We start from the raw sequence: 72089 nt of genomic DNA, 5'->3' as shown, positions 1-72089 counted from the left end.
TCCAGTAAAAATAAACGATTTTGTTCACATTTTGTCGTTGGTTTTTTGCACAAGTTATCCGATATTTGGTATGATTATAGATGACATACTTACAATTATTGAATCGTCAAGCTCATCTGATGCTGTCATGCAACATACGGACAAAATTTTTCCATAAAGTGAAGGATACGATCTTATTTTTCCTCCAACATTGCGAAAGCTTCATTCAACTTTAGGGAAAAATTTCTTCTGTGTTCAACTCTATGATAACTTCAAAATGGAAATGAAGCTTGCATGGAATGATTTTTGTAACAGAAATACCAAAGATCACATTAATTTCGATTCAAGAAAACATACACACAATTGTAATACAATTCCATATTTTTATGCCATTCATATAAATAGTGGAAGAGAATCCGACGAAATGCGTATAAAACTCCTTCATTGTTAAACATAAAATTATTCGAACTGTTCATGGTCTTATATGATGTCAATAGTCTGTCTGATTATCGATAAACACAATTTCAAACTATTAGGTAAAAATTTTACCGAATCAAGTTCACAACAAGTGCTTTTATTGCAATGTCTGCTAATCAACTAATCAATCCCGCATTCTCCTAAATAGCAATTCGCAACTAATTCTGATACGACGAAGCCCAAACTATGTTGCAACAAGAGCACGAACATGTTTTGCCTTTCTCTATAGAAAGGTATTAGAATTGCTAGAAAAACCAACCCATGGACAACTTGACAGCTCCCATACATCGAGAATATAAGTAAAAGTTTTGGTTCTCTGGTCCCACAATGGCGTCGTAAATGGAGTAACATTTGGAAATAACGCATCTGTTTTTCGACAATCTGCGGTTTAAATTTTTATATTTAAATAAGTAAAATAAATTTTGCTAGCAGTTTTTTACAATAATTAAATAAGTTACTATGGTTTAGTATAAGTATAATTTTTCTCTTTTCATCAATAGAAGGTTTACAAATAGTTCATCACATTTTAATGAACAATGAACGTGAAGTAATTTATTCTACTGAATCTTGAAGAACAATACTACTAGTTTGCAAACCAAGATTAAATCTATGGTTCCCTTATCTTTATCCAAGTTAGAAGATCATCCAATGATAACAAATACTTCTACAAATTGCTACTAATTCTTTGCGTGTTCATTGATACGACTAAATACGTTAGGTACTCTTTAGTCACACGCCACATTTCAAAACACACTTCATTTCTAACTCTATCAATTACTATTAATAGTTATCTTTTCAGAACAAAGAGAAAACGTTGTGCAAAGTGAATTAAAAGATAGAAAAATTACAAAATACGCATATTTGTAGATTTATGACGGGTGTTATGGATGAGTTTGTTGCTATGCAGCGCTGTTAGAAAAAATCGCAATATTTTCATTTCATTCAGGAGTTCTTGTGTGAATCACAGTATGAAAATTACGCTCCTTTTAAATATATTGGTGGAACCATACACAGTACCCGTAAACAGAGATGTCCATCTCCTCTGTGTGACGAAGAGCAAGCAAAATTTCTCCCCTCGCACTGACAACTTCAACGAGAGCTCTTATCTTTCACATATATACACCACTGTTGTATAAATTGTGCACGCATCATGAGTGCGTTTGTTTATTTCCTTTTACCTCCTCCACTGAATCGCACCAAAGTGCTAGAGAAGAACTAATAAATTCTCTGAAGTGGATGCAGATACTTTCGCAGAGGTGTACACGCCGGTGAGCACTCTGCTGTATGGTTTGCGTAGAAGAAGCGTGGACACGCAAAATCAGCAAAATAAAACAATTTATCGTAAAATTTTCGGTTTTTCTTTCAAATTTTTCATAGTAAGGCCAGATCTACTCTCTATTAATTGAAGTTCACAGAAGTGTTCGCTCACCATCACGCGCCAGTGGTCACTTGGGTGTATTTAGACGAGAGCGCGTGAGAGCGATTCATGCGAAGAGAATGTGTTTCACTCGCGCCAGCTGCTTTAACCACAAGCACACACTCAAATGCTGTCTATTCGACACTGAGAAGAAGTGCGCTTTTCTCTATGTGCGATGCTTCGTTTTTTGCATCCTCGGTGTGGACAAGAATCTGACGCCAGCGTGTATCACTCTAGTGAAATGCCATCTCTGCCCGTAAACAACGTAATGAAGTATTGATTTCTCTTGTAAGGGCATATTCAGGAGTGTTCTAGTTCTAGATGCATAATTTATGTCAATTTTGAAATTTAAATCTAGAAATTATAACAAAATAAACTGGCAGCCCCAACAGCGTTTTATCTGTGTTTCAAATATAGAAAAAATAGAACGGCAATGTATACCAGTTTTAAATTTGACAGTAGAACTGGTCGAATAAATAAAACTAAAACGGATTGCTGGGGATACGTTTGTTTCAGTTTCATTTACATTATAAACCACCCATATGAATCTTGCAGCTGCTGAATTTGCTCTAAACTTTTTGTTTCATAATTCATTGCACCCGTGTTGTATAGGTACACTAGCGCCCTCCTGAATTCAGTGGAACACATATGAAACAGGTTCATTTCTGTCAGGTTGTGTATGGGTTGAGAAAAGAAAGAAGACCCATAATGTTATATACCATTCGACTCAGTTCGACGAGATCGTGAAATGTGTGTTTGTGTGTGTGTGTGTGTGTGTGTGTGTGTGTGCACTTTTGGAAGATATTTATACGCGCTCAATTTTTTCAGAGATGGCTGAACCGATTTTAACAAACCTATGCTCGTTTGAAAGGTACTGTCGGACTATTGATCAAGTTCGAAGATCAAATGAATTTGACTTTTGGTTCCGGAGATATTATGGTATAAGTGACGTAACCGACAAAACACGTTGTTTTTTACCGCTGTAATGTATATAAGGGTGCCGATATTTTGGGATCACCTCTAATTTCGTAAAGCGCTATTGTTCATTAGTTTAAACATCTCGAAAAAAGTCCTCATGCAAAATTTAAGCTAAATCCGACATAGGTAAGGGGTGCTGCCCAGCGGTTAAAGTTTGAAAATTTTCGATCTCGAAAAAGCCTAAAATCTTAAAATTGCATGAAATGTCAAGATTTAGTGTTATCTCAAAAAAAAATTTTTTTTTGGAAAGATTGACTTACTGGGACTTAGAAAAATTTTGAAGTCCCAGAAAGTCGATATTTTCAAAAAAAAAATTTATTTTTGAGATGACATTAAATCTCGATATGCAATTCTAAGACTTTTGGCATCATTTTTTTTTGGATTTCGAAAATTTCATATACTACCACTAGCAACAGTGGTGCTTGTAATATTGAAGATTAAGCTATTGTTTGGGTCTTTAGTCGGTATTTATTTATGTCGTTTTCGCTTGATGACAAACCTAACCCAGTTTCCATTTTAACTGCTGTCAAACCGTTTGTTTGAAATCAGTTTCGAACTTAGTTTTAACATTGTTAGACTGAAAATCGAGTCAGTTTCGAACCTGGTTTTTATGCTCAAACTTCCGTTGCTAAGTGCGAAACCAACACATTTTAGTGGAAAATGTTTGTTTGATGAAACTACCCTGGGTCTGTTTCAGTTTTCTCAAGTGAAAACGACATTAGTAACAATCTTCGAGGGTTTGTTTCTTCATTAAATTGGATCCGGGCGATTTTTTCTTGTAAAAAGTCTCATACAAGCTTGAAACCGCAAGCACGAAAATACGGTTGTAAAAAGTTGTAAGGTTCCTACAGCACTTGAATATAATACAAGACGTTAACTGCAGTTGGGATCTAAATTTTGTGCCACCCTAATAAGCCTACGCGTTGAAAACCCATATTATCCACCTAGAATGTGGGGTTACCATAGCACCCAACTGTAAACATGGTAGAAGCATTGAATCAAACCAAGCGTGAACAACGCAGGAAGCGTGAAGCCGTACTCCTCGTGACTGATTGGTAGGAATAGCCAGCTGTTTCTATATTCAGGAATAATTATCAAACTACCATTTTCAGGAGAGTGAACCTAAACTGAAATGCAGATCAGATATACTGGTGACGGCATGTAGTTGGTTGTTGTTTCGGAACAAGCATGGATCAAGATACTGCGAATGCATTTAAATCACTGTACGACGAAATTGATAGGTTGACGTATCATGCTGTAAGTGATATAAATTTCGAAAAGTTCACAAGTGCACCGGATGTAAATCCAAGACCGGGAGAAATTTTACAAATCTGTGACATCGATGAGTTGATAGAATATTCAAAAAAGTTTGTGGATAAAACAAAAAATGAACTCCATACCAATTCGAAGTGCTATGAAGAGCAAGCTGTACAATGTTCAAGAAGCGATAAGAAACTTAATAAAAAAATAAACACTCCACCAAAATGGATAAATAGTAATCAAAAGCATTCGACTAGGACCAATCAAGTGACGGCAATTCGAATCGTCAAGAGAATACCGAAAGTAAAATCGGCAAGTACTGTACAAGATGAAGCTCAATTGAACAACCAGAAACCAGTAAGTCAACCAAAACAAGTGCGAAATATTGGAACTAATATCAATTTCATAAAATCGAAATCTATTAAACAGCAGAACAGTACTTCGCCAACAACGGCCAACCTTCTGCCGGTTATAAAGAAACCAGTAGCAACTCAGCCTTCGAAACGAATCTACAGGTTTTACAGTAGTAAGTTGAGCCCTAGCGAGCTTTGGGAGCAACAGCACCCAGAGCTAACATTTGAAAGCTCCGACAAAAGTTTATTTCCCAGAAGAATTAAAAAGTCCGAGATAATTGCAACGAGTAGCTTACTTAAGAGCGACCGTAATGAAAACGTTAAGATTGTTCATCCGTCTGAAGGATTAAATACGTTCGAGGTGACTGCCGAGTCCGATCCAAAGCAAGATTTAGAACAAAACATAGTGGAAGCCACTGTACCACTTCCGGAACCACCTGTTCCTAAAATAACGAGACACATCATTCCAACGATAAGCATTAAAGGAGATTGGAAAGCTAACCTACGCGTACAGGAAATCTACAGAATTGACATATTGGATGAGAAACCAAACGATTCACGACTCCTTTGTCCAGATAATGCAAGATATCTAGAAATTAAATATAATCAACCGGCTAGTGATAAATCTACCGAAACATCCTCAAAGTCTGTAGAACATTTAGGAACAGTGAACAATGTAGATAAACTCGAATCAGAACATCCAATTATTGCTCCTATAAAAAGCAATGGAGCGCAGGACTCTAATTTTCAAACGAACAAAAACCCCAACATCAACAAGTATCTACAACCATTCATGAACTGTAACAAGGAAAACACCGGGTCCAAGAATGACCCTATAATTGCTGTGAGCGATGACGATTCCAGCTCAGAAGAAAGTATTCTTTTCCAGCTTGATTCCAGTGATAGCAACACCGTCGATGGTGCCACAAAGTTGGACCTTAAATTTCGTAAAAACGCTTCAAATCAAACTATCAACATATCAGATCAAATTATGAACAACATATCTACAATTCCCATGTTATTGAGTCCATCAAAATCCGTTCAACTACAAGTACCGTCTCCCCCTCCGGTCCACAGTCCGAGTCCGTCCCATTCGCCAGCATCAGTTGCAAGTCATAGAAAAGTCAGTCCGCCCATGTCACCATCGGATACAACTCCACCGACAAAGTTTCTAGAAAATCTTAGAGTTTGGAAATCCGCTGTTCAAGCACAATCGGAAAACATGAAACTTGGCAATCAGCTGTCAGATAATCTAGACGTTCTGCGTCGGAACATGGAGATAATCGCGGGAGAAACCCAGAACATCGCCAACATCTCTCGCAATTGTGAAAAAAATCTTCTGCAGATGGAGGCGATAAAAGAACAGTATGCAAGAAACTTCGACAGTACTTCGCCTGCACGAACTACGGAACATGGCAATCCGATGACGCCACTTTCGAGATATTCAGAATGTTTTTGTTTTGGATGCAAACCAGTAATTGACACCATTGACGAAGGTATGACAGTCGAATTAGTGAAAGATCATAAAAACTTCCAAAAAACAGTACTCGAACGTAGTCCTAAGTATTCTAAGATGATAAAGAAAATTTATGAAGATGGTCAAAATCAAGCATTTAAACGAGTCAACCCACCGCCAGATGAAGCAGTGGAAAGAGCAGCCAGAAAGTTTCTCGAATCATGTAATCGAACGATTAGCAGAATAAGTTCCCGATCGCACTCTTCTGGATCGGATAGTTCTTGGGTAGCATCGTATCGATCGAGTACCTCAAACGACCGAGGAAGCACAAGCTCGAGTTGGTTTGAACACGATCTGAACAGTGCAAAGGATTCAACGGGCGAATCGTCGAACTCCGAACGACAACTTGATCGTTTGAGTAACGGTTCGTCAGCAGGTGAAATTTCGAGGGTAAAAATTTCACACTCAATCAATAGCTCGGTGTCAGATGAAGGTGAAGTATTTAGTTTAGGCGAAATCAAATAGAAGCAATAAAGTTGTACTACACGTTGAGTTTTGTTTTAATTTATTTATCGAAGTTCCCGAAGGCATAACACTCCTCAATACCGCCTACAAGGTACATTCTGTTCAGATACTCTGAAATTTGACTCGGTAAACACTGAATTTGACTCGAATATCATTGTGATTCCCAATTTGATTCCCAATTTGAATTCCAAAGATGAAACAATTCATTCCGGGCGAAATCAGTAGGTCCTTTTGAAACTCACAATGAATTCCGATCCAAATTTCGGACAACTTAACTGTGCAGCGCTCCCATGACGACTGACGACTTCCACTGGCTTTTGGTGTGGTTTTGCAGTGTGCCCGGCTGCGACTGTTCTTCGGCACAATTCTGCTGTTCGGCGCGATTGACAACTAGATTTTGCATGGTGACGGCACACATGAAACGTCGATGAAACAAACTCATCTTTAACAGCTTTCGGTGGTTCTTTATCATTGGAATGACAAGCAATACAATGGAATGATACGGAATGAAAATGTAAACAAATCACTGATAGCTGTCAATCCATCCAATTTATCCAGCTCATTTTGTGAGGTTATGTCATATTCGTGCAAAACCTAACTTCCACTTGCAGGCTTTTGGTGTGAATTTGCTGTGTGACCGGCTGCGACTATTCTGCGGCGCTCGCTTCATTCCAAAAGCGTGAGGTCTACGATTTATACCGATGCAGTTGTACAGCAGCAGATATTTTGTTCTCTTCCTCAGAACGCGTTCTGATTAGCTGGATATGGATCAAATCAGGGAGGTTTTTCAATAGTGTACTATTAAAGCACGTTCAAGTTAAAAAATGCTACTACCTTGATCAAAAAGTTTCCGGAATTTATTCAGAAAATTAAAAATACAAGATTATTCATCAAAATCGATATTATCCCCTTCAAAGTACTTCTCAACGACTGCAACACACTTATGCCATCGCTGGATATAATTCTCGAAACATTTTATATATTCAATTTTCGTAATGGCCATCAGTGCCATCTGCGATTTTTCCATAATCTCATCTCGGTTGCTGAAACGCGTTCCACGGGGCGGTTTCTTGAGTCGACCGAACAGGAAAAAGTCGCAGAGAGCCAAATCAGGTGAATTCGTTGGTTGCTGTATGGTATTCCTTTCGTTTTTAGCAGAATGTTCTCGGATAATGATGGCATTGTGTGACGGTGCGTTATCGTTGTGCGAGATCCACGAGTTGTTTGCCCACAAATCTGGTCTTTTTCGACGAATTGCTTCATGCAAACATCTCATAACGTCCAAATAATACTTGTCGTCGGTCTGGCCTTGTATAAGGACCCAATTAGCAATCAAAACTTGTTAAAATTGGCATGTTTCACCATTGCTACAGAACGGTTATTCATGTCAGATAGGTTTGACAAATGATTTTACATGTTTTTGTAACAAATGTGAAAATCATTCATATTACTGCTTGTGAAACCAAGTCAAAAACCTAAACGGATTAAGTTCCACATCGGTTTATTTAACTGATTCTATAATAAGTTTATTTGAGCAGTTTCATTTTTGGTTTCTGCTTAACAAATATTACTTCTATGTAACACATACAACAAGAAACTTGTTGCACTTCATACAAGCAAACTGCGCTTTTTCAATCGCACAATCGTTGCGAGAAGAGTGAAGAAAAACAATGCTAGAACAATGTTTGCTACTTGGGGAATTCATGTTACACAACATCCTTGTAATTAATGAAAACTGTGAGCTTCGCCTACTTTTCCGACTGAAAACAACAAGTTTTTCGCGGCTCATGAGGTGTACGCCATCGTTTGATGTCTAGATCAGTGCAGTTAAACTTCATTCAATTCAATTGAAACCGAATGTAAAACACACTGACGATCGATCTCTCTACTGCAGTTAACTTTACACTCTTACACACACAACGTTCGCTGACGTACCGAACCGGTAGCATTCAGTCCTTCAATCGATTATCTTCAGATCAAAGCTCAGTTTCACCACCGTCAGTAGATCTTTGGAAGAAACAAAATGTCTTTTGAAATAGTGTGGGAGCGGCCTTCGAATGAGGCTCGAAACATTCGAATTGGTTCAAGATAATAGACGAAAGACAAAACAGGTAGCTGAAATATTATTTACAGAATATACATAAATTTACTCCTTCAGTTTTTGTTTTTTTTCCCTTTATGGGCTACTCTGGCCGAGGGGGGTGGTTACAACGATCCGCACTTTCCATACCGGACGAACTAGGCTATGGTGCCCAAATGAACACTAGTAACGAAGGAGGAAATCCTCCAGCATGTAACCCAATCGACAGATTCCTTTACGGTTATCAATTTGCAACGAAAGATACGAATATCTTCTATTGCAAGTTCGCCAGAGAATTTGACACTTGAGCAGGAAGTGAGTGCTTCACCCTGTAACCAGTCAATCATTGAGTCGTGCGTCTGTATCGTATTGGTATTTTGTCATCCTATCAACTACTTCTGTGTCTTAAATGTCCTCGTCGATGAAGCTTTTCAAAATTTCGCATTGTATCCGCTTCGGTCTTGGCCCTGCTTTCCTAAATAGTCTTTTATGTCTGAAGCGGTACTTACGATTATTACTTTAAAGATCATAAATCAATATAGGTATGTTTGGTCTACTAACACTATCCAATCTGATCTATTCTGATTGTTTCTAGCTTTGTCGATGATACGTTACGTTTCCTTTTGCCCCATTGCATTGCTTTTTACTATACCGGAAAAACCTGTTAATATCACAAGCTAATAGATTATCAAGAATAAAGGAATAATAATAAAATTGACAATAATAATAATAATAATAATAATAAAAGTGATTTTTAAAAAATAGTGTTGCACTCACCTTTCTCCTTCAGCACACCACAACTTACCTAAAGTTAGGTTCTTACATAAAATGGAGGATGATCACTATCGTGGTACATTGCAGGGGTCTTTCTTCTCACATCTTCTTGGCCTTGAATCCTCGATGACAATCCTCTGCTTCAGCAGACTCATATAATTTAGTTTTTCATGATGCACATAAAATAAAATAAAATCAGATGTTAGTGATTTCGTTAAATTATATAATGTAAGGGTGCGCATTTAACACTAGCTTGCCCAGTAAAGTCATACTATGTACACAATGGATGGATTGCTTAAAATTCTGTGATCTTTATTTAACTCTTACTTTAACTCTATAAGCACTAAGGCACTCTGCACCAGCTTTTAGTTATTCTGTCAGTTTTTTTTTGTTTTGACTTTCTTTCTTTCAATCATTTTGAATGATTTTGAGCAATTTAGGTTTATACTAATTTTTGGGCCTTCTAGTGTTGAGCACGCATCCAGGAAACAAGAACTACATGTATTTCGTGAAGAAATACTAGGTGTGATTGGATGAAATGGTCCACGTGAACCGTTCTCTTCCAGAAACACACATCTCACACTCTTAGTTAGAAGGTGACATCTGTGTCCAAGTTGGAGAAATCTAAGTACATTCAAACCTTCCCCGATTTGAGAGTGTATTCACACCTGATCAATCAGTTTCGCCCAGCCCGGTGGCAAGGATAGGGCACTCCAGCAAGTGCTACCGTAGCCAACATCTGGGGCATTTGGTGGGCAATCAGAGCGCTCAGAGTATGGTAAACAACAACATTCGGGCGTTTCAAATCGAGTAAAATCTTAATTTTTCTTATCGTAGTGATGATATTCTGATCGATAATTTGCGGGGAAGTGCGGTAAAGGGTACTGAATAAACAAGTAGTTTGTAATATCCAATTTTTTGTTAGCCATTCTTTTTCATTGTTTTGGTTTAAGCAGAATGATGCTGGCCACAGTTTCATGACGTCATAGCAGGGGGCTAGTTTCGCCGTCATTGCAATTTGTAAACATTACCGATACCGAGCCGGATCGGAAAGGTTTGAAAGTTCCTAAACGGTTCATAAGATATCAATTTACTCCTATTCCTGATAACAATAGTCCTCCTTTTAGAATTAAATTCACCAAGCTCAGGACGAATATGATATATTAATATTCATCCCAACTGGATCAAAATAATTCAAATTGGTGACCAATTCCAGGCATAAGAATGCTCGAAACCACTTGATGACCTATTGTCAATTTCAAGCATTATTAGTCCTATCCACTCCGTGATCGATCCAGACAACATAATAATTTTCATCTTTTGCATTTATAAGCGAACGATCGATCTCGGTATGGTCCGACTTTGTCAATAAAAGTGTAAATTGACTCCCTCCCCCATCCACCAACCGGGGGTACGCGACCTGTAGCTCATCATCCAAAGCCCATGGATACAACGCATACATACATACATGTATAAATATATACAGGCAACAAGGCATACTGACATACACACATACATACATACACACACATGTGTACATACATATACATATATACAAATATGTATTTCACACGCAAACATTGTAACATTGATTTACTATTTCTATTCTAATAGATTTTAACTAAATTCAATGTGCCAATAGTCATTTCATTAATAGATTCACCATATTATTCTACCGATTACTCGACTTTCAATAAATGAATTGTGATGAAATCAAATACAAAATCTTTGCTTCATCTCTGATAAGCAATACCGCATAAAAGTAGTTCAGAATATGTACGATATTGCTGTTATAGCGACGCGAAATACTTCTAATTTCATTTTACTCTCGAAGTCAATTTATCGAACAAACACAACAGATCTCGCTCTAACTAATGGTTTTCATATATGAAATGACTAATGGATTTGAGATGAATGGAGGTGCCGTCACCCAATTTCTATCTCTTCTATTGATCGATCGTTGGTCCTGAGCTGAAACGGTGGCCTTTATTACCGTTCTTGCATTCCACTTCACTTACACTTCACTCACATATCACCTCATCCATCAGATCCCACACGAGCACAACACAACCTCACAGAATAAATGTCAAAGATGAACTTAATTCACCATTCAACTATTCCGTTATCGTGTGAAACCTGACTGGGGTACGTTCATTTCACTTAATTTCCACTTCACACTGGTAATAAGGGCCGGTAGTATGAAAATGAAACATAAAAAAGAGCTCAGTTAAGCCCTACCGGCCTCTCCAACCCCGGATGTTGGAGCGTATTGCAATCAACATCTTGTTCAAATCATGCCTCACTCAATAAGCTCAATAATTAAACTAAAAGTTATAACACATGTTTATATTAAATTGTAACAATAATTAATCGTATATGATGATGTTTGCAATACCGTCAAGCCCATCAACCACGGGAAGGAAATTCACTCCTTCAGTTTTTGTTTTTAATACTATACTCCATTTATAATTCCATTCATTCGAACTTGCTCACTACCAAAAGCAAAGACAATGAAGCAGCTAGACTACTTGGCACTTGAAACTGAGTAAGTAAAATTCAAATGACTAGGTACAATTATTCAACTGAATTTGTATCGATATGCTGGCGGTCAGTGGTTATAAATTTCATTTTCATCTGATTTCATTCGATTGAAAACGAAATTTTATCCCACTGGTCTGGATAGCGTGTCATACTCGGAATCCAAGTTTCGTCTCCACTAATAATCCGTTTGACGAATGTTGGGTCAGATTCGGCCTTGAAAATCATGTCTTTTGCCACGTCAACGCGGCCCCTTTTTTCATGAAATCGTACAAAATCGGGGACACACATAATCGCAGATGTACTCAATACAGTGTAACTTTTACAAAATTTGATAGAATATCAATGACAGATGTGGCAACCTAATAAACATCTAACCGGGTGACTGACAGCGCCACACGGTAGTGATTCCGGGAACTTTTTGATTAAGGTAGTATTGGTAGTTAGATTATTTGAATCCTTATACAAATCACTGAGCTATGAGCTTTCAAAATACGAGAAAGCAAACACGCGTCATAAGTTTTCCTCTCTGATACTCTTTGATACCAAAACTTTTCGGAAAATTTTATTTTCAATTATTTGAAACTATGTCATACAACTGAAAATTTTATCATAAAATTATGATTATATTTTCGATGGCATGTAGCAAAAATTATGTTGATACGTTAGATACAACAAGAGATATTCCCGATAAAAAAAATTACCACTCTCTCAGAGGCGCCCTATAGCAAAGTAAGTCATATTCACGACAAAAAACTCCAACCCAAGGAACTGCGTCCGGTTTGATGTACGCCTCATTGTTCATTTAGATGCGTTTCGGCTTCATCAGCATGTCGTGTTCTGTCTGTGTTCTGTCCAACTGTTCGGTTAAGGCTTTGATCAAGGATGTCTTCTATCGTATCAAAGAACGCTTTCTAGCAACTCTTCACACGATTCAATCAGTACCATCAAAGAGAGACAGATATCATCTCAGCAACAAAAAACCGGCATGGTTCATTTAACATAGAACGGACACCAGACACTGCGATACTTGCGATTGTCTCTTAGTAAATTTCACACAGCGCCGATCATTTCAAAACTGTATCTATTTTAGTAAAGGCCGAGAAATACTCAGAGTATGAGGTGGAGCGAAGATATGTAGACAAATTCTCTCACGGTTCATGCATTGAGAGGCAGTGAGTTCTTGTAGCATCATCTACCAGATTGATGATGTTGTATACAATGTAGAGAAATATTGCACAGTTCACATCAAATCGAACTGCCCACTATGAAAGTGTGTTGGATCAGAAGTGTGATCATAACTGCAACTGCTCTTTACTGACAGAACTCTGATGTCTATAACAACACAATCATATGGTTGTGTTTTTTCCTTGTTTCTTTCTTGCTCGTTGTCAAATTTGTAAGCAGGGTTACCAGTTTTGCAGATATTGAAGAAAACTCCATAGAAAAATAATTTTTTTCGTTGATTTTCTCAACTTTTTTTCGGCAACCATGATTGAGCAGAAAAGATTGTCGTTAAGAAACTGTGTCAAAAGTTCAGCTTTGAAAGCAATCAGCAATATCTGAAAGAAAATAATTACCTAATTACCGGTAATACCACGAAAAACTGTCTCTTTTTCGGATATAAAACAAACCAACGATTCAATATGTTCCAATGTTTTTCGAATGTTTTATTTATTTACAAACTTGACTGTTCACAAAGTACCAATCTATATAACCTACAGTTTTTTTGTTTTCTTTGCAAATGTTTATTGGATTATCATGTAGCTAGTACTCGCATCAATCGTTTTCAATCGATTCGTGCTCGTGTATTATGTTGTAAAACGTTGGTACCAATGCAAAATGCAGATTGCGGATTGCTGTTTCTCAATAATGTTCACGCTAAAAGTTTCATCCGCTTCACGACTATAAAAGTTTGAACAATTTTATTTTTGTTTGCTGTCTTGTGTCTATGTTTCAGTTCCTGTACTCATCTCTGCAAAATGATTCGGTTCGAATGTATTTAAAAGTTTCTCTGATTGTTTCTCATTCTTATAGAATATCAAAGGTGTGTTTGACGGTTATCCCAAATGAAAACTGCTGTATTGGCTATCAAGTCCAGGAATTGAACGCCCTATCCGGTAGTCGTGAATTTGAATGATGCCTAATTTTTCTAATTACTGTTCAATGTACTCGTTTTAGTTGTTTGTTTTCAATGGTTTCATGCTTTACACATATGTACAAATATGGCGAGTGTTGTGTTCCAATGTGTGACTGTCTAGCACTGGCCAGAAGCAGCAGAACTCGCGAGTTACGGCAAGTTCTTTTTGGCTTTTGCTTGTACGAAACTTGCACCTGCATACTTCGCAAGCGAGTGGACAGTTCATGTCAGCAAATGCTTAATTGAGTAATAAAACCAATGGAATCTGATGAAACGAAATAGCATTGCTTTTAGTAATCCAACAGTTTTGAGTTAACTTTTATCTTCAGTGTTTTAGAACGAAACGTTACAATTTGGCGTTGCCGTCAGAGTTTTTCAATCAAATTGCGTAAATAAAAATTTGGTTCTTTTTATACTTCACTCGCTCAAATGGGGTATTACTTAGAGACCTAGACGGAAAAATAACACATGTACACTACAGTTAACAGCAAACATAAGCAATGGAACGCCATATCGAGTCAACGCTATACCAACTGTGAATAAATTTGTTTGCAATGAGAGTAATACTTTATTGAGAAAACAAATATATGAACAGATAATCTTTCGACTCGTTTAAAATTAATAAGGCTTGAGTTCATATAGTTTCCAACTCGGTAAATACCAAGTTGAAGTAAATAACATCCTATTCTACTATACAAGCGAAGCGGTAGAATCAGATTCCACCGGACCATGTGTGAAAACTAACCTTGTTATTGCGTTTCTTGGCTCGTAAAAATTCTTAATGCTGCTGCCAATCAATGAAACCAACTTAGATTTGCAGAACCTCACACTACGCAGACCTATCTTCCGAGAGCTACTATATATTTTTCTCGTGGTTAATGAATGTAACTTGTAACAATTGATTCTAAGTTTATGAGCTGATGGGAAAGCAGTACCTTTAAGAGGTCATTTCGGGCTGCCGGGGATTCGAGTGACCTGTGTTTGGCCCATGAATGTGTTTTTTTATCGCTTACTTGATTCGCTTTGGCCACCCAAAAGGCTTCTGGAACCAGTTGAAGTTGTGTTTGTTGTTTTAGCACTATATACCTAGTATATCTTAATTTAATTTTAGATTTTCTACGTACACTTACAATCAGGTTTATCCTACGCCATTAGGTTCGTTATGCTTGATTACAAATGTTTGGTTTTAGGTGGATTGCTACATTTTAGAAATACGCTATTTTAGGTACGTTTGGAGCAGTTTGAATAAAATGGAACATACAAAATGGTCGACAGGAAAATAAATGAGTGTTAAATACAGCATGGATGCAGTAATCGTTTTGATCTCATTGGCTCCGAATTTACAAGTAGACAAAACCTAAAACCCTGTAGACAAGAAAGAAGACTTCTCTGCCGATCTTCTGTTCAAGTTTAGCGTGCAAACTGCATCACTACTCAGCCGGTGTCTATCACCTTAGAAATACATCTTCTCTGTGATCGAATAGATCTACCCACCATGATTGCTGTAATTACCTTTAATTTTATTACTCGACTAGCTCCGAATAAACGCCATGGAAATTCAATTGACTTTAATGCTTCATGCTAAATAAATACTAAGTTTTTTTTTAGAAATTACAGGATATTCAGCCAAATTGTTCAATATCGTTCATACTGTAACTTGATATTTTTTTCAAACATAGACATTGTCATAGTTACGACGCATCAGACGCTCGTTGTTTTGCTTCAAAAGACTGAAACTGACAAATGATACATGAGAGTTTATCTTTGATCCGACCATTGAAGTGCTACATTACGTCAACCGTAATTATTACGTTGCACAAGCTGTTTCGATGACCCCTCGTCATTTTGTTACATTGTGGCATTGTCAGTCAGATGTATGCGAGAAAATCCGTCAAACTGGAGCCCCAGACACAACAGATCTTTTTGTTATTTAGCAACCTGGGTAATTTGATGAACTTCATATTACTTTGATTCCGAATTTAAAAACTTTAATTCGTATTCGGGTTGATTTTCTAAAAGAGTAAAAGTATAATATTGTAATTTTCACTGGCGGCTAACGAAGATTGCGATGCGACAAGATAGCGACAAAATGCCGCAAAAATAGCGTAACTGTCATTCGCATCTCTTCGAGATCACAAATCAGAAAAATATTTTTTTAATTGACCGTTAAATGACCATGTTTTTTATAACCAGAATAATTATACAATTGTCTTCAAAACATCGTGTGAAGCAATTATCAATAATAACTACATAAATATATAAATATTTTTTTAATTGACCGTTAAATGACCATGTTTTTTATAACCAGAATAATTATACAATTGTCTTCAAAACATCGTGTGAAGCATTATCAATAATAACTATAAAAATAAACAATTATTAATATGCAAATCGTCTACTCTAAAACTTCAGTCGTCTTTGAGAGATACATGCTTGTTGATGCTTTTAGTGAACAAACGAATAATTGTTGTCGCTAGAGAATATTACTTTATAAATCTGTAATTGCTTTTAATCCATCAGACGATTTATTTCTCTATTCGCTCTTATGCTTGATATAAAAATGTTGTAAACTTCAGTACAACAGACAGCGAAGGGGTTAAAAAATAGCCCAGCTCCTGGTAGAGATGCCAGATAAAATTTTCACCTCTGCATACTAGAAATCCTCCAATTCAAGTGTTAAAATTCATAAGTATGACGATGAAAAACAAACAAGAAGCCCAACGCAATTTCAGAAGTCTGTAAATTGGAAGGTTGTATATAAAAGTTTCAAAAACCTGTAAAAACTGCTAAATTACAGAGTCTGCTTACAAAAAAAATCGACAAATTTACATGCAAATCTGCAACCTGGAACCTGTAATTATGACGCTTATTATTTCGCTATTCTGCGGCGATTCTGTCGCATTCTATGCCCCACTGAAAACCACAATAAATTGAGTGGGCTGTTAAATTTTCCAAAAATCATTTGGATATAACGTTTACCGCTGTTCGTTTTTTTCGATTTCCTTGAAACTATAAACTCCGGCGAATTACCAGAAAATTTAACGCATCAGATGTAGCGTTGTATTTCACACAAATTTATAATCAAGAACATGTAAAATTGTGTGATTTGAAAATTACAAGGCTTGAAATTGAATGAAATAAGAAACGAAAGATCGATAGCAACAGTGCGGCACGAGCCATGAAACATTAGATTACAAAGCACGCCAACCGAAGGCAATTTATACTCGGAGTCTGTAAAATTCTGCTCGAATGGAATATTGCGTCATTTGACATGTTAGGTTTTATGAATAATATTGCTTGTAGAATTATATTACTTGTAAAATTCATAATTTTCATCTGTGAATCTAAAACGGTTTGGTCACGAGAAACTCTTAAATCAAGAGGAAGAATTCTCGATGTAGTGCCATTACATTGGCGAAGTCTCCATCCAGTTCATCCTGAAAGATAAACTTCAGACCAAGCCCTACACGATCCGGCCAAAATGAGTAAAGACGCTGCTGAAGAAGGCCGCGTATGAAAAATTTGAAAACATTGTGTTTCCTGTCGAGAAACATCGCACAGTAGGTCTTGAGTAAGTAAAACAAGTCTCTGCTAGGCCGCCATGTTTTCGTGACCATCATCTTTTCCGCAAAGACGAAAACAACGAAGAAGTATATAAGTTCGTTGTTGCTAAATATCTGTGATATTTAGCTGTGAAAGTTGATTTTTTTATGTTTGATTATAAATGTGATATCGTTATGAAACGTGCGCTGCCAAATTGTAATACTGACTTTCACAATCAATGAAGTGTTGTATTTTACTTCATTTTGTTTACTTTGCTCTCACTGACTTGCTAGCTTTGATGGCTTCGAAGGACTGAGATGTTGGTTACGATAGCACTAGCTGGAGCGCCTTATTGTTGCCACCGGGCTGAAGTAAAACGACAGAGCTGGTTGCCAGCAAAATGACAGACTTTGGTTGCCAGAAAAGCAAAATGACAGAGTTTGGTTGCCAGAAGAATCACGATCCTATGATAATGTGCTTACGGCTGCCAGGTGACTGAACCCAGTATCGGTGATGTTTGTTTGGGGGTGATAACCAGTCAAAATACTCACCGGATTTTATACACATAAAACTCATCCTCAAGCTCGGTAAAGTAATATACCGAGTCACATCGGCAACACACAATTTTGCAGATTGCTCAGTTATCAATATTATGTTTTTCGAAACTCGTTTTGTAGATTTACTGACGATTCGACAAAGTGCATGTTCTTGCCGATACTTGGCAAAATCTTGTGCTGAACTCTTCTGTAATTGACAATAATCTCGAAATCAGCACACGCGTTTGCCGAAATTTCGGAACATATAGTAGCTTTTACAAATTGGACAAGACAACTGTCATTTATGTTTTACATTTTCGCTTGGCACTACGCAATCGTTTTCTGAAAACGAAAAATTTTTCGGTAACCATTAGAAGAAATGGAATTAGTCCAAAAGTAAGTAGTATAAGTATAATAACTACAAATTATTGTACACTATTTATAGAAGGCACCTTCCAGATCCGGCTTCCATTATCAAGAAATCTTTATGGGATAAGTCGAAGAACTTCAACAACATGCCAACCAACATATTCGGTAATCGGCGGTTAGTCCGAATTGCATATTAATAATTGTACGTACTCGAAACATAAGTAAAACATAATGAACTCTTGATCTCTAATTGAATGTTTATAATTTACAAAAAAAGGAAATTCTATGTTTACTTTTAATTGCTAAAAAGCTCAGTAATTCATAAATTTCACTTCGTTGTTTTACCGAACATTCAGTAAAGGTTATGCCAAACAGCCAGTAAACTTTTTGCTGACGAGTTCGGTAAAAACTGTCAAATTTGTGATTACCGAGACACAGCAATATTTTCTTTCGCCGAGATGATTACCGGCGTTACAAATCTCGGTAAACATTTTGTGAGATTCAGCGAAACACAAGAAAAGTGTGTAGTTCTACAGAGTTTCATCGATGTCGTCATTTTGGTTCCAGGAATTGAGTATTCCGACAAGACTTGTCACCGGGTCACAAAGCGAATAAAATTCAATTCTGGATTGCAGAATACATTCCAGCTTTCATTTCGAACTCGGAGTGGCTTCGCTGTCTGAAGCGTTACTCGATCACCTGCGGCGAGTTGGTGGTAAACTCAAGAGCGAACAAGTTCAATTTCACTAGAGCATTTTGAAAATAAAAATGATTTGTTTCCAAGTGGAATGGAATGAATTTTCAATATGTTTTTTTGTTAGGAACGATTTATCAGTTTGTTGCAATTTAGTACTTCAATTTGCGGACCCTATACAATCCATCCTATATTCAACCCAGTTGAGAAACATTAGACGATCTCACAGAGATAGCGAGAAATAAAACAACAAACAATATAACTCAAATTAAATTTCGATCACTTTCAAGCTAACTGTAAACTAGACATTTTATAAGTATTGTGGGTTGCATAAAAGTCTAGTTAATTAGAAACAATAAATGCTATGTCTCCTACTCAAAAGCCCCTATCGCACGTCTATTCGTATGTCTATTGATGACCGGCGATGACTGGCTGATATCGGCCATTCGTAGTAGTAGCAGAATGAGAGGATGCGAATGTATAATGGTGTAAATTCTATAAAGCGAAAAAACTCTTCACGCCCAGAGCAGATGAAAGAAATTTTTCTTATTTACAATAAACGAAAACTCTTTTGCTTTGTTCGCCAACTGTGATATTGAGATCCTCGTTTAGTCGACAAAATGAGCGGGGCATTCTTTTCAAAATCGTATTCTATTTTTTTACTTCTAAAAAACCGTGTGAACACACGTTTTCTGAGACGCATTTTTACAGTATATTTATCACATGTTCAAACATTTCGATACAGTTTTAAAATACTGATACAATTTATCGTGAAATGTTGAGAATATTTGACACTTCGCCATATGCAACAGTCATCATTCTAAATCCATCCGCGCACTTTAAGTTGTTATCCACTTAAAATGTGATACAACTTATGAAATCTTTTTTGGATAGACGAAAATCGAAGACAAGCTAAAGCACGTCCACGCACAATATATGTGCAAAAACTGGCATGAGTACCAGCATAACGTCACCAAAAGATCAAAAATTGAACATACGTAGCCCGCGAAAAATCAAAATATGCGATACTTTTTGGACAAACTTCGAATGTGCATTTTCTTCACCAGAAAAGTTTATAAATTTTCAGTACCTTCCTTATTTCGAGTGCAAAGTTCAACCACAGCTCCATGAATGAATGTTGCTTGTATTTTGTATTTTACTACAAAAGAAGTTCTGCTCGTTTGACTTTGATATCATGGTGCGGCACTTTGAGGCGATGTCGGAAACGTACATCAGATTGAGAGCTGAAGCCAGCAGGATTGACATAATTTTAATCCTGAAGACAAAATGTATAAGAGGGAGAGGTTAAATAGACGAGAATGTTGAACTCCCATTTCGAGTTCGGAGCGACGGTGATCAAATCGCGATGGTCAAGGAATTCGTGTATCTAGACTTACTAACAAGTCTGACAATGATACCAACTGAGAAATTTAGCGACGGATCTAGGCAAGAATTCTCGTTTACTTTGACTTTGACTGAGGGCGATTTTGCATCAGCTAGAAGGCGCCCAGCTAGCACTGTTGATCGACCAACTAGAAGGCGTAGATCGCAATTCACCTACGAAAACAAGCAAAACACGTGTCAATACAAACGGTTCACTATGGTAAGTCTTGTGTGAAAACGGAAAAAAATAACTTGGTAACACTAAAACTATTCTCATCAACGAAACCATCATCTGTAACCAATGTACAACAAGATACGCTTGGAAACTAAAAACGAGCCCAACACTTGGAAAAATAACACCAATCGGACAAGAAATCCACAGGACGTTATTTCCAATGACAACAGCGATACTAAACCAATGGACGAGGGCGTTAATAGTGAACCTTAAAAAAATAATGACCCGCCTTATCCAAGGAAGAGAATTACAACACACCAGCAAGGATGGCTTTTATCGTATCAAAGAACGCTCTCTAGCAACTCTTCACACAAATTACCCGATTCAATCAGTGCTATCAAAAAAGACTGATATCATCTCAGCAACAAAAAACCGGCATGGTTCATTAAACATAGAATGGACACCAATGCGGGAGCGAATTTCTCTCGATGACCCGTCTGAGCATCACGGGTTAGCACAGAGTGGGGATTCTCTCTTAAGCAACAAACGGTCGCTCATTCTCGTTTTGCGATCCGATTCTATACGGGTAGTGGATAATTGCGATAGAATCATTTTACTATTGCCGCTTATTCTAACTATGTACATATAATCTTTGCATAAATGTATGTGAATACTCCACACAAGGGTTTTGAAATATTTCAACCTAGTATGAGAATCATCAAATCGATTCAATTTTCTGCGATAATTGTCAACTTGCGATTCTCTCTTGGGAAATTCCACACAGCAACGATCATTATGTGACTGTAATTTTTTTTAAGGGCCGTGAAATACTCAGACTATAGAGTGGAGCGAAGAAATGTAGAAAAACCTTCTCACGGTTCATGCATTGAGAGACACGAGTTCTTGTAGCATCTTCTACCGGATTGAAAATGCTGTATACAATATAAATAAATATCGAGCAGCTTCTGTCAAATTATCGGCAATCACCAACACTGCTATCCAGTAATAGAGGAACACTATGAGCAACCTGGATCGATCAATGGCAGGGAGATTTTCGACTTATTTATTCTTTGACTGGTTGGCGGCGAACGGCGATGGACCGAGTAAATGGAAGACACATATTCGATATAGTAAACAACTTCGTAGAAGTAAACTGATTTGAGTTAAGTAAAATAACAAAACATTTAGTTGGATATCAAAAAACCGTAAACGACATACCAGTTATATGATGACTTTATCAGAATAACAGTAACGAATAACTTGTGGATTTGTCCAAGACGTCATTTTAGACATTGCACTTCCGTACAATATAAACTGTCAACGCACTGATAAGTCGAAGACGAAACGTGAAAACAATTTTACTTGGAAACTTACGCGCAATTTGTTCAGAACTTTGGAAACTTGTACCATACATTTACTAAGTTGCCAAAGGTTCCATGGGTACTTTTAAGCAACACGCTAAAATAATTATTTGAGCTTGGAGAATTCATTTTTTCATTTTTTGTAGAGCTTTTATTTAATTGGGTTAGGGTCAAGCGTGAAAAACCCATCCTAATCAATCAAATGGTGTAATAATGCCTTTCTCTTGCCATTTAAAGAGTCTCATTAAAACATTTGTAAGATTATATCCTCGGCCATTAGTATTGTGAGCTTATCAAATATCCTAATAGTAGCATTCAAGTCTAAGTCTTTCGAAATCAATTCTTTCATCTCCGAGAAGTTTTGGTGCAATAAAAATACTTGGATTTGTCGGTTACGTATAAGTTTACATCTCTTGAACCGGAAATTTTCGACATATCTTTTCCAAATTTTTTTGACATTGCTAGCTTTCAAATAAGCCTAAGTTTATCAAAATTCGTTGATTCATCTTCGAGACAATTTAGCAGATGGAAAACGTACGGTGAGCCGGTTATGTCATTTATACTATTATATCTACCGGAAGTGACAACCATTTGATTTTTGAACTTTATCCACAATTCAATAGTAGCTTTCAAGCGATCCTAGATTCTAGAAATCGGCTCAGATATCTTTGAGCGGTAAAAACAACGGGTTATACCGGTTGCGACAGTTCTGCCATTATCTCTCCGGAACCGGGAATGCATGTCATTTGATCTTCGAACTTAATCCCCAATTCTATAGTAGCTTTCAAACAAGTTTAGATTTGTTTAAATCGGTTCAGCCATCTTTTAGAATATGTAGGCGGTAATAAAGTCGTTGAAAAGTGCACGCAGATACACATAGGCTTTTTTTCGATTATAGAGGTTTTAACCTTAAGGTCATTCGCCTCTTCGGACCAGAAAAATTTTCTGACCCTATGTGCGGGGTTGAGAATCGAACCCAGGTGGGCTGCGTGAAAGGGCATCGACTTACCCATCACCCTATACCCGTCCCCTACACATAGGCTTTTTCGATCTCGTCAAGCTGAGTCGAATGATATATTGCAACACTATGGGTCTCCAAGACTCCATTCGAAAGTCGGGTTTTCCAGCAATTCTATTACTTTTCTATTGAGAAAAGCAAAACAAAACAAATGCAAAATTGTATCCGTTAAATGTCCAAAGAGTGATTTTCTAGGTGATCAAATTGGATCCAATGATTTATAAGAATAAGAAGTGCAAACGATGAATTATAGGAAGTTTTCAAAAGCATTTAAGAACACTGGTCAATAGTGTCAATTGAAGTAAGTCTGCAGGATCACTGATGCGTTTTGAAAATCTATTCGAAGCCGTTGTAAAAGACTTCGAGTAATTGTACCAATAGTAGTAGTTCGGTCCTGATAAGCAATATCACAGCCAACTTAATGTGAAAATGTGTAGTACTTCTGTTTTAGTGTCGCAACAATTCAAAGATTCAAAGCGAATGTTCAAATTTTCATTTTTTGAACCTATGCATTGACTAGATTAGCAGATCTCACTCTGAATAATAGTTTTAATGTATGCGATGAATAGATATTGACTCCTTCATAGTGAAATTCTCGTAAAACAACTTTGATTGTATTTGATCCTGAAACGTTCGGCACCTTAATGTTTTCACACCGCAACGAAGAACCAATAATTACGTTCCCGGATGCAGAATTACATCACGAGCAACCGTTCCCAGTAGTTGGATTTACATCAAAACTTATCTGCATTCCACTGGAAAAACACAAACTGAGACGAGTAGCAGCAACTGAAAACTTTTACGAACGAAACAAAACTAAACTGGGAGGAAAGGAAGAAAATAAACTGAAGATTTTACGACCAATAATGTTGCTCTGTATTTATGAACTGTTTTTTTTTCTCACAATAACATGGTTCTTTTCATTCATTTAAAATTGTTAAATTAAAAACAAAATTTTTTTCAATTTTCTGCTCTACTCTAGAACCTCTCGGCTATTTACAGGTATCATAGTTAAAAACTAGCAACTAATCATAAATATTCATGCTGTTTAAAGTATGGATAAAGATAATAGCGATAAAAAAAATTAAATAAGTCAACTCTTAAAATAGAGTTATTTGATTTGTTTCACACATCGCTTTTTTTCTACAAAAGTGGTTCCGGCTCGGTCCGGATTCAACCTTATACAAAACATCTAAACTGGCTCTCGCATAGTAACTGCAGCGCATATTCCGGCTTTTTTATGGTTTGTTTTGTATCATCGATTATGCTTGCCTTTCCTCACATTAAAATATAAAATTCTTAACTAATTAAAAATCTGTATAAAAACAAACGTGTTCATTGTAAGGGAATTTTCAACTTCTACTCATTAGTATGTATGTGTACTGTTATCGATTATTCACATTTGTTTCCTCCAATTGGTTTTCTTACCCAACTTATTGATTATCACTAAGAATTCTGTGTTATTCTGCTACGACTAATTATTTGTGCATAATTTTATATGCACGTTTTTTTTTTCTTGTGTGTGTAAGAAATAAGAAAACATACAAAAGATTAGTGTTGTTTTAGATCCCGCCCCATCTGTATCCGATGGGTTGCTCGAGATGTGCCAAAAAGTAACCGTTTTCAGTGCGTAACCTCTTCGTACGCATTACAAAGTGCGGAGAAACTCCACCGCCGAACGTTTGTCCGTTGCAGGAGTCCAGTTCGCCGCGTTTCGCTTATATCTTATGTTTTGATTATGTACAACAATTGTTCCTGCTATGGTATCCCAAAAAAGGTTTCATATGAAATGTTTCTTCTCGTTCGTCTTCTTATCATTTACCAATAGTTTGTCAAAATCATCCCTAAGAACGTACCTCTGACGAGATTCTCTCGCTGTTTCTAGTGTCATAGCATAGCAAGTACAACTAGGCGGACTTTCAAATACCGTCTGACCGGTGTACAGTGTGCCATTCAATCGAGCCCACTGCGTGTTCCAACATTGCTGAATTCCCAACCAACAGCAGGCGCCGGTTGCTGAACAGTAGCCGCTGAACCATGATGTGATGCTACTACCCAGGATGTGGTTGAGCCCAATGGTTGTTGCTGATGCTGCTGAATCGGCTGATAGTGGTGATGCTGCCCAACGTGATCGTGCGGGACGGCCGTTACATCCGTTAGGTAGTGGACGTTACCACCGTTGCGACTACTGTCGTTATTACCATTGCTAGTGCTGTTGTTGTTGGTGCTGCTGCTGCTGCTATTGTTATTGTAATAGTACAAATATCGGTAGGAGGACGACGTCAGCTCGTCACCATCGCTACCATGGCTCTACGTTTCGCGCTCCTTTTTCACCTTCAACTCCTCGCCCAGGATGGTGGCGATCTCACCCTGCATAAAGGCCCACGGTATCGTCGAATTGGCCAGTGGACACTTTTCGCCACTTGGGCAGTACACCTCGGCGCCGGAGCCCTGTAAAACAGAAAGAGAGAAAGGAGAAAAATTGTAATTAACAATGAACGGAAATTTATTTCTCAATGAAAAGTGTAGCACCGATTGGCTAGGGATTTTCTGTTAAGTACAATCGCTTACCTGACGTTTGATGCTCTCGCGGCTGCAGGGGAAGCAGAATTTATGATGTCCCACCGAAGGACACTGCACAAAGTGGGTATCTTCCAGTCGTTCCTGGCAAATGGTACACTTGAGCGTCGGGTTCGGTGCCGGTGCCGGGGCAGGTCCTCCGGTACCACTGTTGGGTGCAGGACCGTTGATACCCTGCTGTGCACCCGGACCCGGAGGTCCCGCAGTACCCGGTGTACCCGGAGGACCACCCGGTGCCCCCGGTGCCATTCCTCCGACATTTTCCGGTGGTGGTTGCGGACCCGATTGTGACTGGGGAGGTTGCTGTGGCCCGATTGTGGGCCCGCCGAGCGGTCCGAGCGTAATCGGTGTTGTGCTGCCGTTGCCATTGGATCCATTTCCGTTCGGGGTGGACGCTCCGCCGGGAACTCCTGCTGGATTCGATTGTTGTGCTTCGCTTGATGTTACCGTCGTGCTGGACACATGCCGGGAGCCGGACGACCGTCGACCACTGGATGATCCTACAAGATTCAACGTAAATATGTTAGTATTAATCATAAGTAATCAGTGCTGACGAGGAATGATAGATGAGAAACATAAAACATAACATAAATAATGGAACTCGTTTTGATGTGTGATAGCTGTAAATTCTATTACAATCGACATCTGATACCGGTTGTCCTGACCTACTAACACCTACCGGAGCTGTTGGGTGAATGCTGGGAACCTCTAGAAGCCGTACGAGGCGGTGGTGGTCCCGGCGGGCTCGGGCCGTTCCGGGGGCTGCCCGGTGGAAGAGTTTCCGTGATCGACATAAGGTTCGCCATCGGGCTTTGCAGCGGGGCTACCGATGGGGTCGGTGGTGTAGAATCGCCCATGGAAACCGGTGGAATCGGTATCACGGTTGGGTACACTGTAATTGGATAGGACGGCAGAGAAAGAGAAAGAAGTGAAAACGTGATTGTGGTGTTCTAAGCATTTCGGTGTCGTTTGCATCGTTCAGTGATTCTATGAACCATGACCAACAATGACTAACAGTACGATTATGTAGCGCCAAATCCAATTAAAACCGAACAAAAAGTCCTGAAAACCCTCCCATATTCACTATTAATTTCCCGAACGTAAGCAGCCTCTTACAAGCGCGGATCTGTGTCGTACATTCGAGCTAAATTCTTATCGGTCGCGGTGCACCTTTACCACGCAGATAAGCGAAATTCAAACAAATGTTAATACTGAACAATCTGACTATTGATAACCGGCTGCCAGCAGTAATGGAACAAAAAAATTCCTATACCAAACTCTGTACTCAGTTGTCACTGATAAGCTGGAATGTTGGTAGTAAACAGAACGGTGCTGCTGATACAATGGGACCCATTATTCCGATAGGGTCTCCCCCCGTTATCAGTTCAGCGATGCAACCAGCAGTAGAATTCATCCTTCAAAACAGCCACTCGGTCAATTAGGCACAGCTGATAATGCGAAGAAATAGCAGCCAAAACGTCGACACGCGAAGCTCTCATGTGCCGGAACGTGGCCGGCTTGCGCGATAACCGTGTCGAATTGCGCTACAGTAGATTGTTTGTAGACTGCCTAGTTCTGCGGCCGAGAGTTGCAACTTATGTCACTTATCAGCACTAAGTAAGCCGTTCTAGTCGTGACTTAAGCTCTTCTGTCTGCCGAGATTGCGCCTGTTGCACAGTGTTGGTGGGGTCTAATTTTGTGTCATTCTGTTTCGTTTTGTTTTGTCTAGGTGTGATTTGATGTTTCCGGTACTTGGAATTAACTACCATTTTTTTTTTTTTTGAAAAAAATGGAACTCTGTGTGCAAACTAGGAGTCATTATTTACGATTCACATATCGTTACCCGTTTATTTAAAATTACTAGATAGAAACTGTTCATCGGCTGCAACAGATAGTAAACATTTAGGCGATTTAGTTTTGGTTGTTCAATCCGAGATATCAGTAAAGACAAATGCTTAATTGCAAATGAGAGCGTGAAACATAAAGCCACTCTAGTTGTTCGTGGAAGAGAGAGGATACAAAGAGGAACGGTCATTGTTAAAAATGTAGGCTTTTTACTCAAGTCAGTTAATTTTGCATCTACTAGAACTAATAAGTGATACTAATTTTTCAAAGCTTTGAAACTGCGTTCAGAATCAGAAACATGAGAACAAATATCTCTGAATAACGGCGCTTGGGTCCACTAGAAGGTTGACAGTGTTTATTATCTTTCTTCGGACAGAACTAGCCTAATGGAATCCGGTGGCAAAACAACTTAACCAAGAATAGATCCAATAGGTTCCTGCTTCCATGTCGTGAAAGGCCAATATTGCAGGGATTTCATTTTTCTCGTTTTCAGTTACAAAAAGGCACAAATCTCCAAATAACTAGGAGAACGTGCCACTTGAACCAATTAGTTCTGATACCTGATTGTTTCAATGATTTGTATTTAGTTGTTCTTTCAGTACTAAACTATCCTTTCATTTAAAAAAATATGTTTTCTCAATTTTTCGGGATTTTTTTGCTTGTCTATTTCTTTGAGTTTCTAAGATTGTAGATTCTATATAGCAGAATTTCTCTTTCATCTTTTTATATGGAAAGGTTATACAATCACAGTGAAAACTTTTGAACCGAGGCCCGGAGGGGCGAGTGTAACATACCATTCGACTCAGTTCGTCGAGTACGCAAAATGTCTGTATGTGTGTGTATGTATGTATGTAACATTTTTTTGCACATAATTTCAAATTCAAATGAAAGGTCTTGCAATCTCACACAAAGGTCCGGATTTACCTTTGAATCCGATTTCCGGTTCCGGAGTTACAGGGTGATATGCACAAAAAAATGAAAATAAAAGCACTTACTTTTCTCAGAGATGGCTGAACCGATTCTCACAAACTTATATTCAAATGAAAGGTACAATCGTCCTTTACACAGTTTCTGAATTTTATTTTGATCGGACTTTTGGTTTCAGAGTTACAGGGAGATTAGTGAAAAAAAATTTATTTCGAATTAATTTCTCCCTTTTCTCAAAGATGGCATGACCGATTTCAACAAACTTAGATTCAAATGAAAGGTTTCATGGTCCCATACAAAACTTTCAAATTTAAGTCGGATCCAACTTCCTGAAGTGTGCTAAAAATTTGATTGAAGCGGCGAAACAAAACACGTAAAATAATTTCTTAACTTGCCTCGAAACTATTTCAATCGGTAGCCATTGTCAATAGACCATCAAACAACCCGATTCCGGCTCTGCTGGTTCTCGGTTTCTGATCCGGATGCACCGGAAATAAAATGTAAAATGATTTCTAAACTTGCTTCGAAACTATTCCAATCGGTAGTCATTGTCAATAGACGGTCAAACATTAATTTGGCTTTCCTTGTTCTTGGGTTTTTTATATGAATTGTAGCAATAGACTAAAAAATGGACCCCAGTCAGTTTTCTTGAACCAATTTCGATTATACCGGTTCCCAGGTTCCGGTTTCGGAGGCCCAAATGCTAAATGCATTTTAGCACAAAACGGAACCCAAGAGGTTCCAAACCCCCAAATGACTATGAGAATATGTGTTATTTCTCGTCTTTTAAGATAGTAATTTGAATGATAAAAATAAAAATCTTTTTTGTTTAGATTATAGATGTTTTAACGTTAAGGTTATTCGCCTCTTCGGGGCAAAACTTTCTGACCCTATGTTCGGGGTTGGGAATCGAACCCAGGCGGGCTGCGTGAAAGGCATCGACCTACCCATCACGCTATATCCGTCCACCATGTGGCAGATCTTCTGACAGCTAGCTGACGGGAGTTCTACGAATTCCGAAAGTTTTTCGTTTCGTGCACCGTACGTCCTGCTTAGATCGTAAGACATATTCCAAATTTTCTCCTATCCCTACTGATACATTTCCTGTCCTGCGATACTCGTGGAGATGAAGTGGTGCCCGCGGTTTCTAGAAACAATGAGTATCGAAGTAACACTTCTTTCCTTTTTCAGTAGCACTACTCTTAGTTCTGGCCAGCGTCGACCATTTATTCAAAAGGTTTGAGTAAGTGGCTTTATATAGTAACAATAATAAACTTCTTCCAAGCATCATTATCTTAGTTCATTGTGCATTTTCCTTCATTTGATCGATGACGAAATACAACTATGGGCGGTCTACTTCAGCGCAGTTAAAGCTGACAACAATCAATGATTGAAACAATGAAAAATGTCAATTCTAGTGAAACAACGTTAACAGTAAAGGTTAAGGGATTCTTCGTTGTTGCATTGAAAGTTCATCTTTTTTATAAGATAAGAAAAATTGAGGGAACCTGGAGGACCATCCAAAAAAATTGAAGATGCCGATTTGCAAGCAACATTGGATGGAGATGATACTTCTAGTCAAAATGGGACAATAAACAATCGTTTACCATTTAAAAGCTTTGGGAAAAGTTCAAAAGTGTGGAAAATGGGTTCCACATGAATTGAATGGAAGACAGATGGTAAACCAAAAAACACTTGTGAAATTTTGCTTCAAAGAAGTGAAAGAAAACCAGTTTCACATTGAATTGTTACTGACGATGAAAAATGGATTTATATTAAGAATACTAAACGAAGAAAAATCATGGGTCAATCTGAGACAACCATCAACATCGATCGCAAAACCAGATCAACTCGGCAAGAAGGCAATACTCTGTGTTTGGTGGAATAAAAAAGGTGTGATGTATCATGAACTTGGTGAAACTGTTAATACTAATCGGTACATACAATAAATGATCAATTTGAAGCATGAATTGATCGAAAAACGTCCAGATTGGACCAGAAGACACGGCAACAGAATTTTTGTTACACACAAAGCAAAATCGGTTCAGGATAGAGATGGGCGAAACAGTTCATTTCAAAGAGGCGTTCAGAACTTGATAGTTCTACCGAAAGAACTAGTTCTCGTGAACCGTTCATTCATTTTTCAGAAATTTCGAATGTTTTGGCAGAAGCACTTTCGTACGAGAGCAAATAATTATATTTCGTTGGTAACAAACTCTTCAATGAAAATGTAATAACTTTTTTGCAGGTATTTAACATAGCAATGTTTCTTTTTTTGTACTTTTGCAGAGGTCGCTAATGTATAAAATTTCTACTGCATTCTTAAAAACTACGACCGTCCCAAAATATACTATTATTAATCCACTTGCTTATAGAATTCACTCACTTCTATTTCTTTCGAAAAGATTAGAGAACTATCGTTCTTTGACAAAGAACTGTTGTTTACTCATTCTTCCATAAGCACTAGTTTTTTTTGTTTCGAACCTGAGGGTAAAACTTCTATAATTATAGAATTATCATAGAAGTTTGAACTTTCAGTTTAGGGACTTGCTACCCCACCCGCCATATTCATCAGACTTGACCCCTTCCGACTACCATTTGTTTTCATCGATGGGTAACGTATAGACAGAGCAGCAGTTCGATTCATACGAGGAAGCCGGCAATTGGGTGCTTGATTGGTTTGTTTCAAAATACGAAAAATTCTATTGGTATGGTATCCATAAATTGCCTAAAACCCGTATACAACTCACGTTATCAACCACAAATCTTAAACTTTATCTATTCTAGAGACTATTGATATTGCTGGACAACATATCTAAAAATTGAAAGAATGCGATTCAATGGTAATAAAGTTATGAATTTCAAAAAAGTCAGTTTTTGAAAAACTCAAAAAAAATGATTTTGTGATCCTCTCTAACATGGTCACCCTAACGGCAAAATGAAAAAATACGAGTCTAATATTTTTCGATGGAGAACGATTATACCAAATATTACGAATTTCTGAGAGGTCGTACATATTTTTCACATGGAATTGCTGAATATAGGTACATCCTGAACGCATTTGTATGAGTACAGTATAGATAGCTCGCGAATGACCTGATTGAGTAAATTTCAGCTCTACTCCAGTGCACAGATTTTCCAAGAATACCGATAATTCCAAAGTTGTCGTTTTGAATTTTTAAAATCTTTTCGCATATTGTTTTAGAACGACATCGGTACCTACTCTTCAAATCCATTCCGGTAATATCCACATTGTAAGAATTTTTAAAGGACTTCGTCGAACAGAAAACGTTTAACAAATATGGATTTTCTTGAAGAGGGTAATACCTTTTAAGGCCCATTAAATAAGGATAATATCCCAAGAATGGTCTCCATTAGTAACAGATCATAATAATTTCCAGAAATGGCTCTGGTGACAGATGAAAAAGGTGCTTCTGATGGTGAATTATCAACATTCGGTGAGAGTGTTCATAATTAATCTGTTAGAATGAATGGGGCGAAATTCAAAATAATAACTTAGCACATTTTTTCGTCGTGCATTTGAAAACCTGCACACTCTATTAAAAACAATATGGAGCAACATGTCTGCTATTTGATTTTGACATTTGCTCTCCAGTTGTGAAAATGGCAGCGAGATAAAACGTTTAACAAGTCCAAATTTTGATCGAATATCACATCTCGAGCTACTCCCATATTTTCGGAAGATTTGGTATCTTGCCATTAGAGAAAAACACACCCGCCATGCCAGGTCTGCGTTGAACAGAACAGTTTGGAGATTTGGTCATTAAGAACCGTATGAAGCTAAGGTGCAAATAATGGACCATTGTCTAACGGAATCCCAGTAAAACGCGGAACACGATTTTGCATCAATCGAAACAAGTGATAGTCGAATAGTGCTAGGACTAGACGATAAGGCGAGTGAGGTTGCATTCCACAACCGCTACTCTTCCAATAGTTTTTGGTCAGAACCGAAAAATATGATCGAGCGTTTTGATGCAAAAATAAATGAACTCATATTCTGGTTATATTTCCTTTGATATCCACGTCAAATGAATCAGTTACCTTCGGAACAATAATCTTTTGATGATTTAACTACTTTGAAGCGGTTCGAACGGCACCACACCAGTCTGTTCCCATCATACGCAAAGTGATGTAATTCTATTGACATATTGAAGCGAACGTACCATTTATTCTCACACCGCAGCAGAAGTAATCAGTCATCGACTAATTCGTTTATTTTTGTCTGTTTGTAAACTATAGGGGGGAAAATATATATACCTTTAATCAGAATCATCCGAAGTGTCTGCGGTTTGAGCAAACGTAAATATTTTACCGAACAAACACTTCTCAGTAATGGAAGAATTGCCGTTCGCAATGTCCGTCGTCCGTTCCGCGGTTCTTCGTGGAACACACCTACTCGAAAAAGGCCACCGAATTTCGCCGAAACAAATTGTTTACCGTTTCATGGTCAAATCAAGTAGTTGTTTTTTTTTCGCCCAGTGCACCGTATGTACATCATTGTACACAATTACAACAGCGACCAGGCAGCAGAAAGCGTTCTCTTCTGACGGTCGGTCTACCTCAGTTTACAGCTCGTTTGGTTGAAGGCGGCTAGGCGGCGACGGTTGACGTAATCCACCGGATTACTCATTGCCGACGGGACCGGTTCAGTAGTTTGTAAATATGAAACATCTGCCAGCCAACGAATCGGACAGAGCAGAGCCCGAGTCATCGTCGCTGATCACTTGCAGGAGCATGTAATTGTTACTGACTTGGCTAAGTAGAGTAAGGTTATCGGGTATGTGATTGAATGCGGAATTTCGTAGAATTATGAGCAGTGATGGATTGCTTTCTTCTATTGTCGATAGTACTTTGCAAGCTGTTGTTGGTGATGATGATGATGATGACGATGAAGATGATGATCTGAACAGTTCTTGTTATGTTTGCATTAAACTCTTTTTCGATAAAAAAAACTCCAGTTCACTGCACTCTTCAGGCCGTACAGAAAAGTGAACTTTGATAAAAACTAAAACATTTGCTTTGATTTCCAGGATCGTTCAATTATTAACCTTAGAACATTTTTAACTTTTTCAATGCAAAACTTAAGCCTGGCGAAACATAAAACAACTGTGCTGAATGACAGATCACTTCGAACTGGATGAATCATGTTCGGGTCAGAATTGAACTTTGAAACCGACGCGAAATTAAATACATTTCACCGGAGCGAACTTGACGTAAATGATGCACTTCTTGCGTGTGAAGCAGGTTGCTTTTATATAGGCATAATGTGACATACGTTTCGAATTCATATTTGGCAGTGTACATGAAACGTGACAAATTGACCAGTCGTGTCGAAATTGGTGTTGTTTTTCTTCTACAAACAAGATACTCGTTCCTAAATCAGCTGATGCAGTGAACGGTGTTTCAAACGAATGGGGGTTTTATTGTTTGATTTATTACCGAGCTTGTAACGTGTATTGTGTAGTATCGAGTGGTTTCCCACATTCCAATGTAGCTCAATGACAGAGCAGTTCCACGGATAGAAGAAGGTTGGACAGGTTCGAATCTATCTATGCTAATATCATTTTCACCATATGACTATTAGAAGTTAATACAAAAAGGTTAGAGGTATTTTTTTCGAAAATCTCCAGCATTTCAAGCTTTTAATGAGACAAAATTTTAGATAAGATCTAGTGTAAGATTTTTTGTTAATAAAACATGTTTGAAAACATATATTTTAGAAACGTGTAACTATAGCACTTTTCGATTAGTCGTATAAAATTCAACAAAGTTCATTTTATGAGTTGATATTTTCGGCGAAATGACTTTCCGTGAAAGGGAATTCGACTGAGTTATCCAGATTCCAATGACAGTTTTCGAAGCAGATAGCGTGCCATTGAAATACGGACAATTCGAATGCGAAAAAGCAGTTGAGCCTAGATTTACTATACAACTGGGCCAATACCAGATCGGGATACAGGTCCAGATTCTGAAGCTGACCATATCATATTATTGATCCAGGATCAAAATTCTGAATCTGGATCAGTATCTGACCAAAATTCTGAACCTAAATTCGGCACTTGAATTCTAAACCTACAACTGAATTCAAGACCCGGATTCTGGACCTGGATACAGATTCTGAACCAAGATCTGAATCTAGATCTAGACCTAGATTATGGACCTGAATTCTACATTTGAACCTGGATTCTGAAACTGAATTTCGAACCTAAGTTTTGAACCTGGATTCTAAGGTTGAAGTTTGGATCTAAATTCTGAACCTATACTTGGATTCAAGTACTGGATTCATGACCTGGACCCGGATTGTAGATCTGCATTATGGACCAAGATTCTGGAACTAAATTCTGAGCCTGGATTGTTGACCTTGATTCTGGATCTGGTTCCTAAATTCTGAACTTGGGTTCGGGATCTCAATTCTGGACCTGAATTCTGAATCTGTATTCTGCACTTGGACTCTTGACCTGGATTCAGGCCTTAAACCGCACATCTGGTCCTGGATTCTGGATCTTAAGTTTATGCCTATACCTGGATTCAAAGTCTTGAATTCTTTTCCTGGACACGGATTCTAGATCTGGATTATGGACCTAGATTCTAGAACTGAATTCCTAATCTGAACAATTGACCTGGACTCTGAACTTGGTTCCTTAATTCTGAACTTGGGTTCTGGACCTGATTTCTGAACTGTATTTCTGTACCTGCATTTAGACTCTGGATTCCGGCGCAACAGTCTAAGCCTGAATTCTGGACCTTAGTTCTGAATCTGGATTCCACTTTTTTGGACTTTTCACCTGGATTTAGACTCTGGATTCTGGAGTAAAATTCTACACCTAAATTCTGGAAGTTCTAAGTTCTAAATCTGCATTTAGAACTTGAACTCTGGACCTGTCATCTGAATCTGGATTCTGGTACTAGACCGCAATTTAGAATCTGGATTCTGGATCTGAGTTCTGAACCTCACTTTTGAACAGCTGAATTCTGATTTTTTTACCTGAATTCTAAAACTACACCTGGATTCAAGAACTGAACCTTGGATTCTGAACTTGGGTTCGGGATCTCAATTCTGGACCTAAGTTCTGAATCTGGATTCCGAACATAGATCTGCCATCTGAATCTGGACTCTGGTACTAGACTGCAGTTTTGATTCTGGATTTTGGATCTGAGTTCTGAACCTCATTTTTGAACAGAACTTAGGTTGTGGACCTCAATTCTGGGCCTGAATTCGGAACCTGCATTCCACACTTGGACTTTGGACCTGGATTTTGGGCAGGAATCTAAGCCTGAATTCTGGACCTAAGTTCTAAATCTGGATTCCGTACTTAGATCTGCCATCTGAATCTGGACTCTGGTATTAGACTGCAGTTTTGATTCTGGATTTTGGATCTGAGTTCTGAACCTCAATTTTGAACAGCTGAATTCTGATTTTTTCTACCTAAATTCTAAGACTACACCTGCATTCAAGACCTGAATTCTGAAGTTGGATCTGGATTCTGGGCCTGAACTCTGAACCTGGATTCTGGACCTGAATCCTGAACTTGTGTTGTGAAGTTGGAGCATGGACCCGAATTCTGTACCTACATCTGGATTCATGTCCCTAATTCTAGGACTCTTGGATTCTAGATCTGAATTATAGACCTAGATTCTGGATCTAGATTCAGAATCTGAATTCTAGTCATTTATCTCATATCTCGACATGAATTCTGAACCTAAACTCTAGAGCTAAGTTCTGGATCTGAATCCTGGACCTTGATTTTGAACTTGGTTTTTGGATCAAGAATCAGATTCTGAGTTATGAATCAAAATGTTGAACTTGGACTCTGTTTCTGGATTTTTGCTGAATTGAGACTAGAACTTGGATTCCGGAGTAGTATTCTGGTTCTGGAATTCGCACCTGAAATCTGGACCAAGATTCTATTTTCGAAACAAAAATTATGTTGTTACATTGAGTTCAACAAAAGATATTCAACTTTAAAAACTTATCAGGGTTATTTTTTTAGAACAACGTTCAAATTAAGGGTATCCTGTCAAACTAACCTCATTTCGGATATGCTGTCATATTTCATATTTAAAAAAAACACAAAAAAAATCTTCAAATCTGCTTTTTGATGGTAAAAAGTGTATCTAAGACAAAAGTTGCTGGCTTTATATATATTGTTAAGTGAACTGTGGCAGAGAAGATAAAATAATAATCGCATAATTGTTGACGGAGTTGACGGAACCACGTTTAGCCTGTAGAAAGTGAAACAATTCGAGCTTCACCCGTCCGTTGAACATGTATGGTTCGCGCATCCCTGCTTTTTTAAATGTGTTCATGCCACATTCCAGGGTAGCTTAAATGACACAGAGGTTCTCCGCAGAATGGGTAAGTTCACCTCTACCAGTCAGTATTGGTTGAGATTAATCTGAATCTAAACAAAACAGATTTTTCGTAAATAATCTATGTCTCATCGAATATTGATAGTTAGTAAAACTGAGTTGATTATGACTTTACGTCATAACCAAAAAAAAAATTGAATAAATCCCTTCAACAAATAGAACACCAACCAACATGCCAAATCTTCATACTCATAACAAGTTAAAAAATTGTTTCAATAATTATTCTTTATAATTTTGATTCTTTGAAGATTTTTTTTAAATGGTTTATAATTTGATCCAGAAACTACCAACAGAAAAACTTTGCACACGTCATCAGTATGGCAACCCACTCGTTTTCAACGGATAGAAAAACCAATTTCATTAGAGACTGAAATAAATGAAGGAAATCGATTTGACGCTCTAAAAATATAAACACTGAACAAAAAGTTAAGTTAAATTTCAAATATTAGAAAACTACTTAAAAACGCTTTCATTTAAAATTTTGTAATAAAACCAACATTTGACATTATGGCAATTAAGTTTTTTTTAAATTATTAAGTTACAATTTACAGAAATTCACAAAACTTAAATTTAATGTTTGATTTTGTAGATCAAGCAATAAATTAGCTCATAACTTTTCTCCTGGAAGTAAATTTTCTCAAGATATTTAGACATGAAATGAAAAAATTATATGTACTGGAAAAATTTGGAAGGACTGGTGAATTGAACTCAGGTAGGTTGTGAGAAAAGCTATCGTCTCACCTACACCACTATGCCAGTTTCTGATCATTGTATATAATTAGAACTTTGAATTAAAATTCAATTGAGTAACCCTGAAGGTGTCGGATTGACAAAAAATTAGATGCAGAAGAGCGTGAAATTTGACAAAAAAAGTTCCTTTACCGGATGAATGATGGCGAAGGAAATTTACAGGACTATACTAGAATACTAAATAGACTTAAAAAAAGAGTAAAATAGACTAATATTGAAAACATTCAAAATACACTGCCAAGTGACTCACTATGAACATATGATTCATCACATTCTTTCGCATTTTCCTCTCGTTCCGCAAATTCCGCAGTATTCAGAATCAGAGCAAATAAATGTCATTTTTATTGACTCTAAATAGACAAAAAAGAGGAGAAATAAATGTCACTCCCAGCTCCGCTTGTAAATTATGAGAACGAGATCCATTTCCAGTTAACGACATAAGCGGAATAGTAATTTTAAAATTTCGATTTCAGTGAACATCGTAAACTGTGCAGTGTCGATATTCAACCGAATCGATAATGACAGAAAACGATTCACAATGACTTTTACCTGTTCATGCTCGTGTCTACAGTAGTTGTGGTTTCCAAAGAGGATCCAATTACTTCGAATGTTTTAGACGCCAAACCACACAGATTTTGATTGTATCGATGAAAGAATGAGAATTGAAATTCAACTGATTCTCTCTGCATACGTTATTTTGGATTGGTCTTGTCGTAGGGGAACAAATTCGTCTTGTCGTAGGGGAAAACAGTTCGCATTTCTTCGTTTGTTTTGGATGCAATCATTTACGAATGAGACGGTAAAAAACGAATATGAGGCTGTTGGAATGGATTCTTTCATTGAAAATGCGTGACACATCGAATTACTGGTCAGCACCATCTGTTTATCATAGATACGTATTTCGTCTAATACTTGTTTTCAGAGTCTTCAGTGCAGATAAAAAGAAGATAGTTAATATTCTCTGTAAATAGTCACAGAGAAGAGGGATGATTGCTAAAAGTACCGAAATAATCAAAAGAGAAAATAAACAAAAAGAATCTGTCTTTTGCACTTATATCGTGATGAAATTTCTATTCAGATTTTATCATAAATGTTGATTAAAAAATTTACATATGGAACAGGGTGCTACCGATTTCTGCCAAGTAGTAGAATTATTTATTTGGAGAAAGTCTGTTAATATATCGGTTTGTGTTTGAAACTATTCAAATTTATATTCTAATGGGTTTTAAATATTTGTTTACTAGAGTTTGTATATCCATGGTAGATGGAAGATATTCTTTAATTCAAATGTTTTCTGGACCAATTGGCTTTGTACTATATCATAGATGACTAATCGGAGCAGACCGAAAGAGGAAACAAAGTTTCACCTTCAGCAACTATGTTGACAGTGATAAACATTGGAATAGCTGCGTGGTAGATAATTTCATATTTGATTGGGCTACTCGTACTGATTCATTCTACGACACTGATAAATTGAATTCAAAGATTTTTATTAGAAAAAAAAAGAAAGAGTTTGTTAACTTACATTTGTAACGTTGCACAACAGGGGCGTTCACGTAAATCCCCATGTTTTGATGTTTTTGGTCTGGAATAGATAGAACAATGGGAAGAATTGATCAGAACCAAGATCGGACATAGCTTAAAACAAATTGTTAGGAAATAAATTCAACAGAATGCATTTCATCGCCGTATCTCGACACTTAATAACCGTGAATAAACATAATGCTGCCCGATTGACGGCAGGCTAGCGATTAGCGGGCAGCTCCTTTTGCACTTTTATCATAAGTGAGAAATTGGAAGCGAGCCAAACATCGTATTTTCCACGCAACTGAATCGACATTCTTCATTATCGGTACGAATCGACCTAAGAAAATTCGGTACAGAAGAAATAGGATAGCAAAACGAGATTAAAAATTGAATCGGGTGCACAAGGAAAAGTGAAAATAATTGCAATTGTCCGATCTTGATATCCGTGATTGAATCTTCCGTAAAGTGCATTTCGCAAAGTACAAAAGCGTATTCACGTTGAATCATTTTGATATCTCGGTGTCTGTAACGGGTTAGGAAAAAAAAGAGCACCAAGGATAACAAAACAAAAGCTCTCTTCTATTTTGCAGGAAGCCCGGACGGTATCGAGCAATTGCAACCAGGAATTAAGAATCCTATATTTATGTATTATTCTGATAGTTCAGTTTAAAACAAAAGTTAACTGCTATGATGAACTAACAGTTTAATTTGAGTAGCTATGCGCTGACGGATCGAAGACGAAATAAGAAAAGTTTTTATCAAGAAATACTGTAAATAGTTGTAACTGGAATTTATGTTTTTTGCTTCCAGAAACAAGTCTTTGTCTGGTACAGACTTTCATGGAATCTCAGAACGTTTTTACCTGACATCAAAAACTATTGTAAAAATATACAATAACTAATTCCGATCTGTTGTAAATATTTATCTGAACAAAAAAAAAACGAAACTGCCGTTAGGAAATGCCTTTTACTCCATGCGGATCAAGTGTTTCCGATAAAAACCAGAAGTCCGTCGGCAAAGTTTACTGCGGCTGCTGAAAATTTACTTCCCCTCGTTGTGCTGCGTTGTGGTTGCTGTGTGCGATGCCCCTCCTTGTGCGTTCTAAAGGCGAGGAACCCCGGTCAGGAATTCTTACATCGTCGAACTGCAGAACACGACGAATCGTTTCTGCGCTCTATTTCCTACCACTATTGCCTCTGCCGGAATCGACTGCCGCCGTACAACCCAGAGACCGGTCCCAAAAACACCGAACATCGTCGTCCTTGGTGTGATTTTTTTTTCGCAAACTCTCACTACAAATTTCTTCGTTTGTGCCTTTTCTTTACCCACGCAAACTACCAATGAAACGGGTCGTCGTCGTCGTCGTCGCTTTGGCTTAACTGGTATTGGTTTCCACCACTAGAGTAAAAGTCCATCTGTGCCAGAGTACATAAACGAGCGGGTTTTCAATGCTACACCAACATGGGCGAAAGGGTTTTTTTTTCTCTTCTGTTTCTTTTCGTTTGCATGATCTCGTCGTACATAACAGTATAAATTCTCCGCCAAATACCAGTCGGGCAACCAGCCAGCCAGCCAGACCAGTCAGCCGAAACCGGTTGGTCAGGTCGCCTTGTGACGTGCGAGCTGCCAACATCGTCTCGATTCACGGCTGCATTGCGCAGATCCCCCACATAGGCACGAGAGCTCACGTAATATCTATACATACACACAAACCGACCGACCGACCGACAGTGAAGTGTTTACAGCGGTCCCCCCGCCACTCCGTTGGATTGTGGAGAGTCTTGCAAGGATTGACGGATGGGTTGGTTGGGTGGGAAGTGGGAGCTAGTAGAAGTGGTACCAGTCGCGCCTGACGAGAGTGCGACGAGATCATTCTACGTAAGCAAGCGGAGCGAAGGGTGCTGCTATCCATCGTACAATGAGCCAGAAATAGCTGCCATTAAGCAGAAATGCGAAACATGAAGGAAGAAGTAAACCATACCGAATACAGGTTAAACTCATACTATTGAAGGGCAGTGAAGCTAACCGTAGCGGTGAATGCAAAAGTGACGTAAGCGGCGGCGGCCTGGTTTTTCGTTTGTGTTTTGATCCCTACCGACTTCGGATGTGGTCGAAGCCGACTGTGAATCCGATTTTTGGTTGGGGTGGACGAGGAGGTTTAAATACTTTCGCTACTTATCGTGTGCCATCGAATGTTATGATGCTATCCAAACATGGCTGGTGACATGTCAAAACATCCGTCTATGAAAAACTTCAATTGTATAATTGAAACAAACCTATTCTAATCCACCTAGTGGTGTGATTAATGGAAAGTTTCTCTTCAGATTTATTTATTTTACGTTTCATCTTCGACTCGTCAGGTCCTAACAGTTTTTTGAACAATAATGCCACCTAGCAATTCAATACAAACCGATTATCAGACGTATAGTTTCTGTTACTTGCAGAACACTGTTTGCCTTTCCCATATAGAAAGGCTATGCGATCATTGTGGAAACCGACTTTTTTATATACCATTCGACTCAGCTCGTCGAAATAGCAAAATGTTTCTGTGTGTGCGTGTGTATGTGTGTATATGTGCAAGAAAATGCACTTGATTTTCTTCGAGATGGCTAGACCGCTTTTCACAAACTTAGATTCATATGAAAGGTCTCACATACTCGTAAAACAATGCTGACTTTTAATACATCGGCTGAAAAGTCCCGGGACAAACACATAGATGGCGCTAGTTTTACTGGAGTCACCTATTTTCAGTTAATACTAACCTTTAAAAGACAGATGTTGGAATTTCACGATATTCTATTCATTAGTTTGTGAGTGATTGTGCTAAGAGTAACACTACTTATGTTATTTTCAGAACAATGCATCAAAAACAATTTCGTGTTTTAATTTTACACTGCTTTTTGATGAGAAAAAATACCGCTCAAGCGAAGCACTGGCTTGAAAACTGTTATGGAACCTCCACACCATCAGAAACAACAATTTGAATGATCGAACAGTGAGTTAGTTGCGTGAGTTAGCTGACATCGTAAAGATATCAAAAGAATGTGTTGGCTTTATACTGCATAAGCATTCGACTATAAGAAAGCTCTTTCCAAAGTGGGTTCCGCGTTTGTTCAATGTTGTCCAAAAACGAGAACGTGTTGACGATTCTGAGCAGTATTCGATCATGTTTAAACGTAACAAACCGGATTTTTCGCGTCGATATGTGACAATGGATGAAACATGGATTCATTACTTCACTCCGTCATCTGAGCGGACAGCAACTGGTGAACCTTGTCCGAAAGCACAACAATCGGCTGGAAAGGTTATGGCCTCGGTATTTTGGGATGTGCGTGGTGTAATATTTATCGACTATCTTGAGAAAGGAAATACCAATAACAGTGAATATTATATATGGAAAAAATTGTTTCATCAAGACAACGCACCGTGTCTTAAGTCAATCAAAACAATGGCAAAACTACATGAATTGAACTTCGAACTGCTCCCACATCCACCGTATTCGCCAGATTTGGCTCCCAGAGACTACTGGCTGTTCGCACACCTGAAAAAAATGCTCGCCGGTAAGAAATTTCGCACGGTTATCGTTAAAACTGAGGCCTATTTTAAGGCAATAGATAAATCGTTCTACAAAAGTGGTATTAAAATGCTAGAGAGGTGCTGGAATGATTGCTTTGCTCTTGATGGAGATTACATTGATGAATACAGTAAATTGATGAATACAGTTAAGCCCGGGGCTTTTCAGGTCATGCGTTATCTTTCTACGAACAGGACCAACCTAAAGGTCGTGTGGAATCCAGTGGCAAAAAATGTAGCCAAGAGTAGATCCACTGGGTTAATGCTGTTTTTATTTCTTCTATACTTCTAGATTTTCAAACTTTTTTGTTATTTAATAACATAATTTTAAGGCACACTACTTAAGCTCTAAGATGCCAAGAGCAGAACTCCTTCAAGAATAAGAATAAGGCAGAACGATTCGCAACATTTATGAACAAAAGTAACTTCGACACCCCATAAGGGATGCCAAACAATCAGCTAAAACCTTTTAGGATAAGAATAGGAGGGATTCATTCACTCTAGGAAGTACGATGAACTCCTCTGACTATTGCTCCTCACTATACCACGATAGAATATCTTTCAATTTTAACTCACTATACACATATTCAACCATGTACGCAGAACCAAAAACCCGAAAACGTAGATGCGTCAATACGGGACAGTTACATATCATAGGCTATAAATTACGCAATCGCACTTTCACAAATCACAAAAATAATACTCTGCACGCTGAATTGTAGCCATGTGATGATCAAGTTTGCAATATCTAGTCAGAGCTCTGACCAGACTTCTGCAATGATGCTTGAAAAAATTACTTCATCCCGCATTTGAATCTAAGATGCTTGACTGAATTACGTAGCCATCTCAATAAGCCTTACCAAAATTTTTTCACTTTGCAGAACCAACAAACGATCCATAATCATCAGTGTTTAAGAGAGATAAGAAAGATTATGTAGAACATTACACTTCACTTGGCAGCGAGATGAACTAACACTATAAACAACTAAGTATTGTATGAGAGGAAATAAATAGAAATGAATCTATTATTGATGGCTTTAGCTCCACTGGGCGAAGACCGGCTATAAGATAAATATGCCGAAAAATAGACAAATTTTCTGTTTATACCATCAATTAGTCCGTCTAACTGTGACACAGTGTTTTGAGCTCCGCAAGGGCAAAACCCACAAACGTTCCGTTTAAGACTGCCTTTTTTAGGTTCATTCAGTCATCGGTACAGAATACACCATGACTCCCGTTTTAGTGGCTTTTTACGACATGGAGCAGGGAACCAGTGGATCAATTCTTGGTTGAAATAATACCGCCGGGTGCCACGAAGTTAAACTTAGTAGTTGATTTTGGAATGAACAATATCATAGGTTTTTTGTTTGTTTTAAGTTCTCTATGGAACGTCGTTTTCTTAAGAATTTCGATAAAAGCTTGAATAAAATTTGCAAAATTTTCATTCACAATTTTTTCAGTTGTGTTCCATAAAAAATATAACACGCTTTAATCCGATAAAAAAGGCGGGTGGGTAATGTCAGAAACATAATTGGATGTCGTGAATACGAAAACAACTGACATGTTCCTTAACACATCCGAATATCAATTAGTTGATCAATTGTATGAATTATGGAAGCATTTCCCTTCTTCACATTTTTCGCAAAAACAAAGAAGGCTTCACTTGATCTCAATTACTGTGAATTTTACACATCGAAAAGTGCACAAATCTAATCAAACTGTTCTAGATTTGCACTAAACTGACGATATTTACCCTCGATTTGCGAGCAAGAAATCCTAATAGATCTTTAAAAAACTTTTAGAGCCTTTAGAACGGCTGATTTTGTGTGATGCTCTCCACAGTTGTCCTCTTTTTGTTGTTTTTTCACCAATGCAAACGACTGGCAGCTGTGACGTAATCGCTCTTGTCGGAAGCGATACTAGCTTTGCAAACGACACACAATACATCTGTTTGTTTTCGTTAAGAGGTTTCTTTTTACGTGATTTTGTTTGTAGCTTTTTTACTAATGGGCGGTCCTAGCAAAGCAAAGTCTTGGCATTACATACCTTTTTGTAAAATTTGGCCTTTCTGTTTCAACAGACTTCGAAGCCGATTCTTAACGTACAGAATGGGCAGTCCTAACGGCAATAAAATAGCAGCATATAGAATTTTAATTTCGATTATTTCATTTCGGATTTGCATTTCATTGCAAGAAACTATCAGGATGTAGTACGGGATTCATTTCTGCCTTTCAGAAGGAGCAAATTGTAGAACTCACTACGATATTATGCACTGTTTGGAACATTTTTCTCGAACGATTTGTTGAACAGCAGCAGATATTTTGTTCTCTTCCTCAGAACGGGTTTTGATTGGCTGGTGGTGACATGGGTAAAATGAGACAGGTTTTTCAATAGTGTACTATTGAAATACTTCAATGCTGTCGCTATACACGTTTAAGTTGAACAATTTTGATTCTATTGGTAGTTAAATTATATAAATCCTTTCACAGATCACTGAGCTATGAGCTTTAAAAATGCGAGGAAGGCAAACGCGCCTTATCCTCTTTGATATTCGTTTATATCACACATTTCAGAAAAGTTTAATTTTGAATAATTTGAGATTATGTCACACAACTGAAAATTTTATCATAAAATTGTGATCATATTTCCGATTGTATGTAGCAAAAATTATGTTGATTCGTTAGATACAACAAGAGATATTCACGATCAAAAACTTATCACTCTCTCAGAGGGTAAATTTTGAAAAGGCGCCTAATAGTAAAGTAAGTCACGACAAAAAAAAATTAAAAAGATCAAGCTGTTTTTCAGTTATCGTGCACACCAATTTGACAGTTTGTTACACTTTGAACTACCATATCTCAGAAACAACTCGATTAAAAAACATTGACATAAAATTTACACTGTAGCAGTCTCCAATAAAGAATAACAACTAGATGGGAATTGGGAAACCCATAGTTTTTTTTCAATTCACGCTTGAAATGAACGAAACGAAGGAACGAAATAAGACGGGTGGATTACATCAGAGACATAACTGGATGGCGTGAATACGAGAAAAACTTGAGTTCTAGCCACTCTTGTACTGCAACATTTTTGAAAAGGCGCCCCATATTAAAGTAAGATGTATTCACGTCAAAACACCATTTAAATAAGAGTTTCATCAAATCGTGACTTAAATTTACAATCGGGTTTATTTTTCAGTTTTCGCTAGCATTCAAAATGATATTCCAACAACAACAAAACAATTTTTTATTTAAAAGATATTTTATTCAGGCCTATTTGCGTACAAGCTTTACGTGGCCGATTTAGCTGAGTTTTTAGATAATTTTTTTTTGTATTGGATCTCGTTGTCACCCTTTTTCTAGGGGGAGAGGAGCTTCCATTTTCCTCCTGCGAGGATTGAGGGGCAGTTTGTTCGTGGTTCGTCTCGTCATCCATTGCCGTGGTATTGTTGTTGATTTCGTTTCTAGTTGCTGTAGATGCGCCTTGTTGTACATTGTTTGCAGTTGCTGGTTGGTTGGATGGTAAGCTGTTAACTGCAGCTGGTGTACTTTGTTCTATAGAGGTTACGTTGGATGGTTTTGTTGACTGTTTCACTGTTGTTGGTTACTGTCACAGGTGTACTGGGGTTGCTTGGGGTTGGTGTAAAGGAAGCACAGTTGTCCTTTGGTATAGTTGTCTCCTTATCCGGTTTATCACATGGCTTACCGTAGTGAACACCTTTTTGGCAATATTGACATGTGGCCATCTGATTGTCATAGGTAACAAGTGATTTGCACGGTATTCTTGTATCCTGACCGAATGTCACATAAGAAGGTATAGGCCTCCTCAAGCGCATGCGTAACAAACGTACGCCATTTAGAATACCGGGGAAAAAATTCTTCCACTTTTCTTTTTCGATAGAGAGAATCTCTCCGTATTGGGACATAGTTGCGCGAATATAAGGATCGGGGACGCATGAGGGTAGATCATGCACACGCACTTCTATAGCACTATCTTCCATATATACTGGAATGTTGTACTTGATATTTTCATGCTCCACATAGTGCACATTATTATTGTCTTTAGCGAATTGAATTGCATCCAACTCTTTATAGAACTGGATATAAAAAACATTATTGGTCTTATTGCATGTAAGTAAATGCACACGTTTAATGTCAAGATGCATTTGCTCCTTAAGCAAACCTTCAAGTTCTCGTATCGAAGGTCGAATTTTGCACTGTCTGAAGTCAACAATAATTGTATTCTTTCGTACCGGCGGTACCCAATGTGGTACCCGAGAACACCTGGAGTTCGTGATAACGATAATTCTAATCATGAAATTATTTATTTCAATAAAAAGACAAAAATGTAATAAAATAAATTTAATGAAAAGACAAAAAGATTGATTTCATGATTTTTAATCGTGTCTGGGATGTATTACCGTTGAATCAGTGGAAAACTGTTAAATTTGATACGTAAATTCTTACGCAATGCTTTCTGCTAAGATCCGCAATAATGAAAGAGAGTATGACATTAAATACATGAGTTATTTACACTGGTGTTGCAAATATGGTTACGGAGACCAATTTGTTTGTAACAATTCATGCAACCATTTTTTTTTTGTTTTCGAAAACACAACCTTGAGCACACAGAAAAGGCTTTCTAACAGCGTCCGAACGAGTTCATCATTAGCAGATTTAAAAGAAATTTAAAGCAAAATTGATCTCTATGGGAAACCCAAATCAGCTTCTGTTGAGTGCTTTGAGGCAATACTCATCGGACTGACAGCTGCCTGAAGCAAATTACCCCCATGGCATGTGCGTCATTTATACCTACGGCACGTCAGCGGCAAATAAATGTTTCGACGCAATTCGGCTTCATCGTCACGACTCCGACCGTACCTAGAGGGAGAGCTGACTGGTGTTGGTGTTTGCTTTCAAGTGCTCTTAAATAGCAGGTCGTGAAAAAAGACCGCCGATAGACTCGGATGAAGGCAGGAAGGGAGCCGGTTATGTGGAGGATGCTGATGACTGACTCTGCTAACCTACACACGAAACGAACACGAGTACGCTCCCCACCATTCCTCCACTGCCGCGGGTCCGTAAATTCTTCACTGCATCGCGTCCACCGTCGTATCGATCTTTTCTTGCCGGGACGTGATGCGGAGAGATCTCCAAACATGCAATCGAGCCAAGGCGAGCACACACAACCCAGCAATAAACTGGCGGCGGTCATTGCCATCCAAATCTCGTTCCATAAACATGGGGAGTAGCCGGTCTCTCCTTCGTCTCCACCCATTGGAAAATGTTAGCGCGTGTGCGCATCTGTCCGATCAGGCACACGCGACTGAAGAATCGATAAAGCCGTGCTGGGATGCTGTTATTAAAAAAAAGAATCTATTTGCGTAATAATAGGTATGCAGACGTGCAGCCATCTCTACCGTTCTAATTGATGCAGTGATCAACTGCTGATCATTTAGTGTTATGTAAGCTAACAGTCGGTATTTCCTTAATCGTTACGTTTCTTTGGCTCTACTTGGGATTTTAAGGATTTTTTGTAAACTCTGTGTTTGATGATAGATCAATTGAAATAGCAAAGACAAAAAATTCGTTGACAATTTGAATTTCCACAACGAATTCAGAGCGGAATGTCGTTACACAAAACTTGCAGGAGATAATCAAGGACCGACTGAGGCGGCGTGTCGGAATGTGTGTTATCAATGCGGCACTATCTCGTACGTGTCATCTGAAGGCTTGAAAGCACATACGAACACGGATACGGTTGACAGTGCCGCACGTCACCATCGTCATGACGGCTATTTACATCAAAATCACGACCGACATGATGCATCGCGAGCCAAAAATCGTGACTGGAAGTGGAAACGGAAGCGAACTTGAGGAGCACGATGGCGCAACGCAATACGACACCGAGCGGCGGTGGCGGTGGCGGCCGCGACGACGACGACGACAACGACGGCAACAACGACTACGACGACGTCGGAGTGGCGGTACTATAGGTTAAACACCGATCTGCATCAGCAGACAGAGGTAAAACAATACATAATGTACAGTTAGTCGAAATGTAGGTTATTGAGAGGAACATGAAAGCCCCCTCATACATACAACACAACAAAACGCACGTACAAATGTTGAGTGGTCCCCGGCAGTGTGCCTGTTCATTCCTTGGCGTTTCCATCTCGCGTGAGTCGGATCGATCGCCTGCCACTGGGAGAGGGACATGAGTGTTCCCGGCGGGGTCGGAATGGTGACCGGTAAGCGCTGTATTTTTCTCAGCCCGAACCTCTGTCGACGGTTGTTTATGTATTTTTATCCGTCACTTTCAATGATTTAATCTTGCCTTTTTCTGTTCTGGTTCTCTCCAAATTCTGACGTTTCGTTTTTTTTTTGTTTTCATGTACCCAAGCTATGGAATACGATATGAACGTCCTCACCCAGAAACGAGTGACCGCCGGTTGGCGGAGAACTCGGTTTCTTGGTCGCATGCAACGTTAGCATGCGCTGAACTTTGTCAACTGACACCACTGAATAATCACGCGATGCCGTCGGCATCGTTTAAAATTTATGCTTTGAAATCACACCATCATATCGGATATGGAAAATAATGAAAACTCGTCATGATAATGTCGTGGATTTGTGGAGAAACAAATAGCACAGCAAGTATTAGACAAATTGTTCAATTCGAAATATATTATTAAACAAACAACACTTTTGTCTAATTCATAAAATTAAACTAGATCATGTGTGAAAATAGAACATATGAATTTCTAGATGTTAATTTACAATTAGTATCCAAACGGACGTTGTCTATATGGATCATTTTGCTGTTTTCGATCAAATTATTCATGCAATCGCGGGGCTTTGGTTCCTTTGCATTCATTCGTATTCCTGCAAACAACGACTGGTGGTTAAACTCGATTATAGTCACTAATTTGTCACTTGATTATAGTGCTTCGCATAAGATGATTGTCTTTTCCGAAAATTTACAAGGCAATCATTTTGGTCCTCTGATTTTCCTTCTATATTTCAACGACGTTAAGTTTTCATTGAAACGGTAATTTAGAAGTATGTAAGCTGTGTTATAAATCTCATCTATCCTATCAGGTTTTTTAGGGGTTTAATATTTTTTTTATTTTTTTTCAATTCTTAACACATGAACATCGGTTAACAACGTGTCGTATTATATCTTCCCTAACATCATTGCAAACAAATATTTCCATTAAAAGATAAAATATCGATATACTCGAAGATACTGTAGAAGTAAAAATTTAAAACTTGATCTTTGAGGATTGGTAACAGCATTTCCAACAACATTTTATCCGCTTGGTTCCTACTTCTATGTAGGGTAACGGCTCCAGTAGTCATTTCGTTTCAAGTTTTCGCGTCGCTATAATAGCAGTCTTGAACAAGCATCGAATTGTGTATTCGATTTTATCAAAATTCGTTGATTGAAAGTCGAACAATTCGAACAATAATATAGAAGGGGGATTTTAGGTGTACAAACCCCTCTCGAAACTAAAAAAATAATGGCCTGAAAAGTCCCGGGTCCAACACATAGATGCCACTAGCTTTACTGCAGTCATCTTTTTTTTTCAGTTAACACAAACCTGTACAAGACAGCTGTTGAAATTTCATGATCTTCTATTCATTAGTTTGTGAGTTATTGTGCTAAGCAAGACGCTACTTTTGTTATTTTCAGAACAATAGATCAAAAACCATTTCGTGTTTACACTGCTTTTTAATGGGAAAAAATACCCTTCAAGCTAAGCAATGACTTGAAAAGTGTTATGGAGACTCCGCTCCATCAGAATCAACAATAAAACGTTGGTTTGCTGACCTCAAACGTGGTCGTAGAGACATCGATAATGCAGAACGCAGTGGTCGTCTAAATGAGGCAGTAACACCAGAAAACAAAAAAAAATCCACAAAATCATAGATATCAAAAGAACGTGTTGGCTTTATACTGCATGAACATTTGACTATAAGAAAGCTCTGTTCAAAGTGGGTGGCGCGTTTGCTCACTGTTGTCCACAAACGAGAACGTGTTGATGATTCTGAGCAGTGTTAGACCATGTTTAAACGAAACAAACCGGAATTTTTGCGTTGATATGTGACAATGGATGAAACATGGATTCATCACTTCACTCCGGAATTAAAACGTTCGTCATCTGAGTGGCCAGCAATTGGTGAACCTTGTCCGAAAGCACAACAATCGGCTGGAAATGTTATGGCCTCGGTATTTTGGGATGTGCGTGTTGTATTATTTATCGACTATCTTGAGAAAGGAAATACCATTAACAGTGAATATTACATAGCGTTATTAGAGCGTTGAAAGGTTGAAATCGCAAAAAGACGACCATATACGGCAAAGAAAAAAGTTTTGTTTTCAATAGCAAAACTACATGAATTGAACTTTGAACTGCTCTCACATCCACCGTATTCGCCAGATTTGGTTCCCAGCGACTACTGGCTGTTCGCAGACTTGAAAAAAATGCTCACCGGTAAGAATTTTCGCACGAATGAAGAGGTTATCGTTAAAACTGAGGCTTATTTTGAGGTAAAAGATAAATCGTTCTTCAAAAGTGGCAATGAAATGTTAGGCCGGCGCAAGAATGATTGCGGTGCTCTTGATGGAGATGAAAATGTTAATTTTGAACCAAAAAAATCGCGTTCTCTTTGTTAGGCCCGGGACTTTTCAGCCCATGTGTTAAAATGAATAATTTTCAGCCAACAAATTCTTAATCAATAATTTTTCAAGCAATTATATAACCATTTTTCATAACTTTTCTTTATAAATTGAATGCAGATACTTTACGTGAATCATTGTTTCAATAGAATTCTCACGAATAGATGTTATTCGTTTTTTTTTTCATAAATCTCGATAGTTATCGAGTTGGAGGAGAGGCATTCCATTTGGTATCCAGCGATTAAAGGGGAAACAGTGGTTCACTATTCACGTCTCAGTTCATTGGTTCGGTGTCGCTGTTGTTGGCGGGAACATAGTAATTGCTTTTATTTATCCAGGCCTTAGGTGCGTTGAGGAGAGTGTTTCATTGTTGTTGATGGCTGTCACAGAAGCACTGGGGTTTATTTTGGGCCGGTGTTATCACAAGCCATGCCGCAGTGAACAGCGTTTTGGAAATATTGACATGTAGCCATCTGATTGTCGTGGGTAACAAGTGATTTACTCGGAATCCTTGTGTCCTGACCGAAAGTCACATAAGAAGGTATTGTCTTCTTCAACGCATGCGTAACAAGCGTACGTCATTCAGAAGACAGGGAAAAAAGTTTTTCCACTCTTCCTTTTCGATAGAAAGAATCTTTCCGTACTGGGATATAGTTTTTCGAACAAATTGATCGTTAGCGCTTGAAGGATGATCATGCATCGAAATCGTCCTATTGTCCACTACACAATACTGTACTTGGTTTTTGCCGTTCCGAAGCGGTAATCGTTTTGTTTTATCGATTGACTTGGATAAGATGTGAAAGCAAAAAGTCATTCGATTTTGTCTTATTTTGAAGTTCAATTCCAGACAGCAGAAAAGATGGAAAAATCAGGATGAACTCAGTCTGGTTCGGATAAAACTTTGCATACGTCGTCAGTATGGCAAACCATTTGCAATGCACGATATTAAGATATCGATTCGACTGAAGGCTGATTTTTAAAATGATTGAACTTATTTTCTACTACCAATTTTCTTCAAAATGTTGTATCTCGAAAAATGTTAAATTCTATAAGCAATTGTGTCCCAAAAAGAACTTGCAGAAAATCGATTTGATACTCGGAAAAAAATGCACTGAGACGAGATGTTGAATTCTTTTCTACGAATCAAAAATGACTGATTTCGGTAGTAAAAAAAAAGCTCTTTCACGAATTTCAGAATCAACCGAAAAAATACACTAAAAGTGGATCCTTAATTGTTTATGCAATATTCTTATTTGAGGCAGTTTAGTTTGTGGAACTTGGCCATTCAGTTTCAACAGACTTCGCAGCCGGTTTATAGCGTACAAAATCATGGCTGCATGGCTAGTACTACGATTCTACTGACACTAAGAATCCTTCCAGGTCGGGACTCGAATATACGACAACTGGCTTATAAGACCAGTGCCCTATTCATCGAACTATCACCCCGGGATATGAGTAACAACAGGTAAATATTGTGAATCTATTTTTGTCATCATCGATTCCCTAAGATTCGGTTTAATATCAATACTACACAATCTACGATTTTCACTCAAAATAAAAAAATGAACAAGCGATTTCACAATTTGCGAAAGGAAGTAATTTGTCATTATCGTCTGATTTGATTCAAAAAAATGTTTTCAATAAAATAATCAGAAAAAAAAATTAATTGAAGTTTATTTTCACTGTGCTCAATGTCTCATAAAAATCGGAGTATGTGAACTCAGATGACTTGCTACCCACTTGTTGGCATTTCAGCGCCATTTCAATCAGCTCATCAGGTTTCTTCATAAGAATACTACTCGAAGACGTGATTAATGACTGGTTCAGAAAGCTAAAAGATTTGACAAAACTAGTAAGAAAACCATAGAAAAACACAAATCGAAGTATTGGTTTCAGAATTCAAAAATGTTATTAAAATTACTGAAAGGCAGCCCAAGAAAAAAGTCGTTTCCACATGCAAAGTTTAACCTGAAGTTTAAATGAATGAAGTACCGGTGGTGTTTACACAAATTTCGCCATTTTCGACAGCAAGGCGGCGGTGGACTTGGGCAACACCCACCACAGGATCTTAAGGATTACATTGGGGCCCTCGTGCTACTTTTTTGATGTCATGTCACAGGTATTTCTTGTTGTGTATCTGCCATTGATTGATGTAAGTTACAAAACAGGAATATGATTTTTAGAATATATGGATTCGGAAATTAAAAATTTTAGAAGAACTGTCTTAAACTGTTAAATAAAATTTAGATTATCAACATATAACGCTGATAAAAACATAACTCAGATTCTTTATCGGTTTTGGGTACAAGCGACCGTAATGAACTTTTCGTCTTTGACTATTTCCTGCATAGCAGTTCTAATTTAACTGCTTGTGCAACTATGAAATTTGTATATTATTTTAATTGTGGATTCACTCGAAAACTAAGCAAAATTATGTGATCTCACAACTAAGACCACCTTTTCAGCAATATCCCCGTTCAGTCCTAGTCCCGATCAGCGGCGAACGCCAAAGAATACAATGCTGCCCGCCCATAGTGAATAGTACAAGCTGGCAACAAGAAGAAATGCTGAAACGATCTTACGCGTACCACCGTACCACGGTATGTCGGTTGGCTTGACTGTTTGCTTGTCTGCCTGACTGACTGACTCGTTGGTTATGATGTAATCTATAAACTTGAAAACGAAGAAAAAAAAACAAACGCTAAACACGGAACGAGCGTCTTATCGGGAACGCAAGGCAACGGGGTAAAGCACGAGTCAGGGCGAATGGAGACCAGCAGAAAAGTAAATGCATTTCTATAATCGTATTTACTCGGTCGAACAGCATACATATAACCGCCCCAGCATGAAGCAACGGGGTATGTTGATGCCCGCTCCCGGGACCGCCCAAGACCGTCCAAAGAAGACGCTGGAGTTGATGACGGTCCGACGGGCAGTCGGTGGAAATCGAAAACAAGTTTCAGAACCGGTTTTCTGGTACCCGCCAGCAACATCAGAACTACTACAACGCCACCGTCCGTCGGACTCGTGCGCCTACGACGGATACCAGCGGCACCGGGTAGCAACGCGAATCGTGCAGGCTTGTATTTCTGCTACTTTTCGAAAGTTGTTCTTGCTGGTGATGGCTTTGGCACCGAGAACTTGTTTCTACCACTTTTTTTTCGTGCGCGCGGTTGTTAAACTGGTCATGTGATGCGAATTGGAACGATGAGGACCATAACCGGGTGAAGACTTTTTTCTCTGCTATCCGGAGCAGACCGGTAAGCCTTGCCTTTCACTCAGTCGTAGGGATTTTAGCCCGGCGAATCTGGTTTCGTAGGATTGGAAACTTCATCGTAGATGAGGGAAAATCAGTCGGCGGCACGGAATGCACTCGTTTCGAAGCATCCGAAGATCCGTTTTGTTTGCGTTGGAAGAACCTATTTGTGCACGTTTGCAATGGGTGTATAACTTGTTCTCCACCAGTTCTTATGAACATGTAGCTGTCCGGATTACGGAGAGTGCGAAAAAGATTGACTTTCCTGAGGTTTTTCCATCGTGTACCAAAATAAGGCAGGTAGAGTTAAAAGTCCCCGTGAAACTCTTGTTGGAATTATATTTCAGTGAATAGCATTCAAATTCAGAAATAGTCTGAAAATGCAATGAAACACATTTCTTATGCATTCAAAAGCCATACCTAAAATAGATGTTTTCTTCTCTATCGTTCTCCCAGTAAAGACATTGGAGATAGTCAAGTATTGTGTTCTTCTTCATAGTATCTCTTCAACTAGCTTGACTAAATGAGCCATCCAGCAGACGTTAAAAAACAACGATACGATATGTGCCCTCGGCACCTTAGAGCTGAGGCAGTGTGCCTTATTAAATATATTATTAAATAAAAAAAACGATACAATTTTACTCTAAAATAGATGAAACCATAACCTAGCTACTGAACAAACACTCATTTTTTTTATCGAAAGTAGTAAAATTTCTAAATTTTTCCAAAACAAAAGTATCAAATGCGTTTGATTTTAATTATACAAACAGTGTTCGGAAGAATTTATAAGATTTGCTAAGCCCATTGAAGTTAAGTAACATATGTTAAGAATCTAAGCATTGTTGTGTTCCTACGGAACTTTTTCTACTGTTGATATTTTAGAGATTCAACATGGTCTTTTACGCAGTCTACGTGGGCTCGATTCCCAATCAAGTACAGAGAGTCAGGAAGTTTTCGTGATCCGAGAGGTGAATGACCACAAGATTGAAGCCTCTATGATTCTAATAAAAAATATCCGTTGGTAGCAAGATATCAAGTGTTTTCTTGAGGAATGATGACACCGAAAGGGGACTGTAAGTTGAACCAAACATCGGCTGTACGGACCTGGCGGTAATGCATAGGGCGCTGGTCTTTCAAACCAGTTGTCGTAGGTTCGAGCCCCGACCTGGAAGGATTCTCAGTAGGATCGTAGTACTAGCCATGCAATGTACGCTATGAATCGACTGCAAAGTCTGTTGCTTTGCATCGGCTGTACGAAGTAACAGCTGTGCACAGTTGGGTTGCTTTCTGAATGTTTTTTCATCCCATCAAAAGTTGTACCTCAATCAGTAAAACAATTTCCCCTGATAGGAGTAACTCGAGTACCGTCTCAAAATTATTTTTTTCGCATTTTTACATGATAAAACGTTATACTATTATAAATATATTACGGTTTTATACAACGCACCGACCAAATTAAAAAAAAGGTAAATCAAGACAGGAATTTATAAGCCGAACAACAAAAATATCTTCCTGAGGTAGGACTCGAATTAGCACTGTTCTGCCATTGAACTACCCTGGAGATTGAAGAAAACGATCGTATATAAGCAATTAACACGATTCCTCTATAATTCTGGTCGTGATTCCTTTTATCTCTAGCATCAACTGAGTATAGACATTTCAGATTTTAATGTACACTATACAGTGCAGAGAGTGGTGAGAACCCCAACATAGAAGCTTCATCGATTAATCAGAGATGACTTAACTAGCCTTTGTAAAGTTCGATTCATACAAATAAGGTGCTTTGCGTCGAAATAAATTGCTATTATTCTATATCTGTATCAGTAGAAAACGAATGAAATCCAGCGGAAATGATAGGACTTTAGCAACCCTGCTACCATAAAAAGCTAAACCAGAGCTAATGAATCTTTGGAGTATTTTTACAAACATAATACAATACCTAGTGATGGGATGAAGCCTTTCTCATTTTATTCATACTTTCATAAATATCAGTAAGAACCCCTGTTTTTTTAATGAATTTTGAATGAAAACAAGAAAGTTCATTTGTGCAACTTTTCAATTTTCAATTAGTGCTGAACAAAATTTAAAAGATTTCTTCCGTTTTTCGTATCGTCGCTCTAAACGATGATTGGAAACATTAGGCCCTCATCACTTTGCAACTCCGGAACCGGAAGTCGGATTTAGATCCAATTCACTAGTTTTGTATATGACCAAAATACCTTTAATTTGAATCTAAGTTTATGAAAATCGAGTCAGCCATCCTTAAGAAATCGGAGTGATCTGTAGTTGAGAATATTGAACCAAAATTGACAGAGCTTACGGAATCGGAAACCTGGGGACCAGTATAAAAAAAGAGAGATTAGTTGAAGATTAGCCAACAAGATTTACAAACTAGAGAAATTTATGAACAATTTTCAAGGAAATTGTCATTTATAAAAAAAACATTTTTATCAATAAATTATAGAATAGAATAGAATAGAATAAACTAATAAAACCGATACACTGAAGAAGGATGCAAATAGCATTCCGAAATACGTATCTTATAACGTTTGATACACTTTCGGAAAAATAGTGACTGTGAAAATAGTGACTTTGTGAGAGTGTAATGACGTGATATAGTGGAATTCAACGGTACAACAACAGTACTATTAGTGATTTTTATCAATATTTCACACTAATCACCCTGCCATTTCGGAACCAGAGGTCAGATCAGGATAAAATTCAGGATCTTTGTATGGCATTTTTATACCTTACATTTGAATCTAATAAATCGGTTCAACCATCTCTGAAAACAATGCACAAATTTTCACCTCTTTGTTATATATCATCTTGTAGCTCCGGAACCGGAATATGTATTCGAATAAAATCCAGAAATTTTGTAGGAGACCAAAAGATCTTTCATTTGAATCTCAGTTTGTGAAAATCAGTTAGGCCATCATTAAGGAAAGTTAGCTAACAAATATTCATTTTTTCAGATATCACTCTGTAATGCCGGAACCGGCAGTCAGATTTGAATAAAATTCAGGGTCATTTCATGATACCACGAGAACTTGCCTTTGAATATAAGTTTGTAAAAATCGGTTCAACCACCTTTGAGAAAATTGAGTGCACAACAATTCGACATACACACACTCATTTGCTGATCTCGATCATTCTATATGGGAAAAGCAAAATAAAAAATGAAAAAATCTGTTAAAATAACGATTTTTGTCAAGTAATTTTTGCAAATGTCTGCAAATTGGTTTAACAGTGACTCCTTCACTTTTAGAAAATAATAAAATTATAGAATTGACGTCGAATTTAGATTTTAAGTTCAGGTTCAAAATAAGTTATGAACAACATATTAAAGCGATATGTTTTTTAACTTTCTGATAAAGAGAGGCTATGCAATCACTGTGAAACCCGACTTTTGAACCGAGGCCCGGAGGGACGAGTGTTGTCTACCGTTCGACTCAATTCGTCGAATATTCAAAATGTATGTGTTTGTATGTGTGTGAGAGCAAAAAACGCACCCACTTTTCTCCGAAATGGCCGAAGTGATTTTATAAACTTAGACTCAAATGAAATGCAGTACTACCTCAAAGATTTTTTTTTAATTTGGACTGGTTTTAAATTCCGGTTTCGGAATTACAATGTAATAAGTGAAAAACTGCAGAAGATCTGAAGATGATCTAATGTTTCAAAAATAATAAATTAATTCCTCTAGTTTACAGGTCTTGTGAGTTGAAAACCAGACAAACTCACATCGAATATACCAGTTCCGGAAATAAAAGACAAGAATTTCAAAACGGAACTCACTTTATTTTATCAGATATGGTAAATCCGATTTTAACTAACTTAGGCTTAAATGAATGGGTTTATGGTCGCACAGAACTCTATTGAATTTTATACGGATCCGACTTCCGGTTCCGGAGCTATAGGGTAAATTGTGTTTAAATTGCAAACCGTCATTTAGAGCGACGATGCAAAATAGGGGAAAATTCTTGAATCGGCTCAAAATGATTCCAATTTGTAGGATATGATAGTTACTGGCCAAATGAATCAATCCCTGTTCTGGAACTACCGGAAATAGTGGTCAAAAACTTCAAAACACAACTCACTCGATTTTCTCAAAGACGACTTCACCGATTTTCACAAACTTGGGCCCAAATGAAAGGGATTGTTATCCTGTAAACTGTCATTTAGTTTCATTCGGATCCGAATCCGGAACTAGAGAGTTAAGTGTACAGAAAAATTTTAACCGTCACTTAGAGTGAAGCTACAAAAAACGGGAAAATTCTCCTCAATTTGGCATAATTTTTACAAATTGTTTATATAAAAAAAAACTTTCCAGTTTTTATTCAAGTTTCAAAAAAATTGTTTTTGGAGGAATCGTTTTATGATATTTATGAAAAAATAAGTAATATGAGACAGGCATCATTACACCTAATTTTGAAAATTCTTTCAACTTTTCCTTTAAGTGTGTACATTTTTTGAAGAGTCCAATTGATTTCTTACTACTTCTTCATAGGAACCACTGTTGCCAGTTTCCGAGTTACAATGATTTGAAGAAAGGGAACCCTTTTCAAAGTCAGTGTCTATATATCCGTACAAAACAATTGTTTCGCTACACTGAAAATGCATGCAAAACACCTGCCAGCTGGCAAACTTCTTGGGCTAGAAATGATCTAGGCCGGTGGATGCACTCAATTATTCCTAGAATATCGACAAAGGCATGGTTCAGGAGAGTGGAAGTGACTAAGGATTTCATTCGTGTGATGTCCTGACTCATGTCCAATCACTACACGTTAGATGCACATCTCCTTCGAATTGGACTTTCCGAGACTAATTATTGTGCTTGTGGCGAAGGTTATCGTGATATTGATCATGTCGTTTGGACATGCGTGGAGCATCGTCAGATCTCCACTAATAAATTCCTTGCGTACCCAAGGTAGACTATCTCATGTCCCAGTTCGCGACATTCTTGTTTGCCGCGACCTTCTTTACATGCAACTTTTTATCATTTCATTCACTCCATTGAAGTTCCAATTTAATTTTATTTTATGTTGGACTCCTTTCTCTTCCATGGGTTCAACCAATAGCCAGCTATATTATATTGAATAAAAGTGATGAACTGATACAAACAAACCTGAAATAGTTATAAGATCATGTACAAAACAAATGTATTTTATTTAATGTAATTTATAACAGCAAATCGCTTGATAAAAACAGTGTTTAGATTAACTAATGAATACCATCATACTAATATGATATTCGAAATGTATTATGTTTAAAGTACTATGTATTGTGGATGTCACGGCGAAGAAAAACTTATGTATATTGCCTATGAAATAAACGTATTTATGGAAAAAACATGCATGCAAAGTTTCATCATAACCGGAGTATATGAAGTCTTATGACTTCCTCTAATCATTTCCGGAACTGCTCTGGTTTAAGTGAAGCGTGTCCGATTGAGTAACAGTACCAATTTTGTACATGCTGATAAAAGTGGAGATTTGGTTGGCAATTTTCGTTATGGAAAACGACTGTATCATTGTGAAGAATTCTTTGAATCATTTGGTGGAATTTTGCTATTTCATACTGGTAAGGTTGATTGAAAGTATTTGATACAATCCTTCTCGGATTAGTTGGTTCATGTTGAGTATTTTATGTGTAGACTTGAAAAAAGAAACAACAATGATTCCGTCTTTGCAGATCATGAAATGGAACACTGCACAATGAAAGAGGTCTGCATTCTTGAAAAAACGTTTGGTTTGATAAGTAATATGAAAATGTGAACTGAAAAGAGAAGTCGTGACAAATGGAACCGAAAAAATTCACATTATTTACATTTCCAAAGCCATCATAAGATCACTTGCGTTGTGTGGTGTGACTTGCCAAGCTGACACTAGTCAAACTCAACCAAACAATGGGTTATGATAACCACGATGATACGACGGAGGGTATAAGCCGAAGTAGGAGTGGAATCCAGACCATACTTCGCTGCTAAAGGCTATTGTGAAGAATAAAAACTGGAATGGAACAAATGATGCCGGGCCCTATTCGCAGAAAGGCTTGAGTAATTATGGGTTATGGTAAGAACTAAGACTGAAGCAAAGGTTTCACAATAAGTCTAAAACTCCGCAAAGGGAAGATTTGAAACTCAGAAAACGGTTGCGCAGAGTTTTTACCGTATGTACATGCTTTAATTCTACCATTCGTCTTCGACATATTAGTGCACAGCAGATCAAATTGATCTGTCAGTGCACTGTACCAATTCAACTTTAACCGGTAGGCAGATAAGAAATGTTAAGAAAATGTCGTTCCTATACAAAATCAAAGAGTAGCTTATTGGTACCAAATTGGCAAAACTAACGACTCGTTGAAAGCAGTTCATACAGAGTGGATTCTCCACGACCATTGAATCACGGATGGGTAATTTGCCGTCGACAATGCAAAGAGAAAAAAATACTACTATAATCAGGCAGCCGTTAGTTTGCTCGAATAAGAATACTAACCTAAAACAAGACAACCATGAAGAAAGTCAACCATGACACACGTCGCTGTTGCGGTCGCGGCTCTACACAGCTATTCGACAGTTCGTGCAAAAACAGTTCGACAACGTCGCTTTGTCGTAGTCGTGTTCGCCAATGGATTCCGAAAAAATCATATGTGCTGATGATGCTGCTGCTGCTGCTGTTGTTGCTAGTGTTAGAGGCCATCACCATCATTTCGATCGATTTAAACCGGTTTTTGCCTTCTTTTTTTGCAGTCGGATTGTTTTACAAAAAATAACTTGCCCGCCGTTCCTCGGTCATTCGTTCCAGCAACTTCAAGCCCAGGTCTGTTGGCTGTTCAGGCCCAGGTCTACCAGCTGCCGTGTCGCCGCGCACAGTCGCGTATCGTATCAGCATGACTCAAACCGTTCTTTCGGCTTTACTGGTGTGTAGGTGCTGCTCCGTATGCGTGTGTCGTCCATAGTCTCATAGAAAACGTGGCAACGTTGTAGGAGCGGAGAAAAAAAAATCCGCCAGCTCCTGCCACCCCGATCGCACACCAGTAGCCCCTTTAGCATACCACATAGGCTCGCTTGCTCTATAGCCTAGACAGATGGGTTCTGCACATACAAGAGGACGAAGCACTCCCTCCCTTGTCCCCACCTCCCCGGGTCTACACCCGGTCTCAGTCAGGCCTGACATCACGCGCAAAAAGCAAATTTTATGTTTATTTTTTCACTTCTTTTACTTCGTGTGTTCGCTTCTATTAGCGGTTTCTGCTTTCTATGTTTTATTTCGCTAGAATCCAACACGAAAAGCAGAAACTTCAGGCCTTACATCTTCCTGCGCTTGTTAGAACTTGAACTTGTGTTGGTTTGGCAAGCTCTCTATACAGATTTTACCGACTGTTGTATAGGGAGAACCATCAACTGCCCAGTAGTGGAGGAATGTTCGTTCCTCGATCCTCTTTTTTCCCATTCATCGGTTTGCGGGTTCGTTCCTACGGCGATAAATAGGAAACCATTATTCAGGGAACCGATGTGAATGTGTATGGTTCTGGGATCGTTGTATGTGCAGTTCGCCAAACATCGCATTGAGGGGAATTCATTACTATTAATCTTGTGCGAGGTGCATTCATATAGGGTAATTCAATAGGCGAACAACGAAAGCGGAAGGTTCGTAAAACATCCCAACCCACGAACAACGGACTGAAATTAGAAGCCTCGGCTCTACGTACCTACCGGCTTTGCGTGAATGGGATATAAATCAATTTTATTAGGGTCCTTCTGGGCATACCCGAAGTACGGAGCTGAACGGCTTCCGTTTCCAGCACGGTTAGAGCATTGCAAGCAAGAATAATGTCTGCAGAAAATGTCGACTTTTACACGAAGTTAATAGGAACAAATTTGATTTGGAAAAAGTTTCTCGTGAAATATGGAAGTAATTCTGTGGGATGGTGAATCAATTCGGACATTAAATTTGTCTTGATGGAGAAATGTGGTACTTTGTAAAGCACAATGTACGAGTAAATATTTTTGCACTCACCGAAAATTTCTGGTTAGATGAAAATATCACAACAAAAGTTTCGCAAAACAATAATGCCTTAATCAGTTCGAATAAGTGCAATTCAGTCACCTAAACTTACTGAACAGATCCCTCTTGTCAACGAATTGATTTTATGTGGACGCACGGTGTTTTGTATAGCACTGAATTTTAAATCCATTCATTACTTGCAGCAATTGGTTTAATAATTTCCTGCTTTTAATTCCTAAACGTCCAACCCAAACCAGCTACAGCTTCTTCATATGTGCTTGGTCAATAGGGAAAGCAAAACCGAAAACCTACACATTCGAGCAGTTAAGGAAGACAAAACACTGCAGGAAAATTATCCACTATTTTTAAACCCCCGTTACTTTTCATCGTCATTCCATCTAGATGATCCCACAATCCTGTTGGGAATCGTTTCTTTTCTTTTTTGTTTTGTATCGTTGGGCTTTATTTTTAAACGTAGATGCATCGTCGGCAGTTTGAACATTCGTAAACATGTCATTGCCGCGTTGTCGTCGTCGTTGTCTTCGTTAAATAATCGAACAAAGATGCAGCGAGATCTCTAGCTAGCTAGCTAGCAAGCTGGTCCTCGTGACGGTTCCGGTGTCGATCAGCAGAGTACCTACCATGTGTTTTTTTGGTTTGCTCTGCACTCTGCACAACAGTCGGATTCTTCTTGGTGTACGTGTTTGCTGTTTTCTCATCTTTCCCGAGACGACGAAACCACGCAGCATAACTGAATGCATTCAACCGAAAAAGCGAAAAGGGATTGCAACAGAATTAAAGGGATTCGTCTCGAAGTAGTATGGGCACGCAGCTGCAGCATGCCATGCATCAGGACTCTACACAATCGACGTCAGTCAGCTGTTGCATGGTTTGGCACCCTTCGTTCGCCAACGTTCGTTTTACTGATCCGGTGGCAGTTGTTACTCTTCTGCAGACTAGACACTACAGAACGGGGAAAAGCGACCTTGACCCTGAATCATAACGAATGAAACAGTGTTTCGGTTGGCAACCGTCGCTACCAAGTGATATTTTAAGTCTACTAGGACAATGTCTTCGAGGCGGCGAAAGTAGTTGCTCACATCTGCAGGTGTTTGGCTTGAATACCGACCATCATTACCGCACTAGAAAAGGCGTGACACTGGGATCTGCAGACGTAGTTCAATTAGGACAACGTTGAACTGTGTCACAACTGCATTATTTCAATTGACTCAATACTTAAACGCTCTTAGAAGTGAATGAATTATTAAAATTATTTTATTTTCAATAAATGGAAATTTTATAGTAGCAACTCACTTTTTTCATCACCAATGATTTCGTTTTGATGTTGCTGAAATTCTCCGTTATTTTATATCTAGTGGAAAGTAGGGTATAATTGAGATTACTACGGTTTCCGCTTCCGAACGCAGCGGTAATAGCGAAGAAAACACAAATCATGATTCAAATGAAAGCTCTTAGTGTCTTAAAAGATACTGTGCAATATCTTCCAGATCCGACTTCTGGTTCCGAAATTATAGGACAATGATTACCAAATCATTCAAACTGTCATACAAAATGATCCTAATCGGTACGTGCTGGTACGGAAGAAGAAAACGTCACCGCCTAGTACACAGCGTGCTTTGTTCAATTTTGTATAGCGTGCATTTGAATCTATATTAACTTGACATAACTGTTTACAAATTAAAAAGGTGATGATAGTAAGTTTTTGATTCTAGTTTGTGAAAAAAAAACCATTCAAAAGTGATGTTTTTGAAAATATAAGTAATATGAGAAAGGCATCATTACACTAACAGGTGGATTAAAAAAGAGTTCTTTTAATATTCCTTTAATTCAAGCTTTAACAGATATCCCATGTCCACAAAAAGAACATTTTAATAGGGATATATGTTATAAATAGAAAATATTTATTATAACTAGTGCATACAAGACGAACAAAAAGCCTTCCGTAGTCATCTAGGGATTTTGGTTACACATAACCGATTTCTTCCAAGCGCACATGAATGTTTTTGTTATTTTTTAATATACATAAGCTTAAAAAATAAATCAATAAGGAATAACTCTCCTCCCGTAAAACCGATTCCAACTAACAACACAGACGATACTCTTTCTTAAAATGGACGTTTGACGCTCTGGAAAACCAACAACAATCTTTACCCGCAAAGTAAAAAACTATTTCGCGCTGAGTTTTCTTCGTTCCTTCCGCAAGTGAACCTAAAAATTTCAGTTCGATGGGAAACTTATAAACGACAATATGGCAATGCGAATGCAACACAATACCGTCACTACTAGGACTTCGGCTGTTCAAATTGTGATAAGACGTTTGCAAACACGTCTGTCCAATGATAGAAATCAGAAGAATTTTCATAATCTGATTGTGATGAAAAACATAAATTACATTAATTTACCTTTGTCTGACAGGACACTTTTAATTATAATACAATCAAATCCAAGTTAAAATCATTAGTTAGCACATATACCCTCAATTACATCTATCATGTCATCACATTTTTAAAATGGGGCTGATGAGCAAATACATCTTTTTTTATATCGTTTATTTATCCCCGGTTTTAACTTAATTATGGTCGTTCACCGGGTTAGCGAATACATCTCTTCAAATGCGATTTCCAAAAGAAAATACGCAAAATAACGATCTATTATTTTCTTAGTAGGGCTCTGAATTCTAAGTATCTCTCGTAGAGTAAGTAGAAAAATAATCAGAAATTTCAAATTCTCCGCTGGTTTCTATTCAGTTTTATTTCCAAATAGCCCAACTAGTTTATTTTTTATAGAAAAACCTTCTACAATTGATCGGATACCAACAGATCAATGTCACATTAGTAGTGTATTGACTTTGATTCAGATCATCTGCCGATAACATACAGGATTTCAAATTAAGCAATGATTAATTCAATTAGTTGTATATTCTACCACCTTGGAACTAATCGGCTAGGGTATAGATCTCATATCGAAAGCAATGTGAACCATGTGCGATTATTTAAATGTAAAGAGAACGGCATTATCACACTACTAGGAGGATTAAGAAGGGTTTTTATTTACATATCTAATCAAAATCTGATGTTTTCTCATTACGAAGTCATAAATGAACGCTTTATATGGATGTTTGTTCAAACTCTTGTATCATTTTTTATAATATTTGAAACTGGGATAAATTCGAATTTTTACATTCGGCAAATCTTAAAACTTGAAATTTTGCTTCTATATTTATTTCTACAATTTTGAAAATTTGCAACAGTCGAGTGGGTTATCAGTTAGAATCAAAGTGTGATTCAAACTTCTCCACTTTCCTCGTACTACCAAATTCAATATCAGTGTCTTTATACACTACTTAACATTATTTGGATGAAAAAAATCTAATCTGTTTATCTTTTAGGAAAACATCTATCCACTCTTACATAAGTAGTACTTTTTTCAACAAATTAGACAACGTACAAAAATTATTGTTTCCCCTTTTAAAGATAGATAAATATAGTTCACCTTTTAATGGTAGATAGGGGAAAAAGAAACATGAAAAAGTAATCCAAGTATTATGGGTTCGCTACACAACGGTTTCTAAGATATTCAATATTTGTTTGTTTATTTATTGGCGGTTATTAAAATACCTATTCATTGGTGTAACAAAAGTTGATTTTTTTGTCTTTCTCATTAAGAAAGGTTGTGCAATCATTTCGATCTAAAGTTGTTTGTTAAACGTTGAAGTGGATTGACCAATGGATTCGGTTCGGTATTGTAACTAATCTCTTCAAAACTAGCAAAAAATTTGAATTTGAAAATTTGAAATTTTTACAAAATTTGGCGCTGTTTGTGACGAAAATATAACTACAGTTTTTTCTAAATTTCAGGAATCATTATAATATAATTTCAGGATTCATTAAAACCACTTATGTGAGGAAAACTAAAAATATTTTAGTTCATTTTCTTGAGTTATTATTATATATCGTTTACTTTGACCCGGCTTTAACCTGATTGTGATCGTTCGCCGGGTTTTCTTGAGTTCGTATAATTCTTTTATATTTTACATCTCACGAATATTTCACCTATGATATTAGTAGGATTATAGAACAAGCAACTCGACACAATTTACAACTTGAAAATTTGTCAAATTTCTATTTGAAAAAGTCATGAAATTTCCATATTTCTTATTCTTGGCATTTGAAATATTCTAAACTTGAATCATTAACATCTTTTAATTAACTGAATCTTTCTTGAAAACATGAAACACATTAAAACTCTTTCAATTAGAATAATTAGATTTCTGAATGCATAGGTTTTGCCTTTCTCTACAGAAAGGTATTGCTGGAAAACCCGACTTTCGAACGGAGCCTCGGAGACCCATAGCGTTATATACCATTCGACTCAGTTCGACGAGATCGGAAAATGTCTGTGTGTGTTTTTCCACTGTTTTTGGAGTAAATTATTATTCGACAATTGAAGAGAGACCAGGGTTTCTTGAAAGTATTTAGAAAATCGAATGTTCAACTATTTATTTTTTTCATTCCACTCACTCGTATAATTTAATTTTTTGACATCTTCTGAATAATTAGTATCAAGCCCACAAAGATTTATTCGAGCATTTTAAATGCCTAAAGTTTTATAAATCGGAATAATGCAATATTCAGCATTTCTTAAACTAAAACCAATCTTAGAGTTAATATTTAGTTGATCGTTGAAATCTTTGCTATTATTAAAATATTTCAATTTTCCTTCCACAATGTATCTCTAAATAAACCATTGTAAATCTTTCGATTTTAGTATTATATAGGTATCTTGAACATTTGACAATTTTTCTTCAAATATTAGTATCTTATGAGCCAGGGTCATTTCGTCGAATGGCATTCAGCCGAAAGGGTCATTTTTCCGAACGCCATTTATTCAATGGTTTTAAAATAAAGACAACTGAAAGATGATAGCTTTTACACTCGTTCAATCATCTTTCTGAAATATTTCATATTTAAAGTAACGGATAAATTTGTTGTGCCACCTTGGTGACGGCGCAATATCAATTATCAAGAACTTGAACATTCGACGAAACTACCCTTTCGGCGAATGAACCCATTCGGTGAAACAACTTTCGGTGTGATGGTAATTGGCGAAACAACCCGCGCCCATTTTATCAATTCAGACTATTTAAGTATTTCAGATGTTGAAAAACTTTTCATCGACGCTCTTTAATTTTTTTTTACAATCTGAATCAGAATACTTGAAATTGTTGAATCTTTGGATGAAACATTTTGAGATATTTGAGATCTTGAAACGTTCTCCGGTACATCGAATTCTTTCAACATCTAAATCATCTAATCTTTGACACATCTGAACTTCAATTATTATTATTTATGTAGTGTTGGCTAGAACTTGTATCCTTCAAATCCGTTAATCTTTCTTCAAAACCTACTCTTGATAGTTTATAATCAATGGTTCTCGAAAGTTTCCAATAGTTCTTGGATAATTGTATTGTATGTTATTACTTCATTTTCTTCCTAACTAATTAAATAATCAAAAGTTTTGCATTGCCGTTCTGTTTGAAACCAGTCAGTCTATTTGATTTTTTAATTCTATTGATTTTCTAGGATTTCTAACATAATATAAACTTTCTTTTTTAAGATTTTAAATTAAAACATTCGACACAATCAAATGTTTAAAATTATCATTTTTATTTTGGCCTTTCAATCCAACAAAAAAAAGTATGAATTCAACCAGTGAAACTACCAAAGGCGAAAATTGAAAATTAAACATCAGTAACAATTGCACATTGTTAAAGCTATCCCAGTTCTAATTAACAGAAGCGAAAGAGTCCAACTTCTTGAGTAGAAAATGCAAAAGTGACCGAGTAATTGACAAAAATTCAAGCAAACGAAGAGACGATCTCGAAATAACTTTGATTGTGTTTCAATTTTTTTCCAAGATGTCCCGAATGCGAATAAAATTTCGTATCATAGCATTATACTTTTAAAACATTCCAATCAATCAATCGAGTCAATGATGGGAATTTCGAAGATCTCAAAAAATAAAAACTAGCAGAGCCCAACATTTAGATAAAAAGAGGCTCAGAATGTAAACATCAATTAAAAAGGAAATATGGAACAATTTCTTTAATGACACATCATAAATTGAAGCATTCAGAAATCTTCGACGGAATGTAGTTTGTATTGCTTTAGCTAGCAAAACATAGATTCTTATCCATATGGAAGATGCTCATTTCGTTTATTATTGAACTATGCTGAACTATTCGCTCACTAAGCATACGGGTATCAATGAATAAGTCCAAGAACAACAAAATGAAGTGTAATTAATTTTTTAGCTGACTTAAACTTTCAGTTAATTGCACGGAACAGCTTGGAATAAGTAACAGTAGTTTTTTTGATTCACTTTTGTTTATATTTACGTGGAGAACATGTTTTCTGTATATCCGTACAGACTTTTGAAAGGCAAATTCTGGTCTAAGAGGTTTAAGAGGTTGATGTTTACTTAGGGCACTCTTATCTTATAGTTTATGATTTAATTAATATTATAGTTATTTTTTTCTTGTTCTTATACACATAAAGCCTACTTCTTGCAATACCACAAAAAACATTCAATGCTAATGTTCAACATGTCTATGCGCATCTCCATCTTCCATAGTAGAACTTGATTCGTACTAATTTACAGCTCTCACACTACAAAACTTCTCACATCATTTTTATAAGTTAGTAAATTTTAGTATAGGAAATAAAAATGAACAAATTCGTTGAGTAGATTAGAACAGAAAAAAACACCCTTTTCTTTTGAGGACAATTTCCAAAATCAAACTTACCAGCTGGCTTGAATGTGGTCGCATCGAAAGAAGCTGTTCGCACCGGGTGCTTATCTTTGTAGCTGGGCTGACGATCCGGTACGAACGGTACCGCCGGCAGTGATTCACCGCGCGTCAACGGTGGCCGCTGAATGGAACCGGGATCCTCTGGACCACGCTTGGCACTGCCGGTCGGTCCGTCCATCGGTCCGTGGTCGTCATCCTCCGGCGGTGGCCGCTTCAGGTTGACGGAAAGTGCCGGCGGCACCTGCTGCCTGTTGGCATGCGGTAAGTGATGTGGTGGTATATGCTGTTGTAGACGTGCCCCCGGGCGTACTCCGGGTATGTCGTGTGGCTCGTGCTTTTGTGTAAAATCAACCAAAGTCGGCCCATTGGGACCGGTTCGCACCGAGTAGTGATGATGTGCCTGCGGAACCGACCGATGCGGCATCTCGCCGTTTTCGTGGCCACGTTTACCACCTCCACTGCCGCTGCCGCCGGATCCACCACCGCCACCGCCGCCGGCACCGGCATGGATCCGTTTCATCTGTCTGGCTCCATCCAGAACCAACTCAATCCGATCTGCTCCCTCGTAATTTACACAACCTCGGCAAACGGCCTCGGAAAAATCGTGGATCATTGCCCATGGCATCCTGGGCAGATCGCACAGATAGCAGTGCTGTCGTTTCGCTTGTACGGACATTTTTGACAAAGATTTAACTAACTGTGGTGACAATAATTCACTTACACTCAACCACTAATTTCGCCGAAAATAGTTTACTTTCGAAAATCACTTCAAACAGATCGCTTCTAACCAGTAGTTTTTCACCACAAAAAATACGAGCTCCATTGAGATTAGCATACTCCACCATAGAATAGATTCGAACCAAATTATTCCACCAGATTCACTCAGAACGAGCAAAATTGCTACTTTGATGCTGCGATTACTTCACTGGTATAATTAAAAATTCATATTACAACCTCACTACCGTGTGCGTGTGTATATGTTTTTATTCCGTCATTCGCCGGTGCGATACACTTGTCCCGTTCAGATTACGCCAAGTGAGTATATCAAAAAATGTATGCGATAAGCAAAGCTCGCAAAAATGATGCAATCGCTACCGTTTCCTCTTCTTCTCGTCACGAATCGCTATTTCCACAAATCCTAACTCACAAACAGCGAAAATGTAGCTCTGATAAGGCCACTTCACCAACAAATCATTCACCTTATATAAAATTCTCTTCGCTAGGTGCAACACTGTTTTGTTCATGGACACTTTCGCTGACCGATAATCTCAAACGCCTAATCGAAACCCAAGATAATCGATAATTCTGTTTTGCCTACTTTTTTGGTTCCTTCTTCTTGTACGGATATTTCCGTGAAAGCAAAAAATTACTTCCGAAAAACAGAAAAAAGTCTCGCCATAACAAACAACGGTGTGTAGCAACCAACGAGCGCGTCACTTTTGAAACGAACGGTTCGCTCGAGCTGCCGCGGAACCCTCGTGTCGGTCGATGGGAAGCAGCGCTAACAGCAGCTAGCGTAAAGTGTGTAGTGTAGTGTAAATACACAACCCAAGAAGAATAATACAACGTATACCTAGGCTCAGCGTCGCAACAGCACCGCCCGTGCATACAAACGTAAAGACTGTGTGTGACGATGGTTGGCCGTGATACAGAATAGCAACAGCAGCAAGAAGAGCATCACTGGCTGGTTTGGTTGGTTAACACACACTGATGTAATTCAATAATGGAAGAAAAACACACACAGTCACACGAATGATTGCCGTTAATTCTTATTAGCAATGTAACCAGGGTGGATGCGCAATGAATGCTGAATATTCATTTCAAAATATTTTTTTTGTAATTCAATATTTCTTAATAATCACACTTATCAGAATCTGTAAATGACTACACTTAATTCAAAATTCGTGTACGAAAAACAATGAACCGGTGAGAATGCGATTCATAACATATTTATAAATTTACTACATAAGTCCAAGTGAATATACATCCAAGCTACTCAAATTTTTTTATAGAGCTGTTTAAAGCATACAAGTGGAAATTCGGTAAAAATTACAATTGCACGCATGAATTACCATTGTACGCAAGCTCGAACGCAAGAGCTCATAAACATTAAACACAGAGAACGGACGTCCATGTAGAGATTTCAACGGTTGGTTGTAGTGGCGTGCCTAAGAAAATTTGAGCCCGGGGCAAAATATCAGTTGCCGCCCCTAATGGAAGTTATCATTGGTGTAGTGAGCAAAAGAAAACGGTTCGTCAACTGTACCGCCAAAAACTGCAAAACAAATCATCAAAGATTGTTTTATCATTAGTTATTATCTTCCGCAGAACGGAATTCATAGTATTAAAAACAATTGTCGTTGTGTTGAATTATCTTGACACAAAATTAATGCATATTTACATATCTACATCAATCAATCTGACATCACTGTAGCCGACACGTAACCCAGCAGAGAAAAATATGCTCAGTATGGTAGGGTTACGAAAACAAAATCAATGAAGTATCAATAAGAAGCCAGTTATTAGGTCTTGTCTTAGTATACTTAGTCTTATTGTTTTAGCTCAATGCAGATAATTCAGTCTTAAAAGCATATAAAAGAAAATAAAAGTTGTTTACTATTGTTGTTAATGTTTCGGTATTTTTTAAGAATTAACAAAACA

The 72089-nt window shown here is 37.8% G+C and overlaps 2 protein-coding genes across 4 annotated transcripts; one reads left to right on the top strand and one right to left on the bottom strand.

Moving 5' to 3' along the window:
* Positions 1-3831: 3831 nt before the first annotated feature.
* LOC131428704 (uncharacterized) lies at positions 3832-6445 on the top strand. The gene is made up of 2 exons (XM_058592749.1): positions 3832-3906; positions 3964-6445. The coding sequence occupies exon 2, from the start codon at positions 4040-4042 to the stop codon at positions 6443-6445; it is 2406 nt and encodes an 801-aa protein (XP_058448732.1). The 5' UTR covers positions 3832-3906; positions 3964-4039.
* Positions 6446-13477: 7032 nt separating this feature from the next.
* LOC131432564 (interferon regulatory factor 2-binding protein 1) lies at positions 13478-70896 on the bottom strand. 3 transcript variants are annotated; one of them, XM_058598905.1, is made up of 5 exons: positions 69423-70895; positions 39075-39134; positions 26316-26528; positions 25628-26136; positions 13478-25507 (listed from the first exon to the last, which is right to left on the bottom strand). In XM_058598905.1, the coding sequence occupies exons 1-5, from the start codon at positions 70102-70104 to the stop codon at positions 25367-25369; spliced, it is 1605 nt and encodes a 534-aa protein (XP_058454888.1). In that variant the 5' UTR covers positions 70105-70895; the 3' UTR covers positions 13478-25366. The 3 variants fall into 3 exon arrangements, with proteins under 3 accessions (XP_058454888.1, XP_058454889.1, XP_058454890.1); XM_058598906.1 differs by lacking the exon at positions 39075-39134; XM_058598907.1 differs by lacking the exons at positions 26316-26528; positions 39075-39134 and having other exon boundaries at positions 69423-70896.
* Positions 70897-72089: the final 1193 nt, after the last annotated feature.

The sequence above is a fragment of the Malaya genurostris genome, chromosome 2, assembly GCF_030247185.1.
Source record: "Malaya genurostris strain Urasoe2022 chromosome 2, Malgen_1.1, whole genome shotgun sequence".
Taxonomy (NCBI): Eukaryota; Metazoa; Arthropoda; class Insecta; order Diptera; family Culicidae; genus Malaya; species Malaya genurostris.
Note: the sequence above shows the minus strand (reverse complement) of the source record. Positions and strands in the feature narration are given on the sequence as shown.

What these genes read in the sequence shown, in the direction of transcription:
- LOC131428704 (XM_058592749.1), top strand. Translation starts at nt 4,040, where the DNA reads ATGGATCAAGATACTGCGAATGCATTTAAATCACTGTACGACGAAATT.
- LOC131432564 (XM_058598905.1), bottom strand. Translation starts at nt 70,104, where the DNA reads ATGTCCGTACAAGCGAAACGACAGCACTGCTATCTGTGCGATCTGCCC. An exon ending in GACCACATTCAAGCCAGCTG is followed by an intron (nt 39,135 to 69,422) that starts GTAAGTTTGATT and finishes TATCTATTCCAG; the next exon opens with ACCAAAAACATCAAAACATG. An exon ending in GCATTCACCCAACAGCTCCG is followed by an intron (nt 26,137 to 26,315) that starts GTAGGTGTTAGT and finishes TGAATCTTGTAG; the next exon opens with GATCATCCAGTGGTCGACGG.